The following is a 72,089-nucleotide window of genomic DNA, read 5'->3' on the forward strand; positions in this document are numbered from 1 at the left end:
AGATGAGGCGATCAAGGTGCCACTGAGGGATGGAGAGAAGACGCCTCTCAGTCCTATCGAAATGACCATTCCTTCGTCATCAAAGGTCAGGAGCGTCCAACCTGCTCGCAGAAGTCCGGAATCCGTCATGACACAAGGGGGAACCAAATCGGTGAAGGACTGAACGTAAGGGAGACCACTCCTGGCTATGTCTCGATAACGACTGGATTATCTCCCTTGACTTCGATGACTACCACAAAATGTTGTGTTAATATCATTGCTTGGTTCAGAAAGCGTTTGTGATGTCAGGAACTGATATCAGTGAGGAATTCGAGAGGGTGTAATTCAAAATAGATATGAAGAAGGAGAGCCCTTTACATCACATGCCTCGTGCCCGACAGACTATAATACTAGTGCCACGGGTGAATAGTTTATGGGTGGGTTGTGTTGACATTACAAAGGATACATGTGTTGTTGTGACGAAAAGGAGTTCCACTGATCGTGACGAGAAATGACGAGAGTAACGGCGACATGACATTTTGGCTCCATGCGATGTTCTCGACGACCTGACTGGGTTACTACTGTATACAATATGTCATTGTAAATGTCAGTTTGTTTTGATCAGTTAATAGTTCGTTACACGCATCTCAGTATCGCCGGAATATATTAACACGCTAGTAGTTCTCACGTGTGTATTCGTAAAATCGACATCGTTGTCCTAACACATTTATGCCATCATCAAGGTCAGTCTTCAAGGTTAAACATCACATCGCACTTTCTGGCATCTCTGTTTATGATCACAGAAACAGGCCTTCTTTAAACGACCGGCACCTAAAGGTTTCCAAAGAAATTGGTTAATGACGTTCTTCGATCGAAATGTACTGGTTAAATAAACCATGGACTACTAAATTATGAAACTGACATTCCTTCCTATCATCATTGTCACTGACTAACAGTTCGTGACATAATCATATCGCCCACACACATGAGAAACTCTCGTTATCGATTTCGCGCTCGGCCTAGGTAGAACTACCAGGACAACTTGCTTAGAGGGAAAACAAGCCGTGCCCTTAGTTGTTTATAACGAGACAGACTATCCGACAGTTTCTAGTGAACAGATCTGGTCTCTGAATTGTAAAAAGTCTCCCAAAGTGCTTAACCCTTTTGGTGCTAATCCAGATGAACCTTTTTATAATTAACTTCAAAACTGAATTTAGAATTTATTAATCTGGTCAAGAAAAGGGTTATCAGATGTTTATTTATTTTTGTAGATGTTGCCAAAATTATTTGATTTCGATATCCGATTGTATCACGCTACATTTCAATGAACGAGGAAATAGAAAAAATCTTGCGGAATGTTTTCTTTAAAGATGCACTACACAAAACTGTTCACTGTTTATACTATAATTGGGCCTTAGTATGCAATCAAAATCATTGACAGTCTATTTCACAATAACCCGAAAACAACGATCACTGATATATCTAATTAGATCAATATCTAATTGATAAATGTCTTTCGGCATTGATTTTCAATATTTCCTGGTTTATTCTTATATTCTACGAAGTGCGGTTATGTCGAGCAGTTGTATATAACGAACAAAATATGCACACATCGTGCAGTGTCTATCAAAACACGCGAATCCCTTAGAAACGCACAGCCCGAACAATGTACGTATTGTTTCCTTCGGTTCGACACATCCGTTCTTTCTTCATGCATCATGTTGAATCTGGAACTCATAACCATGTAGACACTGCTGAGGTCTGTCAGAACGTTAACTATATTTTGAAGTCTTGTCCCAGTGCTCCGTACAGTGACGTGCGTTGTGTGTATGTGCGTGTGCGTAAATCTAGTCCAGAGATGCTGGAAACACGGAACGGGATTCTGTAACAAAAACAGGTTTCTGTAGCGTATAATTCATAACCATGCCAGCTTTGATAAAACTGGATAATTCATTTCTTTATGGTTGGATTTTGAGTTATTTTGAACACGAACAGTTTATGTGTGTAACTGAAACAAAATGTCCCGAAAAATATCGATCTTTGTTTCTTTCTAGATCAGGTAGGCTGCAAAAGGTTTGGAACATTCAACAATTTCAAACTAATTTCATTGTTCTTAGTTAAACTTCACTGTTCAACACATTAAACCTCATTCTCGTGTTTCCGGCAGGTCAAGGTCACGTTGTGGGGGTGAACAATCCTAGTTGATTTGTACATGTTGAAGTCTGTAATAAATTGTTGGCAATGTTAACTATATTTCGTTTTCATTGAAAATCGTTTAACTATATCAGGTGACATTTATCCACAGGAGGTATCAATTCTCGCTTGTGTTTCTCAACGATTTGTTGCCAGATCGATCGTCATCGCACTTCCGGCTACCCCGCACTGAATACCAGTCATGGAGCATTCCGTACAAGAAAGATGGAAACACCGAAAACAACGTTTCGCACTGGAAATGAGTATTTGATGAAGACTGCGTGACGTTGACTGCAGTTGCATGTCTGGTACTGTGATTGTCCGAAAAAAACCCCAAAAAACAAAAAAAACAAAAACAAAACAAAAAAACGGACGAAAGCAGTATCCATACAATTTAACGTTCAAGTACATTGTACACAATCTTTCCAATAGCGTATGAACATTACCTTTTCTCACGAAAGATCTGGTTTTGTGATCAGGGTTTGGAGACGCCCTGCAATTGGAAATTCGCCAAAATGCATTTTGTGCTTAAGTATACATGTAAAAAACATAACATGATAGAAATTGCAAAATATATGCTGCCCATAGTTAAATATTTAGAAGTGTGCATTTAATTAGAAAAAAAAAACCCAGGATTCACGAACTGATTTTGTTAGACTTAATATCTCTTGCCTCAGATTTTATACCCAAAATCCACAAAAAATACAACTAAATATAATGATTATGAATACTGGTTTAATTAGGACATATATTTATCGTGGTAACCAGAACAGTGTGAAGTGTTCCAAAGACAATTTACAAACTTGAACTCAGAAGAACTACAAAGTGCACGTGTAATTACTTTGTCCTTGATCCTGGAGCATGGTTTCCTTTGGTCGCCAGGGCAACGAAATAAGCTATTAATCGTCGAGGAATCCATCAGTTCCACGGAACCGAATCTCACGTACAAGCGCCGTACTGTAAAAGACAGTGGGCTGTAATGAGTTTTGGAATTGGAATGCAAATCACACGCAATTAATTACTGGGCCAGACTATTTTCCGTGTAAGAAGCATTGATTATGTAGCCTGCACTATCACTGTGAAGCGCAGGCACGTGAAACCCCCTGAAGTCAAGTCAGGTTGCCGAGCGGTCAGCGAAATTGATTAGCAGATCGGCACAGCCCATTATTTGTACAGCACCCACGTGTGTGGGAGGGAAGCACCGCGATCGATATCCTGTGGGAAACGCCAGTGTAAAGTCTATTTCTGACCCCAAAACATCAATATTTTACTTGGAATGTCACAACACTTCACATAGTGCTGTAAGGGGCACTGGTACTGGTTTGTGGGCAATTACACGTGGACAAGCACGTGATAATCAGTTGTTTGCTTGTTTATGCAAGCTTTTTATAAGATTTCGCCAAACCTCGGGCTGCGAGTCTCAAGTTGGTCGTACTTAGAGCTATATATGGACGGGCACAGTAAGCGTCAACTCGGAGCATATATACATTAAGTATATGAAAATATCCACAACTTCCTATCTGAGGTTGTACGAAACGCAGGCTAATTACTCTGGTGATGAAACTATATTTAACTTAGAAGATGACGCACCAGTCAGTTCAGTCTCTGTGCTTATGGCACAGCATGGAACATATCCCTATATATCTATCGATCTATCTACCATGTATTGCATTCTGTTTTCTACAGGTTTACAAGTCAGAGTTGCTTTAAGAAATGATTTGGCAATGTGTTAGTGTATGTAAGTCTTCTAAGTAGAGTTAGTGGGAGAACCAACAGGTTAAAATGGTCGCTCGCTCGTCGCGTCTACGGCACGGGTTTGATTCCTAGCGACTGACAACATGTGATGTGAAACCCTTGTGAAGACCTAAAACCATAATCATTCGTGGTTACTTCAGTAAATCACCGTCAGTTCGTAATCAATGTTCATGAAGCCATTTCCTGTACACACAGGTGTGTGTGTGTGTGTGTGTGTGTGTGTGTGTGTGTGTGTGTGTGTGTGTGTGTGTGTGTGTTTACGCCGCTTTTAACAATATTTCAGCAACATCACGGCCGTTGACACCAGAAGTGGGCTTCCGACATATTGTACCCACGGGCCGTTGGGGTGGCGAGCGAACGCTTGAACCACTAGGCTACCCCAACGGCCCAAACAAGAGAGATAAAAAGAATCAGATTTTCAGTAAATGAGAGACCTGCATTGCCACGTAAGATGATATCAATACCAATCAGTGTTCTAATTTTAACAATACTTTCAATATTTTAACGGTTTATGTCTTTGGACAGTAGACAATGGACATTCAAGGAAGTAAGGAAAACCATTCTCACATCGATGGCCTCCTGGCATGATGCGTCATTTGTCATGTTTATACCAAATAAATCACAATTAAGTGATCTCGTCATATGTCTTAATCTTGTGTGCAAAACACTGTACTTCCATATTCCACATAAATATCATTTAGGTGCACGTTTCTTTCACATGGATATAAGATAGCTACGGGAATATTATAATTCCACTTTTGAACTGCTGATGGAATGAAAGATGATGCTGAGTACCATAGACAATCCTGAAGAAAAAATAGCATCGTTCTATTACGTAGGGGTTTTAATTTCTGAAATATTTGATTTGAAATTTTAGATGAATTTTTGACAATGTGTATAATATGATGATGCCCAAATCTGTCAGACCAAAAGGGTAAACTGAAAATTGCCAGTTTTCGTATTGAAGCAATCAAAATTCAAATTAATATCTTTCGACCATCTTTTAAAGTAGACAATACAGCTTCAGTTTTTTGTGTTATTATGTGGACTGTTCCATTATAATGTGTACAGGTAGCAGGTAGCAGCCAATCTGTTCACTGAACCGTAAATGTTGTTTTAAGGCGTCTTAGCAAAGATACATAGCGTCCACTACATGTAGTGAACGTTATGTATCTTAGCTAAAGGCGTCTGCGAACTGTCTGTCTGCGCAATGGGAGGACACCGACTATGTCATTGATGATATTCAACGAGTTGAGCGACAAGGTGTGTAGAGTTACTTCCCTTCTTTACAGCCTGCCTGTTGAAGTTGGCAGTCTGAGTAAACTTCGTGTCAGTGTATTTCGTTACACTCCACCACTGAGTCTAACAAAACCTAGTAGAAGGTCGCGTCAGGTAACCTTTGAGCAACCAATGACAGTCCAATCAAATGCGAGAGGGTTAAATAGATTTAATCAATCAGACAACGGCTACTATTTAGGGATCGGAGGGACTTTTAAAAAATTCAGGTGACCGACACAGATCTCTCCACAAACAAAAATCCGCATATAACACCGTTATTTGACCTGCAGTATATACGCTTTGGGGTTTCTGATGACATGGTTACCAGTAGCTAATATTTCCGCAAGACAACATCCTTGAATATTGTCAAAAACACCATTTTCAGCGACTGTTTACTCACCGTTGTCATATGGTTGTACGTACGCCGTGTGCATCACCCGGAATGCATATTTAGCGTACGCTAAGTAGCATTCGGAATCGTCCGGGTACGAACCTTTTCGAGATGAAAAGTTCAGAAGGTATGTGCGAATGTGCACTTTCGCGATTTTGTAAGCTGTGGTCTGATTGGTCAATGTCAAAGGTTACCTGACGCGACCTCCCATAAGGTTTTGTTAGACTCAGTGGTGGAGTGTAACGAAAAGTACTGAGGATAAGTTTACTTAGACTGACAAGCACATGTTTATTAACATTGCCGTCTATAACAACGTTACAGTCATTAAAACAATAATTACGGCGTCATCAACCGACACACTTATATTAATTTTATAAATAGTCATGGATGGCACCTGCAATAATTAAAAAAACTGACCAAGTTCCTACCAAATATTATTAACACGACACCACACCTCCGCACCAAATGTTACAGACATACCGCCACAGCTCCGCACCAAATGCCACAAACACACCAATGGAGCTCCGCACCAAAAGAACATTCTGCTCATTATCAGCAGAAACCATCATGTTAAAAACAAAAGCCCCAAAAATTCCGAACCTGGAAAAATCTCCACTCAAAGGATTTGTAGAACGAACTAGGATTTGTGTTCCCTTTTTGAGCCATCTATCACACGTCCTTTGCGGATTGTAATACACGCAAATTTATATGAGACACGAATAATAACCAAATAGTCATGACAGTTACAATGTTTAATTTTATTCAGTCGGTTATAACCAGAGCTCTGTACCTTTTACCGCCCGTGAAGGTCCGAGGTAGAACAGGCCTTCAGCAACCCATGAAAAGTCATAAACGTCGACTATGCTTGTCGTAAAAGGCGACTAGTGCGATCGGGTGGTCAGGCTCGCTGACTTGGTTGACACGTCATCGGTTCCCAATTGTGCAGATCGATGCTCATGCTGTTGATCACTGAATTGTCTGGCCCACACTCCATATTTACAGACCGCTGCCACATAGCTAGAATATTGCTGAATGCGGCGTAAAACTAAACTCACTCACATATATAATGTACTTACAAGGTTTGGTGTCGGGACTCAAGGGAAATTTCTGTGAAGGAGGGTTTTCTTCAAAATCAAAACGTTTCCGCTTAGCAACAATTCACTTTGTGTTCACTGGCTCTCTCCAAGTACGTGTAATTGGTATCTTTAAGCAAATCGAAATTTCAGCCTGGGAACGTGGTATGGGGGCGGGGGGTGTTGTAAACCTGTTCATGTAATGTGTTGTTTCTTTCCTTCCCTTGTGATCCGTGAAGATCCGAACTAGGATTGAGTGAGTGAGTATTGGTATTATGCCAGTTTCCAACAATTTCTGGTGACGGGGGCTACCCGAAATGGGCTTCACGCAAAGTACCCGTGTCGGGAATTGAGCCCCGGTCTTCGGCTTGACGAGCTTTAACCGCCATGCTATCCCACCGCTCATGACAACGCGACAATGTCTAGGACTGCATAATTCAGATTTCGAATCGAAACAAAAAGCTTAATTAACATACCCCGTAATACATTTTGAAGGAGCATCCCCTTTATGCAACCTTCCCACGACTTTTGAGAATGAACAGGCTGTAAATTGTTATCAATGATACGTGCAATGAATCAGCTGTTAATAACATATTCAGTAATTAATTACTAAGAAATGATTGATATAAATTTAGAATTAATATTTACCAGAACTACATACTGTGAAATCCCAGAACTGTTCCGTGTAAAGTCGTCCGGAGTAGCAAGTGCCCGGATTTCCGGATGGGAGCGTATTTGGGATAAAGCCGGTCACAGCAGTAGTCGTGTGAGATCAAACAAAGCGCAGTTATGACGAACCAATTTGCAAATCACGTTATGAGGATTTTCTCTATATTTCTGAACAAGCACGTTATTCTGAAATAACATCACACCTGCCTAGTGGGAGTATGTAAATACAACTGGCAGATGTATCGCTGTGCACATCAAAATGATCAAATTGCTCTATATTACACAGGACTTCGATGAGAGCACAGCACGAGGAGCCTTGCAACCACGTGGAGTCGAGAACCAATGTAAAATGTAGTATTTCAGTTCTAATGATACTGTTTTTCAGTGACAGATGTTCATTTCATGATATGTAATATTTTAATGTGTAGCTTATGAAAAATAACATAGGTGAAATAGGTACTGGTTTATTTTGTTTAGCGCTTCATAAAGTCACCAGAAATCAGAGTAGTCTCCCTTTACACAGGACCCGGGCAATGTTGTGAGCAAGTATTTTCAACAATTGTAGCGCAGGAAAACGGAGCAACGTACTGATAAACACATATAAGATGATCCACGACCTGACAAATGACCCCAATTTGCATACTTGGGAACGCCCCTCAGAACGATCCACTTGAAACAAGAGGGAGACAGGTTGTCTGATAAATATCGAGAAGTTCATATTCCCCGTGCGTTTCACGCATGAATTGTTATAGCACACTCGATTTGGGAACAGGTACAATCCCAACGATTTGATTCAACACAATATGCAGAGCAAATATGTTTAGGACCACCGATCCATTTCACAAAGCAAATGACATTTTCCTGGTTTTTTTAAACAAAATTGTTGAATATCTAAAATGCTTGTCAATGCCCCAATCACCTATTTGTCTTCGTCTAAAGGTTAGCGTGGAATATCAGTATCTTATGACTGAAATTGCAGTCTTATCATTCGAATAAATATGTGGTGTTGTTTTAATGGGTAAAGTTGACTTTTCGTCTGCTAAATATTAAATAGATATTAACTACACATAGTTAATTGTGTTTCATTTAACTATTTAATATGTTAAAAGTTATCTGTTACTGAATGGTGGTGGCTAAATCAGAGTAGCAAGGAGGAAATATTTTTATCCCATAATTTTGTTCCTATTTCTCTGTACGGGCTGATTTTCGTCAGGGTTAGCGGTGTTGATTTCATGTCACGGTTAGCATGTATTGCACGTGCATACCTGTAGCAGCCAAGTGTACTCGTCCAATTCGTTGTACCGCCTCTCTTGTCACAAATGCGTTTAGTGCGCAGTATCAACTAATATGTGTCTAGCAGTACAAACATGAGTTTTAGATACCTTAACATGTAAAGACAGCCAGCCAGCCATATAGCAGATCAGAGAGCCAGACATATACAACCAGACATACAGACGGTCAGACAGACACACAGACAAAATACAGCCATCCAGAGAGACACAATGATACCTCGTGAGATGGACTAGTATGTGACCTAAGGTAGATATTTAAACTAATAGAAAACTAGTAGAAATAACTATCCATCTTTCAAAGACATTCTGATTTGAACAGTGAAATTTTGTCATGTACGAAGTGACATTTACTCCTGTGCTCTTATTCTGGAAACGTTCGTAGACCTACGAATTCTTAACTTTGATCGTAGCCAGTGTGTTAAGAATAGGCTTAAGAAGTTCGTAGCGCTACGAACGTTTCGAGAATGGCTAGCCAAGTTTACCAATCGCAGCAGTCCTATCCTCGTGGGTGTGTCTCAGGAGAGATATCCCCTTCTTTACATTTGATTACGTTTTGGATGTGCCCACCATGTTAGCACATTGATATGGTCATAAAGTATAATTCACGATGACCTACAATTCGCTTGTAATATTTTGGGGGTCGACCACCCTCATTCCTCAACTGAAGCTTATTTTCATTTTTTCTTTGATAAAGTCTCGTTTCTTAGTCATTCTGCTTCCCATATTAACGGCAGTTAATATATACAACAGACAAGAAAACCAACACAGGTGTAAATATGATACAGAAACGTTATTCTACACTGGCAATGCTGTAAAATACACAATCAACAAAAACAAACTGAGAAATAAATAGCACTGTGACTCATAGTCACCATCTCGTTTTCCCGCCAAGGTGAGCTTGACACTGACCAAGGCGGAAGTAAGCAATGTCAGAAGATCTAGACGTAGAGGGTGAAATAGTGAGAAGTCGACGCGAGCACTCACACAGACAGGACACCTGATCTGTTGTTTATAACCCTTTAATCTTCCTGGTCGCTGTTACTTAGGGACTATTCATAACTGAAGGCTGTGTGTGCGTGCGTGCGTGCGTGCGTGCGTGCGTGCGTGCGTGCGCGCTTTCGTGCGCGCGCGCGTGTGTGTACGTGCGTGCATGCGTGGTTTTGTGTTTTGATAGCAATTTTAGCGGGGGTCCCCCATTGTTCTGGAGAGATTATGGTGGTCGTGGTGTGTGTGGTGTTGGTGCTGTTGGTGTGTGTGTGTGCGCGCGCGCGCGTGTGTGTGTGTCTGTCTGTCTGTCTGTATCTGTGTTTCTGTGTGTACAGGAGATGTGACTAATGTACTTTGTACATAAAGTTTAGGGGTTGTCATTCACATTGTACATGCTTCTCCATAAAAAAGGTCATCTCTTATTATGTCAGATCAGCGTAACTGCCATGCCATTCCCAGTCTATTATTAAGCCTTCAGTACTGATATGCGACGCAATAGGGTACAGGTCGTAGAGTTTGGTGGAGCAGCACCGGTGGCAAAGACTAACCTATGGTTCGGACCCCGTATAACCAGATCCCTGAAGGTATGCGACGTCGCAGGAGCTCAGTTCCTAGCACGAGCTTAGTACAGAGACTCTTATAGCCATAATCTAGACTAATCTAACATTCGTACCACGAACAAATGGTTCACGGAAGGAACAGGTCTCATCACACGTCACATGTGCTGAACTTGCCTACACCTTGCCATGGTAGAAGAAATTCCGATTGATATGCAAAAACAGATTATCAAATCGGTGCCCATGCTGATGCTGTCGATTTCCTGCCTAAATGGCCTGTGTCCCAAAGTAAAATTTAATTACACGGGAATGGATATCTGGAAGATCCAAAATATCGGTAGAAGAATCGGACTACTTTAACAATGTAAACAGTTGCCCCTGCTGTATACATGAACAAAAAAAATATAAACAGAATGTTATATTTATTTCAGAAAACAAAACAATACAAAGAACAAACACCATCTATGACTCATGAAATGATAATATAGATGCAAACAATACTGATGTTAAGAAAACATTTAACATCGTTGGCTGTCTTTGGCTGTCTTTACCCTGTCCAAACTTGCCCACTGAATAACGTACTTGCATATACTAGATTCCGACTTTGGTATATTACGCTGATTTACCATAACATGGTTTCAAACAAACAACATTAGAAAAAACATGTAATTTCTTACCCTTTATGAAGTGAATGGTAAGCATTCATCAATATGTGTAGATGCACATTTTCTCATAAGAGGGCTTCTATTAACGAACGTTTCTGAGGTAACTAAGAAAAATAACTTTGCAACAGAAAATAACACGACCTACTAATACACTTGGTCTCGAGACGGCAACACAAAACCTTTTGAAAACTGTATTGCATTGACAAAACCATTTAAGAGATACCACACTGACAATTTGCCTCAAGACATCTTTAGCCACTACTGTCAAGTAATGTCACATAGACACACACACACACACACACACACAAAAGAACCAATTCATAACTTGAAATGAAAACAAATATTTTGGATTCTATTTTCATTACACCTTTCACTAAAAAAACAAAACAAAACAAAATAAACAAACGAAAAAAGAAAACAGAAGTAAAAAACAGCTTTTGTCAACTCGTGCAATTATTTCATCGATAGTGGTGATTATAACACTGTGGCAACGGAAAAGGCGCCATTGGCTTGTCCTTCTCTGCGTACGGTTTCTTATACATCACAGACATTCACACACAAAACCCAGTCCGGTTATACACTTTTACATAGTTGTTAGCATTATGACTTTTCACTCGTTATGATTCACAGTGGCATTCACATACATTCAATACATTCACTCTCCATATACACTGATGAATAATAAACATTATGAATTCCTGTCACCTCTGTTTTTTCTAACCATCTCGTTGTAAATCGTGTATGATTTTCTTTAGATGAAGCCGTCCAACGGTTGCTTCCGTTTCCGCCTCCAAACACTGGAATACCTGTAAGCACTGGAAGCATACAGTATGTCGAGGTTGCATATGAATAAGAAACTACCTTATGTCAAAATCGTATCCAATCTATCTCGACTGGTAATTATATTACTGAAGATGTTGTCCAGATGGATTTGGACGGAAAAAGTATTTTTTTCTCCGGATATGATTGGCTAGCTCCAGTGTTGACCGGATAAATCTGGTTTTGACACGAGTACATCAGAACGAGTGGGCGTGAGAGGAAGCTTGAGCCTCGGGTTGAAAACTATTCAACTTTCGACATGGATGTATAATATCTTTAGGCATTACATGTCAGTTCTGACTTTGGAGATCACTGGATTGTCTGCTCCAGACACGATTATTTACAGACCGCCACCGTATAGCTGGAATATTGCTGAGAGCGGCGTAAATCTAAATTCAGTCAGTCAAACATTGAAGGGTACGAATATGCTTGTCAACAACAGAGCATAAATATGTGTCTTTCAGTCATTGTGTTTCCCGGCCAAACAGTTAAGACCATTAAAGCTAAATGTATTATTTGCTTACATGATTGAAAACATTCTGACATTCGACGTACATTTTGGACAGTGAAACGAGTACAGATCACATACAGAATGCATTACTGTCATTGAAAGCTTTGGTGGACGTTTGAGGCGCTATTGTGATATAATCAAAATATTACACCACAACCGAAATACATGAATTATAACACAATATCAACAGCACAAGAGGAGCTGACATCTTATTCTTTCCAGTCGAACCAGGCAGGGGCATGGTCCTCGAAATTCTTGTGCTCGTCTGTCCCAGAAACCAACACAGTTGTGGCGAACTTCCGGGGACGAGATTCGTCTTCGATTGGATAAGCTGTGGTTGCTACATAACGGATGACGAATCCGCACCGACGTCGGTTTGATCTGTTGGGTCTGCTGCCGTGAACGATGTGGCCGTGGTGGAGGGACATCTGTCCAGCTTTAAGTGGACAGGGAACGGCCTTTGTTTCGTCATACAAATGCGGAGGGATCTCCTGGTTGGAGGTGAGCAGGTTACCCTTGGCATTTGATTGGTCATGCTGTAGTATTCCGCTCTTGTGGGTTCCTGGGAATGAAAAACAGTTATAGTAGTTGTGTCTGTAAGGGACAAACATTAATTAGTCAGCGGACCCTGCTTTTTGCTTTTTTTTCTGGGAATTGATACGTCTGTAGAATTACATTAAAAATAAACCAATTCATTTTTATGCTGAAGTCTTGCTATGACCTAACATTCATTTCCATCATAGGGAAAGATGCAACAAAAGGGATATCCAAACATATTCACCGGACGTAAATAGTTTTATTAGATTAGATTGCCTATTCAACCTATAAAGTTGAAAATAATACGCGATGAAAAAAAGCCCGCGAAATCGGAGTTAAAGCGTTACACTAAATTTCTCCCAGCGCTGGGGTAAAAAGTGGTTTCAGCAGCCGTGCTGCGCTGCGCCCATAACGCATGAGCAGTGAATAGGTTCGCGGAGCTTGAAACAGTATGCATGCCCGGAATGTGAGGTCGTGAGCAGTAGTCCTATCTACAGTACACAAACAAGTAAATAATCTACTCGTTACATAAAAAACTTGTTCATTGTAGTAAGCAGCCTCTGTCACATAGAAAGTTCAATGTCTGGTTTACTGACACCTATATGTCTGTCTGCCTGTCTGCCTGTCTGCTAAAGACAATATGCAAGACACAGCTTCAAGCATTGACCACATATCAGGCTACAAAATAAATTGATTTATGACTCGTGCACCCGAGTCCTGTCTCTGCCTCATTATGTAATTAGGCAGGTGTGATACTTGAACACATGACATGTTTTTATGTCTGTGAGTTGCAGACAAACTACATCCATTTTTCTCGGATGACTGAATCTGACGGAAACTGGTGCAAACTCTTGACAGTTTTAAGTCCTGTTTTGTATTTGCACGAGTGACAGTTTGCAGACTAGTAGTTCACCATCTCTACTCAGATGATTTTTGATTGGATCGAACGCAAATTCAGAGAACATGTATTTATAAAACCCAACATCTCTATATACATTCTTCATGGATAACAACTTCTCCCAGTGTAAATGATTTTGTTTCACAACGGTATATGAAACCGTACTGTAACGACGCATCAAGCACAATAAGAGAAGTTGTTATGCATAAAGAATCGTACTTTCTTGTGACTTGCCATACTTCTAAAATGCCCATCAGACAGATAATCTTTCTGTACACAAAATGAGCCCTCAGCGTATCAGCAAATGAACCAGCCAATCGGAAGCCGTCGTTACACTTGAGTGCACATCCACCCGCTATGACTGGGTTCGGTCTCCAGTGGGCTTCGTTTCGGGGGAAGTAAGCCCAAGTACAAAATATTGCACTTCTGAATCGCGATTGTACGTTTATAATTTTGTTTAGTTTTTTAACAAGCAGCAATGTGTATTATATGTCATGAATAATTGATAATTGTGTTTTAATTATGTTCGATTTTTTCGGTTGCATGTGACCTTTAATGGTACAGTCAAACATACAACACTCCACAACAAACACGGGAAAATCAAAACATTCTGACATTCGCAACAAAAATAAACAACAACAAAAAGCACAATAATAAAAGACAACAACCAGATAAACAAACACTGGGATGTTGAGCATGAATAAAGGTCGGTATTAAAGAAATTCTTTCATAAACATTACTTGTGTGACACCCTTTGCAACTATGCTATGGTAAACATCTACATGTGAATTATGATGTTCACATTTTTATTCAGATTTTGTTAAGCCAGCCTCTACCTGGAATGACGATCATGCAGCCGTTCTCCTCGTCCGCGTCGTCAACAGCCAGCCACACGCTGATGACGTCTCCTTCGACGCCCCAGTATCTGCAAGTTGTCAGCAATGTATGTCAGACTCCTATGTGAACATTATATTACCTGGAGCGTGTGCAAAATAGTGTGATTAACAACATGCGTTGTAGTGGACAAGGTCTAAATGGACCGTTTCAAACAAACCTAGAAACGAGATAAATCTATATGCCAAACACATGTAACACAACGTGTGCAAGTGATGCGAGAGTATTAACGACATTTGTAACTCGTGAAAAACAACAGGAACCCTTCATTTCCAGTTGTAAGTCACTGTAGATATAACACAGTTGAATATTGTGGAGTGTCTATCCAATACTAAACCTCAGATCACTAAGGGATTGCTCAGTAATGGGAAAATGCTTATTTATGAATAAAATATTTGTCGGATGTAGTTCACCTGACATCCTGATGCCAAGCAACGAATGCCTCTGAGCCGTCGCTCTGGGGCACGTCTTCGTTGGAATATTTGCAGATGAACCTGGAGTCGAGGAGTATCAGGTTGGAACCCAGGATCTCCTTCAGTGGCTTGAGGACGGAGGGTTTAGTAGCCACCCTCAGCACCCAGGGATGTTCGACATGTACGTTGTGGAGGCTGTACTGGGCGTTCTCCTTGCCTGAAACAGGGACAGCCAATTCAGGAACGACCATAATTCTGCCCTGAGGTGCGCCTTAGACCCCCACTGCACAACACGAGTTGTCAGCAATATCATATCAATACAGCGGCGGTCTGTGAACAAATGTGTCTGGCCCACACAATCTAGTGATCAACGGTATGAGCATCGACCTACGCAACTGTGATACGACGACATATGTGAAACAGGTCAGCAAGTTTGACCACCGATCCATTTAATCACCTCTTACGATAAGCATGCATATGGCTAACTGAAGACCAATTCCAACACCTTCATCGCGTTTGGGGACATCCTAATCGGGCTTCACACATTGTTCTGAACAAGGTAATGAACCCCAGGACTTTGACTCAAGCTGTCAGGTTACGGCGCCGCCTTGTCTAGATTGGGATTATGACTCACGCTTTCATGTTACCGCACCGCCTTGTCTGCACTGGGACTTTGACTCAAGTTTTCAGGTTACAGCGCCGCCTTGTATAGACTGGGACTTTGACTCATGCTTTCAGGTTACCGCGCCGTCTTGTCTAGACTGGGATTTTGACTCACACTTTCGTTTACCGCGCCGCCTTGGTTAGAGTGAGTGAGTTTAGTTTTACGCCGCACTCAGCAATATTCCAGCTATATGGCGGCGGTCTGTAAATAATCGAGTCTGGACCAGACAATCCAGTGATCAACAACATGAGCATCGATCTGCGCAATTGTGAACCGATGAAATGTGTCAACCAAGTCAGCGAACCTAACCACCTTTCATGGCAAGCATGGGTTGCTGAAGGCCCATTCTACCCCGGGACCTTCACGGGTTTAGATGAAGTATTAAACGTGCAATCCCAATGCACATTCCACTGCAGCCACATCAGATTTGCGGAGTCGGACGTAAAACATTTTTCATGGAAAAGCAACTTCTCTCTTGCAGTGGATACAACATTTCAGTAGGTCGTAACACTGTTATGAAGGTTGATAAGGGTGTTAAGACCTACACTGAAATGTCGTATAAACTCCAAGAAAGAAGTGGCATATCCATAAAAAAGTGTTCCTCTCTGACAACATCCTTTAGCAGTATTTTATATAAAAAATGTATCAAGTTTTGGCTGAAAGTACTGCACATGTCATACGAAAGACATCTGAAACAGCGCTAAGGCAGGCAGGAGACCTGGTCTGGTAACCTCAGGAATTTACTATTTTCGTTTGTCTTTGGTCATGCTTGGATTGTACAAGAAGAGGGATGTATGCAGACGTGTTTAACCATGTTTACTCAACGGTACAAAGACATACAGTTACAGAATTGACAATCCAACAACAACAGTAATCACCAGCTTGAATTTTATTGTCAACTGAAATGTTTTTGTTAAAACTTTTTGTTAAATGTCAAGAATTATTTTTTTGAATAATGTATACATGTAAACTGAAATGCCGTAACCATAATTTGATTATTGAAACAGGAAGAGGGAATTGCTCATGGAAACAGAACAAGTAATGTTTTTGCATTTGAGGCTGAAAAACAATTAATATTATATCTACAGAAGAAAATATCTCAATGCCTTTCAGATTCTCAATATGTCAATAATCATCAAAAGGTGAAACGATAACAAGCAAACTTTGAAACTTGTTGCATTTATATATTTCACTTCCTTACTCAGAAAACTATGGTAAGGACACAATTATAAATATTATCCTAAATTGCATTTGTTATTTGCATGAATTATCACTGTGAGTAACTTTAATTGTGAAGCACTGAATGTATTATACATATTATTGTATTAATGCTTCATTGTTTATAAACTGCATAAACGTTATGGTGTATATCATGTGTACCATGTATCACATTATGCATTATTGTTTATGAATATATATGTATATCAAATTGTAAAGGGGCCTTCACAAGGTAAACCAAAGTTTGACAACACATGTTGAGAGTGTGAACACTCCAACAACTTGCCACCAACACTAATTCCAGGGTTGTCATACTGTTGTCGAGCAATAGGTTCGGTCTCCATTGTCAATAACGTTTCCATTAAACTTTCGGTGTTGTAAAACTCGGGTTTGATTTCTAAAATGTCGTCAAACTCGTGACATTAAAGAAAAAACAAAAACAATCGCAGTCAACAAATTGTCACGTGATGTTGTGATGTTTTGCTTGTCAACTCGACCAACAAGATGGCATCTCTCAAATGACACGTTTGACAACATATGTTTGACGTATGAAAATGTGAGTTTGAAGACTTTTGAAATTTGAAACGTGTGTTGTCAAACCTTAATTTGTCACGTGAAGGCTGCTTAGTATGGTGTGCATTACCTGATCCATGAACTAACGTTGATTGAATGACAACAGGACGTCACACACTAGTGTGGATTCGAACCCGCGTATTCGTGTGTGTCAATGAACCTATGATGACCCCCTTGACTACAATCCACGACCAACAACATGCTTCTAAATAGTATAGATGTTTCTAAATTGAGTGTGTAATTGAATTGCCCATCACACTCTAAATGTACACAGTTCCTTCTTCCGACATAACAACCTTGACCTTTACACCACTGAGAATGAAACAGTTTCAGTTTGTTTTCATCGCTCAAGTTCAGCTATGTCCTTCTTCCGAACAATATATTTCCCCATGCAAATGATGACAATACATGTACCGGATCTATCGCCAGTACTTCAATAATAACGTAACTATGAGTATATAAAAACATAAACTTATGCAACAGCAATATCAGTCAACGATAGACTGTAAAATATCTAGATTATCACAGATGTCTACCAATTTTATAAAATCTGATATTACATACAAATTAAACATATCAATCAACATTTGTGTTAAAAATTATCATTTTTGGTAAAAAACAAGCAAACAAAAACAATAATTAAAAGCAAACTTACATTAAAGAGATTATTCTTTGATGAAAATTTATAGAATCAAGGAGGACATGTTTGACTGTGATACTCACGAAAGTATCGATGAGGACCAATACTAGATTGATCTCTCCACATCTGGACTAACAACCCAAGCAGGTATCTACCATATGTGACAATAGGAACACTATTCGAAAGTTGTCAAATTGAACAGCGCAGTACAACACAACACAACGCAACACAACGCAACACAACGCAACACAACACAACACGACAAAACAAAACAAAACAAAGCGAAACAAACCAAACCAAACAAACAAGCAAACAAAACAACAACAACAACAAACACAACAAAACAAAACACAGTATCACACAGCACAGTCCGGCAAAAACAACACATAACATACATAAAATGAATTCTCATCAATTTGTTATTTTTCTTTACGGTTGGTACGTAGGGATCTTTCTCGACATACAAAATCAATTTCAATAATTCCGATTATCCCGATCTACTGGATACTTTTCTATGACTATTTATATCTATATTTTTTCACATATTTTTTGAAGATCGACTTGTAGACTACCTAACGCCACTCCCCACTCTACCCATCATGCGAGTTTACCATTCGGCACTTCGTAGATCTTCTGGATAGCTAAGTATGTACCGGGTTTATAACCTCCGGATATACCCGGGAAGATCCAGTTGGAATGGATCTTCAGCAGCCAACGGGAACAGGTAGTCAGGCTCGCTGACTTAACTGACACATCGCAGTTGCGTAATTCGATGCTCTTGTGGTTGATCACTGGATTGTCTGGTCCGATTACTTACATGGCACGAACATATAGCTGGAGTATTGATATGTGCTCCGTCAAGAAAGGAAAAAGCAAATACCTCCACATAACTAAAACCTAGCCATATCGCCACGTCTTCGTGGAATATATCTCGAACCGCAACCACACAGAAACTACAAAGCCGAATACAACCGGATACATATGATAAGAACTTACCCATATTGTTTTCAAAATCGTTGAAATTCTTCCTCAGCTCCAATGTCTCTTCTTCATTAAGAACGGATAAGCCGCATATGTAGCCGTTAGTGTTGACAAAATCGGCCACGTTTTGAACATCGGTCATCGTCGGTAGTTCAGTCGGAAGCTTGTAAAGGCAATGTGATATGTGCGAGATTCCCAGCTGATATGTGCCAGATTCTTTTATCTTTGTATTTATAGGGAGCAGGCCGGAAGGTTTGGGCCACGCCTTTGTATTTGGATTATTGGGTTGCTGTGGTGCTCACTCACTTCTTTTTCAAATATCTTTCAGTTTTTTGGTCACCTCGTCACGTGGGACAACGTGGTGCCCATATTTAAAAATCTCGGACCGCCTTTGTATGACCATTTCTCGGGGTCTTTCAATGTCCTTAATTTGATTGGTCGAACCGGTGTACGTGATGGGGTACCGTTTTCGTATGTGACATTCTGAAGGGCGAGGTGTACGTGTGACCAGCGTCCGAGCTGACCCTTCAATCCCCTCGAAGGAGAAATAGCAGGAAGAGATGAGACATGTTAGAATCCTGCCATAGTAATACGGACAGTTGGGGTTACTTAGTGTAAGGTCACTTTACCCTTTATTCTGAAGCACAGTTGGTTTGGGTGTTCCCCGCGTTACAGGCATGGTTTAAGATTACTCTTAGATAACATTTGTTTTCGTGTCTATAAATGGAGTTAGGGTAGATTAAAGATTACATATCTTGTAAACATCGGTTGTTTTTACAATGCCGGAAGACTAATGACAGGGTTTGACAGACTAAGCTGATTGTCTGTGAGCTCGAGGGTGAACATATACTGACGTACGAAACTAAGCATACACTTCATATTAGAAGTATATTCCGAAAAAGACCCCCAACAGCTCTCAAATATTTAGTAAAAAGTCTTTTCCGTATTTTCTGTATTGTGTACTGCAGTTCACAGGGTAGTTAAAAATGACTACATCACTGCAAATGCCAACTGCATGTTAACTAGTTGTCAGATTTTGACGGCTCTTGGTTGCATGTTAACGGTTACGGGCCATTCTAAAGATAAAAACTGCTGTCTAAACTTAAATGAATGTTGATGTTGGTGTGAAATATATTGATGAATTTGTTATGGTCTAAAGTCTAAACATCAAACCCATACGGTATTTGTTCAGAGAAAAATGCTCTCCTCTGCACCTATACTGAACAGCAAAAGAAACGCAAATTTCGAAAAACATGAAGTTTCATAAAAGTAAGCGTTCATGTTTATGGCTTCTATTTAAAAACGTAACAAAAATCCAGAGTTGCGTCTCTCTTGCTGTTCAGTATATGTCTTAACCGAAAGGACCCGACTTTTCGACATTAAACAGTAAACAACTAATACAGGTAAAGTACTTTGGGGATGGTGTCCTACCTATCTTATTACTCATAAACTTCTAAAATGCCAAACAGACCATGGTAAAATACGTTTATAATGAACACGTTTAAAACGAACCGTTCTATTTTTTCCATTTTATCCGTGTGATTTCACATATCAGTAAATATGCGTATGATAATGAATTACGTTTCTAATGCATTAACATATTGGCCTCCTTGACTTCGTTAAAACCATTGTGTACTGCATTCTTATAATCGCATCACTAGCACTTCTATGTCTCTGGTGTATGTAAGTGGGAAACCCGAAGTGCGCCATCTCTTTGAAGTGCTCACTGCCTTTGTGACACCCACTCACTCGGTTATGCTGCGGATCCAGAAAGAAAGAATCTGGGATTTGAACCCACTATCACATGGGCTCATGAGTGATTAGGGCTTATGGCGCTCTTAGAAATATTCCATCATTGTCACGGCGGGGGACACAGAAATAGGCTTTATAGACTGTGTCCATGTGGGGAATCGAATCCAGGTCCACGGATTCGCAGTGCCCCAGTTGGTAAAAGTGACACAAAACAGTATTCTGTTTAACATTTATGATATTTGGAATAACGTTTTCTTTATACAAATTCAATATACACATACGTGATCTAGACTACCTGTTGTCGGACTGTCTTTTTCTGCAAGCCTCGCTGGCCTCGCTTTCGATCTGGTTCTTCAGACTGAGTAGTGGTGTTTAGAGCGTCCAACTGGAGAGCTGAAGGTCGCGAGTTCGATACCGACCACGTCATACCGAAAGACGTTAAAATACGGTACTTGTTGGCCCCTATCTGGCGCTCGGCATTGATGGGTACAACAAAGACAGGTCAGCTCGAAGTCAGTATGTGTTGGGTATTCATGCTTAACCACGGCGTGGTATCTCAGTGAGCTAGCACTGCAAAACCAATTTAAGCGTGGGCAAGTACAAACAGTCACACATACACACTCATGCACGGCGTCCTATGAGCCAAACCCCACCTTACCCCGAACCTCGAATGGGATCACATCAGTACCAGAATTTGTATAGAGTAATCCCGAATACAACGCGCTGCATTTAACCGCTTTCTGTAAGGAGCTGGTTGTGAGCATACCTGACGCCAAGACCGAGGTTAGAATTGGCCTTCAGCAACCCATGCTTGTCGTAGAAGGCGATTAAGGGGATCGGATGGTCAGGTTCGCTGACTTGCTTGACTTATGTAATCGTATCCCAACTGCGTAAATCGATGCTGATGTTGTTGATCACTGGATTGTCTGGTCCAGACTCGATTATTTACAGACCGACGCCATATAGCTGGAATATTGTGCCGTTCAACAGCAAATCAACCTACCTATCATGCAGCCTTAGTCTACGTGTCGTTTCTGTTATATAACATTTGTGTATGGGAACCATGTGAGACATTTGACACTGTCGTGCACCTTTAATCTGAGGACGGTAGGGTAGTCTACTGGTTAAAGCGTTCGCTAGTCACGCCGAAGACCCGGGTTCGATTGCCCACATGGGTACAATGTGTGAAGCCCATTTCTGATGTCCCCAGCCGCGATATTGCTGGAATATTGCTACAAGCGGTGTAAAACTAAACTCACTCACACCAATATGGTGATATTATCTACATTACTGGAATAATGCTAAAAGCGGTGTAAAACTAAACTCACTCATACCAGTATGGTAATATCATCACATTCCTGGAATATTGCTAAAAGCGGAGTTAAACCAAAGTCACTCACTCACCCTTTTATGTGATGCACCTTGTCAACCGAGACACAACTTATCCAAAAACACGTTGACATGTAGACGTGTCCTGACAGCTTCGAACTTCCCTGTTCGATAAGGTTGACGAGATTAGAACACACGCTGACGTCTTAATAGATTATACAAATGCACTTATTCAACCCAGAAGACTGGCTGGACTGATTTGATGTAAGAAACGTATACAGTGATCACTTAATCAAATTCAGCAAACAATCTGACACATCTACAATCAAAGCTGACAGCTTGTTTTTTCACTTCATATCCATCTGCGGCCAGTGGGGTATCCTAGTGGTTCGAGCTTTGGCTTGTCACGCCCAATGACGTGGACACAGTGTGTGAGGCACATTTCTGGTGTCCCCCGCCGCGATATTGCTGGAGTATTACTAAAAGCGGCGTAAAAGTAAACTCAATCATAACTGTTACAATATAGCGATATTATCTACAAGCAAGGCTATATAAGCACAGGGGCTTGTATCGCTTTGAAACGGCGTTCGAAAGACATATAGATGTATAGACCCTACCCTAGTACTATATAAAAGGATAGTACTAGGGTAGGGTCTATACATCTATATGTCTTTCGAACGCCGTTTCAAAGCGATACAAGCCCCTGTGTATATAAGTATCTCGATCGGTCGGTTATGTTAGATTAATTTTAAAAGACAGTGATGATAATGATTTAATTTTTCTGTCTTCATATTTTGGTAATGTATGTACAATCATGTACATTAGCAGGTTGGTAGTGGGTAACCACGTATAAATTATCAGATAATTTTTTTGACGTTTCCATGGCATAAATCTCTAAGACCAGGAAGAAAGGTTGATAGAACGTTTGATGAAGTCATTCAAATATTCGACACTTGACATTTGATCAAACATGTAAGACAAGTGACTCATTGTATTGTTGTCAGATATGAAGGCTCTTTCACTCTAATTTCCCGAACCAACACGTGTAATACCATTGTAGATTTATTTAGCATGGATATCTTCAACGGGTGAGAGCAATAAAATGACATCTTTACCTGATAAACTGGTTGAGGTTAGTACGCCTTAACCTAGGGCACCTATACAGAATGTTCGGCTGTACTCTTGCAAAGACCACGTTTGACTCCTTTATTCTCATAAACCACCTTGGTGGTACAAGAACATATACCGTAAAAATATACATATACAAATTCAAATTCCAGATGGCAGAAAACAACATATTACCATTTTTTTGACAGTAGTTAATAGATGTAGGATATATCTTGATAGAGTTACTATTTCTCGAGATGTTGCTACAGATAATATTTTGTTTAACTTTGTTTCATTAGAAAAATAGGTTAAATAGGAAAAATATTGTTTCATCAAAGAATCTAGTGCTTTGCAGTGAAAAATACAATCATTATGATATTCATCTGCGATGCTTTCAGAAGTGCATAGCTGACACGTCCTTTGGTCCTTTGGAACATAATACCAGAAGCCCGGCACGGACGGAGCGTTTACTGCAGTCAGAGGTAGTAACGGGCAGGAAGAGGAGAGGAAGACCACCTGTAACCGTGCCTGTTCAGGTCGCATGCGCATTCTCCATCTCCTACATAGCTTCCTCATCCGCGACAACCACGGCATCCACGACACACAGACATCACCGACCACAGCTTGGTTTGACGTAAACGCAATTGCAAGGACTCCTACATTTCAATCGTCAGACTTCAGCCGCTTACAGTGGCTTTGCCTATTACTGAATCTAGAAATAGAATTCACGGCACCTAAATTTCATTGATTCATTCCACACAGATAGAACCATACAAGATAAATGCCCTCCCTAACACCTACCCTTGAGATAATGGTGATCCACAAGGAAGCGTTCTGCGCCCCCACTCTTTACTGTCATGATCGACATTTTTCCACGTTCAGTCAAAATCGTTTTACAAAATTTGGACACTATTAATTTTTTTTACCTCATTTTCAGTACACCACGCACATAAACAACCTCTACTTCTTGCTACTCAAGATTTGTCTTCTCGTATCTGAACTTAAAATACAGCAACTTAAAATACAGCAACAAATCAACAACAACAACAACAACAACAACAACAACAAAACATGAAAAAAAACCACTTATGCAACATAAGTACATACCCACAATTCCTTTACACAAAGTAGAACTGACATTTAGAAAAAATTCTTAGGGGTCACATTTAACCAACAGTTAAAACTGACAATTCTTTCAATTCTTTCTTGCTATTTATTCCTGTCCTGCATTTTACTGAAAATGGTAAACTCAAAATAATGTTCAATTAATACATCTTCACTGAAATATCATTACTCTGTCCACGTTCCACATTCATGCATAGAAACCTCCAACATTCATTGTATTTTGGGGGTCAGGAGTTCTTGTTTAGCTTTCAGTGGGTATATAGTTATGGATTTAGACCTATCTGACCAGATTTACGAAAGCGGTACATACATTTCACAAACGATGATATGTAAGGCTGCATAAAAAAGATCGAATGGTTCTCGGGATCAATCATAAAATTACCGGTATCCTTAACTTAATTTGTCCAGCACATTACAAGGGGGTATGCACGTTAAATGAAAAGCTGAGAATAAGCAGGGTTGATGTAAGTTAACTCTCATCACGTACTGCACATGCAGGTGTTTCACTGTTCCAACTACTGCGCTTAAGAGCAAGGGGCTGGGTAGCGGATTCATACATGCCGTATACACTAATATTAACATGTCGCCCGCTGGCGACACGGTTTCTGATAAAATCTGTATACATTCCCTTCCGTGTCACAACGAAGGGCTGACACTGATGCAGTCTGTAGTGATCGTTAACAAGATATAGCTGTAAACCTGAAGTGTTCTCATGCATAATATTTTGGGATGATTCGAAAGCAAGACAGCTGACATAATTTGTATGTATGAAAACATCAATTCCAAAAGCTGATGAAACTGAAATGTCAATTTCCAGTAAGAATTTTGAAAGAGAATCAACGGGTAAAATTTTGAAAACAATTCGTGTTCGTAGTTGCGAGTTGCTTGTTTGGTTTCTAATAAAACTATTTACTTGCTTACTACAAGACATAAAGATTATTCGCTCTAATGAAAAATGTCTCTCTTCTGTACTTAAACCGGATAAATGAGCCCAGTCGTATTACTGAGTCAGCAAGAGATACCTTGAAGCAACACCCGGTACGACCCGTATAGAATCACGCCATGACAACACCACTGGACGAGAAACACCTGATCCCACTGTCTTACCAGGTGGCTGTCTCCCGTGTTTACTTATGGATTAAATGGCTGCAATGTGTCACATGATGAAACCTATTTGGTGTGAGATGCGATTGATTAACGTGTGACCAATAATGACACATATCCAACATCTCCGATCGCTGCCCTGAAGCATATATCCTGGCAGCTACCACTCTCTTGCTTGCAACTAGGAGATTCTTAAGGATAAATCGTATCCGGGAAAACTCACTCATCGTTGTGGGTATCTTTACTGTGTCGATTCGTGATAAACCGGGTAAAAAAATCTGTATTTTTCGTTAAAAAATAAAGCAAAATAAAGATTGAAAAATATTCAGACAATAAGATGGAAAGAAAATGAACTAAAACATAGTACTAAAGGAGAAAAAAATAAGTACAAATAAAATAAACATGGCCTTCCTTGAGTCATGGGTGTTTGATAAGCTGTATAAATGAGTTAGTGAGTGAGTGAGTGAGTACGGTTTTACACTGCTTTTAGCAATACTCAAGCAATGTCATGACAAGGGACACCAGAAATGGGTTCCACACAATGTACCCATATAGGGAATCGAACCCAGGTGTTCGGTGTGACGAGCTAACGCTTTAACCACCAGGCTACCCCCACAGCATAAACTGTATAAGTTTACATGTATAAGAGAAAATACACTTTGTACTATCCCCTGTGTGTACATCAATATCAGGTACACAAGAAGCAACAGAAAGCTCATAAGTATCTTAATGGTCGGGACGGTAGTTTAGCCTCGTGCTTAAAGTGTTAGCTCGTGCACACCGAAGACCTGGGTTTGATTCCCTACATGGGTACCATGTGCGATGCCCATGTCTGGTATCCCCCGACAGAACGTCGCTGGAATATTAATAAAAAAACCGTCATAAAACTTAAATTACTCGCTCACTCCTAATGGTCAAGCACGCTCACATGCTTTGTGGCTATATCAAGATAATATATTCAAACCGCAAGCCACAGAAAACACGTTAACCGTCAAACTTCATTTCAGCGTACAGGTAAAACTATTCAGCGTGGAAATGGTACTTGTGGCTCGTCCAATATGAAACTAAAAGGCAAACAAACATGGCAAACTAATTAAACAGAATAATTTACTCCATACTATATTTAAGTAGCTGTCACATTCCATTTGTATTTAAGCACATATTGCGCAATATTTCATTCACGTCAGTGACGTCACTATTGTTTATACTCGCCATCAATCTTCTCGAATGGACAGCTGGTTTAGGTTCAGATTATGTACTAGGCTAAAGCCGGGTACGGTTACATATTTTTGGTGAAGAGCATGTGTCGCCAGCTCGGCTTTGCGGCATACTGCAATTTATGGTCGTGATAGAATGGAGATAAGATATAATGTTATGAAAGAATGAAAGTATTGTAAAACAATTAAAATTTAAAGTATAATATATAATGTTGTGCTACCTTGAAAACAGATAACAGTGTGTGTGTGTGTGTGTGTGTGTATGTTAGAAATTGCAGAAAGCGGTGTAAAGTAACAGTTTGGTTGTCATTTACTTTTTTTATTGCTGAGAGTGTTGTTAAACAAAATTCAACAAAAGTTGTGAATCCACCCGAAGCGTCATAAACCCTCACCCTCATAAACATCCCCAATAGCCGGTGATCGACCAGTGGGGTGAACATAACCGTAAATGCCTCGAATGTGCAGTTTCAAGCATTCTCCTTACTTTTATAGGAACGGGTGCTAAGATCCTACACAATGAGACATATGACAAAAAACACACACAGCAATAACTAGACCTCTTCGAAAAATTAAAAAAGGGAAGAGAACCAACATAAATTTGGAATCTGTATACTGTCGTTAATTACATCCGTTTCGTACGGACAATGATAGACTTTCTATATCGCACGCAAATAGCAACACTGCAAGCTTGCCTTGCAGTGGGGTTGTACGTAAGGATCTAGTCATTCATTCATTCATTCATCCTCAATATCCCCAAACACACACACACAGACACACACACACACACACACACACACACACACACACACACACACACACACACACACATGACCTGTCCCTAAGCATTAATGTTTACAATGCGTTATAACGGGGCAAGTTAGTACATGCCCGATAGGGTGCGAAAATAAATATGATACATCTAAAAGTGAAACTAGTTATTTCAGGATGTTTAACTTACTTTCACAAAAACCTATATCGCACAGCATATACCTGCTATGGCATATACCTGATATGGCATATACCTGCTATGGCATATACCTGCTATGGCATATACCTGCTAACAGCTTCGTCTTCATACACCACTTTGGAAGTCAAAAATGGGTATTGTATAGCACATAAGCAGTCGCGCAAAACTTTTTAAAAAAAAATACAAAATAAAAACACATATTTACTGATACCTAAGAGCTAATAGATAAGAATGATTTCTAGTATAAAATGTTGATGCATTTGATACTGGTAACATATTTGTTGTTTTGACCTGAAATAGCTATGTTACTCCGGTAACTATGGTCGATTTCCACCGGTAATACACTTTCATGTGTATGTTCCCGACAGTTTAGATATTGACAATACTATGTGACTTGCATGCGGTCATTAACTTACTTTTACAAACTGTGTTTATTATATACCTTAGAAACACAAAACAAATATATATATATATTTTTTCATAAAACCGGAAACAAGTCATATCAACACTAAAGTGTGAAGATGCTCCCAGTTTCTTTAATGAACGTTTACGGATTGACGTCATTGTGAACGTGCGTGTATGAATACAAAATTCTTATAAATCACGACCTATTTACTCACTCGGAGACGGAAACGGAGGACTTCCTTCATTTTTGTGGGCATCACAATTCCTTACCCTTTATTTGTTTACAAAAGCGATCGTGAGAAACAGGGGGCGTGGCCAACAGACAGATCGAACCACTTGACTCAAGTGCGTATATGTGTATTGCATTGAAATCGTATCCGTTTAGAAAATAAGTATATTTAGTGATGCTCCTCCCACTGGGGACTACGAACGGAGCTGATTGGTCCTCCAGGATGCATTGTTTTACGGGGTGATAGATAGGCCATACGATAGAACGTTATTGCCGATTCTACTTCCCTTTCTTAAATTAGCTCGTGCGCATAGCTCGCCATCACATGGCTCGGTCACGTGCTTACTTCATTCAATGTATTTTCCACGAAAATGGGAATATACGGGCCGCCCACGTTCTTCGAATCTGGATAAAATTGGGGGAGCGCTTGTTTGGAGATTATTCATGACCAATCGCCGTGCATGTTGAGCGGTTCAAGCAGAAATAACAGACAACATGAGCATCATAGCAAAGGTAACACTATTTCAACGTTTTGACTTAATCTATAAAGTATACGCTTTGAAAGTATATGGAAGTAGAAATTTGTCTCATGGTTTTACATTATTCATAAACCAAGCAAAACATTTTAATATTCTTTTTTACTTTACAATCTGTAAACTTAACAAATCAACGAGAACCTTTACCAGCTTACATCTTTCTCTTTGCTAGGACGCAACCAATACTCTATTGAAAATGACTCGCTATGCAAGGACTGGGCTCCCAAACACCAGGAAGTACTCAAGCACAACGGGGGAGAAATCAACAACACCTGGGAGGCGCTATGCACATCAAAATATTGCAGTTTCAGGTACCAAAGATTTGACGTTAAGCACTGGACCTGAAATTGGCATGCTTCAATAATTTGATGAATTTAGGCTGTTTATGTCACTGTTTATCAGAACACGTGTGTATATACCTCTCATAGCGTCTTAAAATCACTTCAGTTTGATAACGGTAAATGGATCGTAATACTGTAAACTGTAGGTTCCTATCCTTACATACATCTATTAAGTCTTTTGACGTGTAGATACACGATGGTCTTGGAGTGACAGGTACATTTACAACATCATAGGAAAAAGCAGACATTTCAGTGAAATGCGACTGTTGGTCCCTTTGAAAGAAACACTTATAGTGTTTTGTGGCAACCTGAAACCGAAACTATATGCATTGGAATAAAAGCAGCTTGTTTTATATAATCACAAAACATAGGATAAGTATAGTTTACATCAGTAACCCTTACGGGAAATCATTCGACAATGCAGCCATTTTTATATCGTAAATCCCACTAACTCCAGGGGTTAACCAAATTCGTATTACAATTTTGTATTACAAAACTTTTTTGGGTAAAGTTATCCATTTTTTAACTTAGTTTCGATCGATCTCGTTAGTCCAGCTGACTGTACATATTTCTTTTTAACACATTATAATTTGTAAAATATGGGTCGCTGTTGTGTTGACGTGCTGGTATGGTTTGATTACATTTTCCACAAATGTTGTCAAGCTGCTGCGAGGTGGGAATATACAGATGCCGTTATGTGGGGATGTATATATTTAGGGATGCCATTGTGGAGGGATATCTTTATTTAGGGATATCGTTATTTAGGGATGTCGTTATGTAGGGATGTATATATTGAGGGAAGTCATTATATAGGGATGTCGTTATTTAGGGATGCCATTATGTGAGGGATGTCGTTATGTAGTGATGTATATATATATTTAAAGATGTCATTATTTAGGGATGTCGTTATGTTCAGGTTCATCTATCAACCATTCATTTGTCTTTCAGAAGCTAGTCTTCCAGCAACTAGCGTCACCACCTGGATTTCCCACCTCGCCGCCGATACCACACGGGCCGACCTATCTGACACTGTCGTCCATCGTTCTCAGCGTATGATGTTGGACACCCTTGGGGTGGGGATCCTAGGATTCAAGACCGACATCACTCAGACTGTCATGAGATGTTCCCTGAACACAGGAGCCATGGATGGAGTTGGCCCATCCGCATCTACCATCTGGGGGTCCAAAGGTCAGAAGGCTTCTCCGACCATGGCGGCTTTTCTGAACGGCATTAACGTTCATTCGATGGACTTTGATGACACATGGTACCCAGCCACCCACCCGAGCGGCCCGGTTCTGCCAGCGATTCTCGCCCTTGCTGAGACGATGACCGGAAGTTACCAACCTACCACTGAAGATCTTCTTGTGGCATACAATGTTGGGATAGAGGTCCAGGGTCTCTTGCTCAGATGCTCAGAGATTGCTAAGGAAATCCCTTGCAGGTAATTATCGTCAAGCTTGTATTAAGTGTAGTGCTGAGGTTGGGACGGTTAGTTGCAGAAGTTTTGGCTTGACACGCTGAAGGTCCGGGTTCGATTCCCAACACCAAAACATTGCTAAAACCAACAGTTAGCGACCCCAGTGTGATGTGGCAAAGACGTTGCTGAATGTGGCGTTAAATGACAAACTCTCTCCCATTCATTCACCCATTAATCCCTAAATCTGATCATCCTTTAGTATGCTTTTTCAGGACAGATTTACAAGGGTCACGTGATATTTTATCCTTAACACCATTTTGTAACGCACGTTTATTGATGTTTGCACATGCGGGGCAGTTTGCTTAGGGAGAGTTACACCTGAAACCTGATTGTGGGTTCGAACCTCGGTTTACCCTCTAATGTTTCTGGACTTGCTGCCTTGCTTCTGCATGCAACTAACACGCCACGACATAACGTGAACGGCGTTCACAATCATTTCTAAATCACTTACTCTGATCTTAACCCAACCAATAGACAATGTTAATAAGTAGCTCTTTATAAGTAAGCTCTTGATAAGTATATCCTTACATTTATGATTATCATATTTTACCATCATCAACGTAAATGTCTTGTCCTTTCAGGTTTCATCCTCCTGCCGTCGTTGGGGTGATGGGCAGTGCTGCTGCCTCAGCTCGACTCTTGGGTTTGGGCCCGCACAAATCTCGCCACGCCCTTGCCATCGCTGCATCATTCGCAGGAGCTCCAATGGCTAATGCCGGAACGACAACAAAACCGCTCCATGCCGGGAAGGCTGCCCGTTTCGGCCTGGAAGCAGCACTTCTGGCGGACCATGGCCTGGAAGGTAACCACGACATCCTTGACATAGCTTCTGGTTACGGGGCCTTCTACGACGACTACGACCCCGAGGAATTCCTGTTCGCACATTCCAACAAGGAAGACTTTGTCCTCCATAATCAAGACATAGCCATTAAGAGATTCCCTGCTCATCTGGGAATGCACTGGGCAATCGACGCCACAATGGGTGCAAGGGACAAGATCTGCCACACCGCGAGAAGGATAGTTCCAGAAGAAGTGTCCGAGGTGCATATCATGGCTCCAAAGTCCAAATACATCAACAGGCCACTTCCTTCAACCGAACATGAAGCCCGTCATTCCTTCCAGTTCAACGTGTGCACGGCTTTGTTAGATGGTCAGGTGACACCAGATTCCTTCACCCACAGCTACAGACGGCGTGCTCCACTCAACCAGCTGCTGTCCAAAACACGCGTCAGTTGCCCTGAGGACAACATTCCCACTTTCAACGACATGTACGTGGAGGTCCATGTGACGATGAAAGACGGGAGTCACGTCAAAAGCCGCTGTGACACCCCCTACGGTCACTGGAGGAACCCGCTGACTGAGAAGGACCTTGAGGGAAAGTTCCTGGCCAACACGAAAGATATGTCCTATCAATCTCAGATCAAACTCATCAACACCATCAAGAACATGTCTGAAAGGAAACCAATGACAGAGTTCCTGGAAGCTCTCAGAGACTGATGCTATGAAAACTTTGGTAAGGCACTAACAACGCAAAAACATTCATTTATTGGAACCGAAGTAGATTAAAACTTGATTAATTTTCACGACCGAATATTTCAGAATCCAGAGAAAATGCATCTGGTGCTATTAACTGCTAATGAGTGAGTATGGTTTTATGCCGCTTTTAGCAATATATTTGCAATATAACGGTATCATACGTATATGTTTTGTCATTGCCATGGTCACTATTTTTCTGTTGACGGATTTTGAGGATCTTTGTCCGTGGCTGCCGGATCCTATCAAAAACCTTCACCAGAGTAGCCTCCACAAATGCTCAGCAAACTTTACTTACAATTTCAATACGGTCCTAATTTGTACTTATATTTTTATGATTTTTAAAAAAGACCTTTTATCTCCACATAACTTGACCTGTAAAAGAAAAGACGGACACGTTTCATAGTTCATTATTTACTATATTCTTTATTGTATATATTTATCGAAGCTCATGTACAAACCAGGACTATTTTAACACTAAGCATCACAAGGTTACAAGCAGTTTCCATTTCTTCAAAACACGATGCAGCACCTAGTACAGAAACATGACATATATGCCAATTAACCCTCATTTCTAGTCTTTGTATGTGAATGTTTTTCGAGGATTTGTATGTACATACATGTATACGTTAGTTTTCTGCATGGATGTTCTGTGCTTGTGCACATTTGTTGTTACTTGTCTGATTCAAGTCAGACATTATTTGTTAATCAGTTGTATATACCTAATCCTTCTGTAAGTATAACAAAACTGAATAAATGTCTGAAAAACGATATGAATTTTTACCTTCTTTCTACTTCCTCGTAAGGTAACACCCTACTTAAACATTAGAGTTTACTCAGTCATGAGGAAACTTTGAACATAGATTGTTGAACGACTGCGGGAAATATTGCCAGGAAAGATTGTTTTATGCAACTATATCTTAATGTATTTTGGTTTTGATGTTTTCCCAACTACATTGAAACAATTTCTGAATTTACCTAGTCTAGTAGTCTAGTGATAATTGACGTGCCTTTGCGTGTGCTTGTGTCGGCAGACAACGGCTGGGCTTGAAACTTTCACCATCTCGCAGGAGGCGATGGGGTAGCCCAGTGGTTAAAGCGTTCACTCATCACACTGAAGACCCGGGTTCGATTCCCCACATGGCTACAATGTGTGATGGTCATTTATGGTGTCCCCCGGCCATGATGCTGTTTGAATATTGTAAAAAATGGGGGTAAGACCATACTCACACACTCACTCACCATTTCGCAAGCACCCTGTTTTATCAACGATATGTACATACAGGCTAATCATGGGAATACCACATCGGACCTCTTTTATGAGAGATTTCTGAGATTTCTTCTGAATATGGAAACGTCCTTATGGATTTATCTTCGTACAAACAGCTTAACCTATGTGAAGGTGACTGAACCAAACCTGGACGACTTACCCTAGCTGGAACTCACTGAGCCCGACTTAATGTAAAATCCGACGAAACCAAACAGAACCTATCAAAAGCTAAGATAATTTGTCTCATTCTTAGTGAGTGAGTAGGTTTAGTTTTACGCCGCACTCAGCGCTATTACAGCCATATGACGGCCGTCTGTAAATATCGAGTCTGGGCCAACTAGGAATCTGCGCAACTAGGAACCGGTGACATGTGTCAACCAAGTCGGCGAGCCTGACCACCGATCCTGTTAGTTGCGTGTTACGACAAGCATAGTCGCCTTTTATTCATCCCAAGAAAACTGTGAAAACTTGAGACCTTGCTTAATCCTAAAAGAGTTTTCCTAGACCTAAGCGAACTTGCCAGCAACTGAAGTACATGTAACTTCACTGACACTATGTGTATAAAGCATAGAATCAAGGTATTTTAAATTCCTTCTTGTGTAAATACAAACATAAACACGAACACTTTACATCAACAACCCCACAGAGCCACCTTGTGCATAAATTAAAAATTTATGTGTTTACAAAGACACACAACTGCCGATGAATACGCTTTATTCGACTTCAAGAATAGTATGTCAAGGCGGCCTGAAGAGAGAGGTCATTGTTTAATTCCTGTACACAAATGCCATATGTCTGCATCACATTGCCTACCCTAGACTAATGCTGTGTCTCTGAATATAAAATTATTTTTTTTGCATTGTAACCACGTGAGTACCCACAGCCATGCACGGGTTATTAACTTATCGAGATGAGGTTGGCAGCCAAAATCCTGGGTTCGAATCCCCACGTGATTCAACGTGTAAATTACGTTTCCGATGTTCAAAGCGTGGAATTGCCGGAATACTACAAACAATCACGTAAAAACTTCACTCGCTCACTCACATACTATCTACATATTTGTTAATCTATACAATTACAAGTAATTGACTATGTCATTACAAATTTTGACTCAGAGGCTTGTTTCAATTAAAAAGAATTATTTTCATTTTTATGAGGCCGCTTCACCATCCATGGCACCATGCGTAGAACACTTGTCACGGCAGAGGTGTACAGTTTGATGACACGGAAGTTTAAGCAATTAATAACAATAATAATCATTGTTATAGGATATTTATATAGCGCACATATTCGAGCAACTGGTGCATTCTCAAAGCGAGGGTATTATATCCGTCGATCAGTCAATGTCAATCTCAACGGCACATGTTATTATCTTATTATCAACTCCCTTGGGATCATACAACTCATGAAGCCACTACTAGTAGGCGCACGGAGTGATCACCTCTTTCCCAGTGATTACCACTTTTTATGAGGTACCCATTCACAGCTGGCTGGACTGGGACACATAGTCACACCAACGTTTCCCAGCGTGACATTTTGCCTGGCATCATTCCTCGTCGATATACATTAGATTAGAAAGCTAGTAATATACTAAATATGCCCGAACAATCGGAAATGAAACACGCCTCTGAAATGAATAAAACAGTTTACATAAAATACTCACAACTGCATGTGTCGATGTTCCTGGATTTAGTATTTTAATTAAACACTTATTACCACTACACACTTACTTAGTAACAGACCAAGACGAAGTCGGTAGGCTACGCCTACATTTGCTCTTGAAATGAGTGAGATAATTGGATTGAATGCCACTTCGAACAAAATTTCAGTTACACCAAGCTGAGTGGAAAACAAGGTGGTGCAGGTGGGTTCAGAGAAGCCACGACTACTGGATTGCAAAGTGGTATGGGAATGGCCTCACAAACTCCGCCACTCCGCCACTCCGCCGCTCCACCAACCCTAGTCTGTCATACAAACCATCAAGCAAATATATCTAAAAAAGCTCACAAGTCTAGAAAAAGTGGCAAGTCCACAGCCTAGGGTTGAAAATGAAGAAAGTCTCGTGGCTCGTTTTCATTATTTTGTATGTATTATTAACCTTTTTTTCTGTAAAGTACGTTCGCTTCAGAGACTAGTTGTCAATTCCAACCCATGCAGTGATGTAAACTGGTACGACATACACACACGACGCGAGTTTATAATGATTAACTTCGTACCTCGTTATCCAGTTCCAAGAAGCAGTAATTCTCGTGTAGTCGTGTGTGTGTAAACATCATGACTAATCTGACCCTTCGAGGTCAAGTAATGAATCACGTGGCTCCCCCGCTATAACGCTTGGCGTCCCCGAGGATCACTTCCTGAATCTGTTTGATGGCAGCATATCCACAAGAGTGTGTGATATTAGAGTCTATATATCAACAGCAACCCTAACTACAACTGATACGTATAAACGTAAACTGCATTGTAGAACAAGAACAAAGGTCGTCATAATCAGTCTGCTATTACATAACACTCATTTGTAACCCGCAATATTCCATATAATATTCGTAAAAAATTATAGGATGCATCCAAGGTGAGAAATCACAGTAAGATCGGAATAAGTCTTGGGTGAGACATGAAAGACGCCTCTCACATATCCCTAGCACTTAATAGACACATATTCACTATGCAATTGTTGAGGCTTATTCTCATCTTCTCCCTCTAGAAGGGTGATAGGAAAGACAGGAAAGTGAAGAGGGGATAATAAGGTGGACAACTGAACATTGCTACGTCTGATATTGAGTGCATGACATTTTTATGAGGCAGTCTTGAAGAAACGTTGATTCTTCTTACGTCCTGTAGCAATCGTGGTGGGTTTTGGATTAACATCTGTGGAGAAATGTTGATCCTTGGTAGTGATGCCGATGGTTGCTGTGCGAGTGGATCTGGGTCTGGGTCTTGAGTGGGTTGACGGTGGGTGGGTTGAGTCGTTTTGTACCATGAACCAACCCACGTTTGAGTCAGCTTTCGACTGTGACGTTTCTGCACCTCTGGGTTGTATAGTAGAAGTATGTCTCCAACTTGAAATGAGGGCTGTGCTGCTCTCTGGTCATGTTTTACTCTGTATCGCTGATGTGTAACCTCTGTACTGTCCGGAGAGAGTTTCTTGGCAGCTTTCAGCTTATCCATGATTTGTTGAAGGTGATTAGCAGAGTCCTTTGGGAGGTTGTTTTTCAGCAACAAGGCGGTGTAAATAGGAAGAAGCATGTCATGACCAAAGAAAAGACAGTGAGGTGAAAATCTAGTACTTTGGCATGGCAATATGCTTCGGAGTCACATCATGGTGTATGGCATGAGAACACCCCTGTCATCTTGCTTCTGGTTGGTATAGGCTCTAAATGAAACATTTCAGACATGGCATTAAATAACGTAATAACAGAGTTGTACAAGAAAGCGTACCTTAAATAGAATGTTAGAAGTCCGGTTATTACTGGATTATTACAGTTGTGGTCTGAACGTCTATACAGTGGTCACTGAAACATTTACTGGTGCAATAAACACTAGCTTGAGTTTTAAGCTTGACGTGTTCAATGGTATATGGCCTGTGTTCATTATCCTTGCCAGGTGCGTTACATCAGCTTGAGCCATGACACGAAGGCTAAAGTGACATTTCAATATTAGCAACTCTTCAAAATGAATGTGAACGTTCAAGCAAATATAACACACACACACACACACACACACACACACACACACACACACACACACACACACACACACACACACACACACACACACACACACACACACTCACACACACACACACTCACACACACACACTCACACACATACATTCATACGTACATACAGAAACAATATACAAATATGTAAAATACACAGATAAATTGTGTACCGTCACAGTATGTACAAAAATAGAAAAAAAGAAATGCATGAACGAGAAATCTGTTGCGAAAATTTTGTATTTTCAAACACGTACGACTCGTCCACAAATTGACGTTAGTGCATGAAATTATACACCGTTTTAGAACAGGGTAATGTCTATACAAACAAGTGGATACTTTAAGATAACGGAAACGCTGAGCGCGATGGTGACGACGTAGCATGACCCCGACGTCGGGTTTCCTGGCTCTCAGACCTATTTCTTTCAACCTGTTTCCATACAGTTTGACTGGATATGCTATTAAGTCCAGACACCCTGACTGCTGTGCTCTCATCCGTGGCAGTGTGGATGAAACGATCTTGGGCTGCAGTGGTGACGATCATTTGTTATACATGTTTGGCTGCAACGAGCTGCAAGCCATATCTTGCTCAGACTTACAATCAGACACCTGGCAACAGAAGATATGTAATCTTCAGCATGCATTCTTTCAATAGCGATGTTGCGTGTCACAGAGCCAATACGTGACGTAGTGATTTGACCTTGAAACGAATGCCAATATTTGAAAGTAATCTGGATTTTTATTGCGAGACAGTGAATACTCTTTGCTGCACAATTTGAACTGGAAAGTGATTTCTGTTGTGTTATGGCGATGCCTTTCTAATCCTTGTAAGAAATCTTAAAAAATAAACATTTTCAGGTAAATCATTTTTTTTGACTTGTGCAATCGTGTATAATCATGTTATCAACACTGATGTTACATACCACGATTGTTTGAACACAACAGTTAATCATTAGACTTTTGAAAATACAAATCGCCCATGTCTTTCTTTTTGGGGTGGCATACATACGACATAGCGAGTGCTTCATTTGAGTCTGAACTTTTGACGGATTTTTGACTGCTTCCCCTGCTGTTGCTACTACCACTAGTACTGCTTCCCCTGCTGTTGCTACTACTGTTCCTACTGCTTCCCCTGCTGTTGCTGTTACCACTACCACAGCTCCTACTGCTTCTCCTGCTGTTGCTACTACTACTCCTATTGCTCCTACTGCTTCCCCTGCTGTTGCTACTACAACTACTACAGCTCCTACTGCTTCCCCTGCTGTTGCTACTACCACTACTACTGCTCCTACTGCTTCCCCTGCTGTTGCTACTACTGTTACTGCTGCTCCTACTGCTTCCCCTGCTGTTGCTACTACCACTATTACTGCTTCCCCTGCTGTTGCTACTACCACTAGTACTGCTTCCCCTGCTGTTGCTACTACCACTACCACAGCTCCTACTGCTTCCCCTGCTGTTGCTACTACCACTACTACTGCTCCTACTGCTTCCCCTGCTGTTGCTACTACTGTCACTGCTGCTCCTACTGCTTCCCCTGCTGTTGCTACTACTGTTACTGCTGCTCCTACTGCTTCCCCTGCTGTTGCTACTACCACTATTACTGCTTCCCCTGCTGTTGCTACTACTGTTCCTACTGCTCCTACTGCTTCCCCTGCTGTTGCTACTACCACTACCACAGCTCCTACTGCTTCCCCTGCTGTTGCTACTACCACTGCTACTGCTCCTACTGCTTCCCCTGCTGTTGCTACTACCACTACTACTGCTTCTACTGCTTCCCCTGCTGTTGCTACTACCACTACTACTGCTCCTACTGCTTCCCCTGCTGTTGCTACTACCACTACTACTGCTCCTACAGCTTCCCCTGCTGTTGCTACTACCACTACTACTACTCCTACTGCTCCCCCTGCTGTTGCTACTACCACTACTACTACTCCTACTGCTTCCCCTGCTGTTGCTACTACCACTACTACTACTCCTACTGCTTCCCCTGCTGTTGCTACTACTGTTCCTACTGCTCCTACTGCTTCCCCTGCTGTTGCTACTACCACTACTACTATTCCTACTGCTCCCCCTGCTGTTGCTACTACCACCACTACTACTCCTACTGCTTCCCCTGCTGTTGCTACTACCACTACTACTACTCCTACTGCTCCCCCTGCTGTTGCTACTACCACTACTACTGTTCCTACTGCTTCCACTGCTGTTGCTGCTACCACTACCACAGCTCCTACTGCTTCTCCTGCTGTTGCTACTACTGCTCCTACTGCTCCTACTGCTTCCCCTGCTGTTGCTACTACCACTACTACTGCTTCTACTGCTTCCCCTGCTGTTGCTACTACCACTACTACTGCTCCTACTGCTTCCCCTGCTGTTGCTACTACCACTACTACTGCTCCTACTGCTTCCCCTGCTGTTGCTACTACCACTACTACTACTCCTACTGCTCCCCCTGCTGTTGCTACTACCACTACTACTACTCCTACTGCTTCCCCTGCTGTTGCTACTACCACTACTACTACTCCTACTGCTCCCCCTGCTGTTGCTACTACCACTACTACTGCTCCTACTGCTTCCCCTGCTGTTACTACTACCACTACTACTACTCCTACTGCTCCCCCTGCTGTTGCTACTACCACTACTACTACTCCTACTGCTTCCCCTGCTGTTGCTACTACCACTACTACTACTCCTACTGCTCCCCCTGCTGTTGCTACTACCACTACTACTGCTCCTACTGCTTCCCCTGCTGTTGCTACTACCACTAGTACTGCTTCCCCTGCTGTTGCTACTACTGTTCCTACTGCTCCTACTGCTTCCCCTGCTGTTGCTACTACCACTACCACAGCTCCTACTGCTTCCCCTGCTGTTGCTACTACTGTTCCTACTGCCCCCACTGCTTCCCCTGCTGTTGCTACTACCACTACTACTGCTCCTACTGCTTCCCCTGCTGTTGCTACTACCACTACTACTGCTCCTACTGCTTCCCCTGCTGTTGCTACTACCACTAGTACTGCTTCCCCTGCTGTTGCTACTACTGTTCCTACTGCTCCTACTGCTTCCCCTGCTGTTGCTACTACCACTACCACAGCTCCTACTGCTTCCCCTGCTGTTGCTACTACCACTACTACTGCTCCTACTGCTTCCCCTGCTGTTGCTACTACCACTACTACTGCTTCTACTGCTCCTACTGCTCCCCTGCTGTTGCTACTACCACTACTACTGCTCCTACTGCTTCCCCTGCTGTTGCTACTACCACTGCTACTGCTCCTACTGCTTCCCCTGCTGTTGCTACTACCACTACTACTGCTTCTACTGCTCCTACTGCTCCCCCTGCTGTTGCTACTACCACTACTACTGCTCCTACTGCTTCCCCTGCTGTTGCTACTACCACTACTACTGCTCCTACAGCTTCCCCTGCTGTTGCTACTACCACTACTACTACTCCTACTGCTTCCCCTGCTGTTGCTACTACCACTGCTACTGCTCCTGCTGCTTCCCCTGCTGTTGCTACTACTGCTCCTACTGCTTCCCCTGCTGTTGCTACTACCACTACTACTGCTTCTACTGCTTCCCCTGCTGTTGCTACTACCACTACTACTGCTTCTACTGCTCCTACTGCTTCCCCTGCTGTTGCTACTACCACTACCACAGCTCCTACTGCTTCCCCTGCTGTTGCTATTACCACTACTACTGCTCCTACTGCTTCCCCTGCTGTTGCTACTACGACTACTACTGTTCCTACTGCTCCTACTGCTCCCCCTGCTGTTGCTACTACCACTGCTACTGCTCCTACTGCTTCCCCTGCTGTTGCTACTACTGCTCCTACTGCTCCTACTGCTTCCCCTGCTGTTGCTACTACCACTACCACAGCTCCTACTGCTTCCCCTGCTGTTGCTACTGCTGCTCCTACTGCTCCTACTGCTTCCCCTGCTGTTGCTACTACCACTACTACTGCTTCTACTGCTTCCCCTGCTGTTGCTACTACCACTACTACTGCTCCTACTGCTTCCCCTGCTGTTGCTACTACCACTACTACTGTTCCTACTGCTTCCCCTGCCGTTGCTACTACCACTACTACTACTCCTACTGCTCCCCCTGCTGTTGCTACTACCACTACTACTACTCCTACTGCTCCCCCTGCTGTTGCTACTACCACTACTACTGCTCCTACTGCTTCCCCTGCTGTTGCTACTACCACTACTACTACTCCTACTGCTTCCCCTGCTGTTGCTACTACCACTACTACTGCTCCTACTGCTTCCCCTGCTGTTGCTACTACCACTACTACTGCTCCTACTGCTTCCCCTGCTGTTGCTACTACCACTAGTACTGCTTCCCCTGCTGTTGCTACTACTGTTCCTACTGCTCCTACTGCTTCCCCTGCTGTTGCTACTACCACTAGTGCTGCTTCCCCTGCTGTTGCTACTACTGTTCCTACTGCTCCTACTGCTTCCCCTGCTGTTGCTACTACCACTAGTACTGCTTCCCCTGCTGTTGCTACTATTGTTCCTACTGCTCCTACTGCTTCCCCTGCTGTTGCTACTACTACTACTACTGTTCCTACTGCTCCTACTGCTTCCCCTGCTGTTGCTACTACCACTACCACAGCTCCTACTGCTTCCCCTGCTGTTGCTACTACTGCTCCTACTGCTTCCCCTGCTGTTGCTACTACCACTACTACTGCTTCTACTGCTTCCCCTGCTGTTGCTACTACCACTACTACTGCTTCTACTGCTTCCCCTGTTGTTGCTACTACTGTTACTGCTGCTTCTGCCTTCGGTGCGAAGTCCCCGATTGAGTAACATCCGTCTTACAGAAATACGATGCCGGTCAACGAACGGTCGAAACGCTCTAGTAAAGAGGTTTGTGAAGGTGTTCCATAGCTGTACAGCAAAACACAATATCCATGTTTATCCGTGTCAAGCGAGAAATTAGCGAGAATCGAGGTATCGAAGTATCCAATATGGCGGCTGGATTACCTTGTTCCTATAGCTGTATACGGGCATATCCTATGCATTGATCACATGTGGTCTATACCATGAAGCGCCACTTACAGCTAGATAGCAGTATTCGCTGTATTGCATGCAATTTTAATTGCCTGACACTGTTTTGACGATACGAACGGAACTTAATTTTTGCAAAAGATATACACATAAACATTTGTGTATTTAATTTAAAAACTGCAGATACTTATGTACTCAGTTTTCAGATTTTTCCAGCAAAGGGCAAAGTGGGGTTGTTTAGTTTAAGCATTCAAATATATCAGATCAAATGTAATTTGTTTTGATATGATAGGCAATGGGGATCATATTTTAACAAGACAGGTTAATATAGTATCCGAAAAGCCCACACTGATAGGATGTTTTATTAAAATCAGACAAGAAATACCATGTAACGGCATGTGCCTAATGTCCCGCTGTTTAGAGTGAAGAAATTCTGCCAACGTGGACAGTAGCCCAGTCCCCGGGTCCGTCGCGGTCGAGTGAGCAGGTACTGACGAGCCTATGAATTCATGCTTACTAACGTAGATGTGAAGATCCGGATTAGAACTGATCCCATGCTTGTCGTTAGAGGCGAAACCCGTGAAGGGCCAGGGTTGGAATGTTGGCTTTCACCAACCCATGCTTGTCGTTAGAGGCGAAACCCGTGAAGGTCCAGGGTTGGAATGTTGGCTTTCACCAACCCATGCTTGTCGTTAGAGGCGAAACCCGTGAAGGGCCAGGGTTGGAATGTTGGCTTTCACCAACCCATGCTTGTCGTTAGAGGCGAAACCCGTGAAGGTCCAGGGTTGGAATGTTGGCTTTCACCAACCCATGCTTGTCGTAAGATAGGGTGGTCAGGCTCGCTGATATGGTTGACATATGTCTTCGTTTCCCATTGGCGCAGATCGATGCTCATGTTGTTGATCACTGGATTGTCTGGTCCCGACTTTATCAGTTACAGACGGTCGTCATATAGCTGGACTATTGCTGAGCGCGGTGTAAAACTAAACTCACTCGTAAGAGTTGACTAACGGGATAGGGTAGTCATACTCGCAGACTTGGCTGACCCATGTCAGTATGGCGCAAGTGAGTAGCTCAATGCCCACCATACAGCCGGAATAGCCCGGCGTTAATGAACCCAAAAAACAAACAAACGCACAATCATGTAGCAATACTATTGATTAAATGACTTCACATGTGAGTGTAGATGTGAAACTCCGATAACGGTGTTAACATTGCTGGATTCCACTGATGTAAAGCTTGATCTGATATTAACTTTATTACATTCAGGTGATAAACACCACATAAACGTGGCGAACAGTAACAGTGTAGTAAACTCTTGTGTGACACTTTTATGAGAGACACAAACTGGTAACTTGTGGTGTTGGTGTGTGTGTGTGTGTGTCGGGGGGGAGGGGGAGAGGGATTTGTCTGGGTGGATTTTGTTTTACAATGCACTCAGGCAAGTGAGCAGAAAATGGGTACCCAGTGGGATAAGTCAGGTGTTTATGACTTTATCCCAGTGGGATAAGTCAAAGTGTTATGTATTCTAGCATGCTTTTTCACTGGTCACTGCTACCAGAGAAAGAGAGAGAGTGTGTGTGTGTGAGAGAGATATATCATATTTAATTGTGTTATTTTATCATTAGGTCTTAGCTCTCAATTGTTACTGTGAGTTTATTGACAGTATGGGTGGCCACTGGCCCATTATACATTTAAAAGAGAATTGTTACTGGTGGATTAGACTGTTGAATACCTGCGTCCATGAGACGAGTTCAGTATTTGTGTGTCAAAGAATTACATCAGATTCTCATCTATATGACTATAATTTGTAATATAGACTTATACATACTGAGCAAAACTGAAAACGTGACACTCAGTTTTGGGGGATCATAATTTTAATATTTCTTTAAGGCAATTATCTTAGTTGTATGCTGTGCAAGGAGCACCTGGACAGAAAACCGAAACACGTCTCACCGTTTGTCTTTTACGTTGATAACATTTATGATGTCGGACTACCCTCCAAAATGAAGTTCATAGAATGGAGAACAATGGAACTGAGGTGTTCAATAACGATTGTGTCCACCTCTAGCGTCTCGTACAGCCACATGTCTTCTCATGGATGTCAGAACGTTAGTGACTTTGAAGATCTTGCAGCGTCTGTGGTGGATTGACTTGTTAATGAACACGTCGACCCATTTCGTCCCAGATGTGTTCGATCGGATTGAGGTCGGGGCTACGCGATAGCCAATCCAGGTCTTGAACACCAGCATTTATTAGAAAAGTCTGCGTAGGAACTGCTGTATGGGGCCTAGCGTCGACTTGCTGGAACGCTAGTCCAGGGGCGTGTTTCTGCATCAACGGAAGCAGGACAGGTTGCAAACCTTCACCCCTGTACTGGACAGCAGTTAAGTCCTCTTGAACAACAACAAGAGGAGAATGTCCGTGTGCGCAAAAAAATCCCCAAACCATGACGCTTTCTTCACCAAATCGGTCAACTTCACGGACGCAGACTCGAGCGTGACGTTCACCTCGTTTGCGCTACACATAGGCCCCGCCGTCGGCAAATCTCAAGTTGAATCGAGATTCGTCACTGAAGACAATCGAATTCCATTGTCTTTGAGTTAACCTTAAGTGTCTTGTGGCCCACGGTTACGGCGATGAATTTGCGATAAGATTCGTCCCTTATGGTGTCTCAGGGGGCGGAGTCCGGCAGCACGCAAGCGATTTCTAACAATTTGTGGGGTTATCCTTCCACCAAACCTCTCCCTACTTGTGAAAGTTGCCGTGACAAATCTGTTGCGAAGATGATGTAATCATATTGCTGCATCTTCCCAGAGTGACGTCTGGCTTCGGGCGATCTGCAACTGTTCCCGTTTGATGCATTCTCATCCTTGTTTGTCTTGCAACAGAGGCCAGAGACTGACCAGCATGGAGCCTCCCAATAGCACGTTGATGTTCTTCATTTGTATTTCCAAAAGGTCATCAAAATGAAAAATTCAATTTGTTGACCTCAGGATTTTGTGTTTGCACGTGCATTCACAGTTTTCAATTTTCTAGGCTACAAAGTCAAGGAATGCTCGTGACTTTACAATTTCATGAAATTAAAGGATTCACGATGTTTACATTTACTAGAGACACTGTTTGAAATATTCCAATGAACTGAAACAAAAAAAAAATCCATAAATTTACCAGTGTCAAGTTTTCATTGTTGATCAGTATATGTACTTATACTGAGTAAACCCTTGTGGTGCACTGAAAATGCTACATGTAATTATATGTTTACCATGTACGTACTGGTGTGTAGCAATAATTTGATCCACCATCTCCAAGACAATAAATCTCTGAACCCTCTACAAGTATTCCTCTGTTCTAACTTTACGTAATACCTCTGTTACAAATGTATTTTTGACTATTTTAGTCTGATTCAAAGGAGGTTTCTTATACATTTTGTCACGGAAATTTAATAACCGTAACAAAATACAAATGAACTTCTGTTTGTAGGGTTCAATTGGGGAATCCAAACATAAATTAAACGACATACTGTACCATTCACCTTTATTCTATTCACTTTTACATTTAAATGTAATGTATACATTACAAGTGAACGCTTGTTTGTAGATATCCAAACATATGTATTATTTTAGGTTTTATTATCTATTTTAAGTTTAATGGCTCTGTATCACACCACACCTGTCTGAAATGAATAATACATTCTTCTAAATACTACTAGTACCTAATAATACGTAACGTATACATACATAAAATGTGATGAGCCACCCCATGCAGGGTTATGACAGACTTTCCCCAAAGGAGCACATTAAAATGCAGATAAAAGGTCCATAAAATATAAAACATGTGGAATTAAACCACATTAATATCTCAAAAAACGTTGCAAATGATAAGAATATAGCTTATATGGCAGCAAGAAGTTTTACCTGAACGCGAGACGTTTTACCTGAACACACGTATATCGTATTGCTATGTGAAAGGCTACTGCCGACATAATTATAATATGATTGTCCATTTATATTGCGCCAAACTCCACTCATCGACTTAGCTTCAATATTAGGTGTGAATACACTTATAGCTTCCTTACCAATGCAAAGTTTATATTCTGGAAATGGACGCTTTGAAAAAATAATTATAGTAATTTCTGATAATGTGTCCTCGAGCTTAATCATAAACTTAGTAGAATTTTTCTATGCCGCGTCTGAAGCTAAAGTAATGTTTGGTCAGAGAAGAAACCACCCAAATCACAAATGGCTGAGTGGGTTAGATAGCTGACTTATGTTCTGTCTGACTCCGAGAGTATGGGTTCCAGTCTCGGAAGAAAGACAGCCAAAGAATTGGAATAGAGTGATTTGTGTACTTTACCGAGTAAGAGTAATCCTAAATACACTGAGTCAAAAAAAGAAACTTCACATTTTTTCTTCGGGGCACAAGAGATGGTAAGATGGCTAAACTGTTATTGTTTCATTGCTGAGATCTGTGTGATGTACTCGATACACTGACTGTGCCACAATCAGTTCCATTAGGCTACACCGCCCTTCCAAAACATGGGTATACAGAATGTCAAGTCACAAGAATATAAGTTCGAAATTTCCGCCGTCCGCGAATCTGAGGATAAACCTGGATTCACCGCTAAAGACGGCTCGATTCCAGTCTCTCTGGGTCCATCGGAGGTGACGTTGGGCCCACGGCACACGTTGACGTTGATGAAACGGCGTCAATATTGGTCCAGGATATGGACTTCGGGAATGGAGATTGGCAGCCCGCAACCGATCTCGAATGGTCTGTGAGGACAGTCGACCTGGTGCAAGTGGCCGGCAGAAATCTGTCACGTGGGTGACGTAGGACGATTTGACGGTCTTCTGCTCGTGACGTCACACGTGGACGACTCGACCTTGGGCGATCAGAAGTGGTGCCAGTTTGCTGTAGACGACCTCCGCCGCGAGTACGAGTCTGCAACCCATTGCTCTTGCGACGTCAATAACTGATCTTCCCGCTTGTAACATGCCAACGGCACGTTCACATTGCACATTTGACAAGTACCGTTAAAATACCAAAGTGACATTTTAAAGTACCGTTAGAACTGTGGTTTAAAAGTGTTTTTTTCAATTCTTGAGGCCAGTGCTAACACGTGCAAATAAAGAAACCTTCGATGTGAAGATCACGCGATCGACTGCACGTGCAAAACCTGATTGGGCACGTCATTTGCACAACGAATGGATGGGTTTGTGTCGGTTTTGCTAACGTTTTTTAGGAGTCGAAAGATAGGGATCCTATTTCTAATACATAGATTTATCACCAGAGAAAAAAATATTCATCTAATTTTAAGAATTACTTTTTGTGTAGTTTCTTTTCTGACTTAGTATATTAATATGCGCTACATAGACATACTCGAAGGTTACAAATCAAACCTATTTCTTTAACGTTTTTCTCTTTAGTTACAAAGAGATGAATGTCCGAGCTTGCACAATATACATGATATCATAGGACATTCTCTCATCGATAAAAACAAAGAAAGCTTTTTTTAGTTAAATTGTCATCTTCAATTATCGTACCACAAGAGGAGTTACAATTTTACGTCACATCGACATTGTTTCAGCCAAGTTGGGACAAGTTCACATGAGTTTCGTAAAATATATATTTCTTTAGTAGTCTAATATTTATAATTAGAAAAAAAATCGTAACACCAAAGTTCCAAAGTTAGAAACATACCAAAGAAAAGTAAATACGTTTATATTAATTTTTTTTTGAAAACACTGGAATGCATACTTTTTCATTTCGGTGTACACCTACGATTAATGACAAATATAAATGTACATTTCACCATAAAAAGTGTACAAACGTAACTGCAAGGTTGTACTTCTTTCATATTGTCAAAATATAATTGCAAAATACATTTCAGTCTATTAAGCATACATTCAGTTATCACGATAATACTAATCACCATGAGCTTCGTGTTTTCATATTAATTCCAAATCAGCACAGGGAACATAAAGTATCCTCCTTGTTCCTGTTGACAGAAAGTAGTATGGCAGGTATGTAGTATACAGGTACAGTCATGATAAGAATGAAACAGTAAGCAAGGAATAACGGAGTGATAAGATAAGTGATAAGAATGAGAAGAATATATTTTATATGGTGGCTGTTTCGGGCCATCGCTTTATCGCCCTGTAAAATCAAGGCGACATTGCGACAAAGCGATAGCACGACACGACATTGCGATACGCCGACACGATATAGCGATATTGCGATACGGCCAGAAAACGAAATAGCCAAAACCCGACACGATATAGCGATAACACGACACGATATAGCGATAACACGACACGAAATGGCGATATCACGACACGAAATGGCGATATCACGACACGAAATGGCGATAACAAGAGACGAAATGGCGATAACTAGACACGAAATGGCGATATCACGACACGAAATGGCGATATCCCGTCACGAAATGGCGATAAAACTGGGCGACATTGCGATATGGCGATAACGCGAAAAGGCGACATTGCGATATAGAGACACGATATGGCGATACAGCTACATTGCGATAACGCGAAAAGGCGACATTGAGATATAGAGACACGATATGGCGATACAGCGATATTGCGATAAAGCGATACAGCGACAATGCGATATAGCGACACAGCGATATAGCGATACAGTGACAATGCGATTTGGCGATACAGCGACATTGCGTTATGACGATATTGCTCCCTTTCCATTTGTGAAATGTGGAAAAGTGGATAAATTTATTCACTTTTAGAATCTAATATGTGGAGTATGGGATTAAACATCTATCTAGTTAATAAAAAATAATTTACATGATTAATGTTCATGGGTTTCAGTCTATGTCTACAGATATTTATAGATTAAGAAATCTGGGTCTTGTAGTTGTTATTGCATGATGCCTCTGGAAGACGATTTGGAAACAAACAGTTAAAATCATGTGTGGCCATGGTAATGTGCACAAAAGGATTAATGAAGCTGATTTCCCGTTTTCCGAAAGTCTACGTCTTGCCGTGTCAAGTTAATGTTTAGTACTAATGTCATGATTTTTATCAGTTCATAATGCACAAAGTGCAATTTTGAAATATACTAGTATATCTCAATGTGCTAGGCTCGTTCACAGCACATCATCCTGCCGCCGACTGGTATATACTGGATGAAGAACGTGCTTTACGTGCGCATTCTAGTAATATCTCATATTTATTTATTTATTTATTTATTTATTTATTTATTTATTTATTTATTTATTTATTTATTTATTTATTTATTTATTTATTTATTTATTTATTTATTTATTTATTTATTTATTTATTTATTTATTTATTTATTTATTTATTCAAAATTAGAACCTTATGTTTTACTTGTTAAAGTTAACACTTTCTCGATTTGGTTGTAGCTTAGAAGTTCGTTTTAAAGTACGACAATGATATATTTATGGACGTGGCCGATAATACCGCTTAACCGTTATATTGCCATACGAGCTTCACAGTACTATATATTGCGGTACACTTTTCGCGAACCGGTTCACCCGATACGATCTGCCATTTTTGTGATGTAGCCAAACTACTAATAATATTCGTATTTCCTTTACATCATTATATATTAATACACTCCGTACTGGGTCCTCTTATGTTCCTTGTTTAGATAAACGAATCACTTATTGGTATCAAGCAACATACTTTTATTTGCTGATGATACCTCCCTTTACATAATCATACCTAACCCCACCGATGCACCAAGAATATTGAACTGTGATCTTGCTAATCTGTCTGAATGAAGAAATGAATTGCAGGTGTCGTTTAGTCCCCCCAAACCAGTGACTACGTTACTGAAAGGCAATACCTAGAGCGAAAACAGATTCAATGATTGATGACTATCATAAACATTTAGGGCTACGATTTCAAAGCAATGGTATATAGAATATGCAAATCGAATATCAGGTAAAGAAACTAGTCCTGTAATATATTGCTTTTGGAGTCTTAAATATGCACTGATAAACTAAACAGAAAGACTGCATATATCATTCCTCCTTCCTGTCTTTGCATACTGTGACTTCATTTGGGACAACTGATCCCAAGAACAAGGATCAGTACTAGAAAGATTACACCTTGATGCTCATCGTACCTTAAGCGAGGCCATCATGGGTATCAGTCATTAAACAAATGACGAAGAAACATGTATGCCATCTCTCTTTCAAAGGAGAAAGAATAATAAACTGTTTATTTTTATAAGATGGTACATGTTTAACGCCAGAGTACTTAACAAGATCAGCTCCACAAGAAGTGGGTAAAAATACTCACTATTTCCTTCATAATGCCAAAGATACTCAAGACAGCCAGAACAAAAACAACTGGACGAGTTTAACACTATAACACTCTCTTCTTCCATTAGTCATACAAGGCTACAATAATCTGAACGAAAATGTAAATCGGCAGAGTTATTGTCTAAATTTAAATTATATCTTACTTATTACACTCTCATTTTCAGAGCTATAAATACTTTAATTATTGCCACCCGCTTTTTCCAAATTATCATGTCCAAACTGAGACTGGGTGTAGTGTTTTAAACTTACACCATTTCGAAAGACATATAAAAGAAAACAGTTCATACCAATGTGGCTTTTTAACAGAAGATACCCCGCACTTCATTTTTTTGCCCTGTATTTCGTCATATCAGACATAATATAACCAGTACTTCTACCGCAATAGATTCCCTTTTGAAGAAATAATCTGTGGCAAAGATAACGTATCCCATATTCATGCAGAATTACTTCTTACATCCATTTGTCATTTCATAATTCAACTCCAAACGTATGGTTAAATAACACATAAACTCGTTTTCTTGGTTTTGAAAATTGCCTCATTGAATTATACATCCTTTTACAATCTCTTAATCGTGTTTAATTCGTTTAAGCTGTTTTCTCTTGGGAGAGGCATCAATACAGGCCTTGTTCGATCTGTTTGCCATTCCTTTTTGTGGGTTCTCTGTTGTCTTTCTGATGTCTTTTCTCTTTTTAATAAATGCTGTTTAAACCGCATATTTTTAGTTTCGAAAATGTTTATTGGTCATGTGATTGTACTAGCATGAATTTTAAACCATGTGAATTAAAGACAATAGATTAGTAGGGCACTTGTTATGGGGATAAACAAACCGAAATGGTGGACCCTGTTGCAGACGCTTTTTCTCGAGTTCCAAACATTAGAGCAAAGCATTCAGAAACATGTTCATTTGATCGCTCTTACAATCACACCTGATTCCTAACTGGCTAGTGGCATTGTTTCAAAAGAAATGAAACAGTAATTTCATGACCTTAAACCATGTGTTCCACTTTCACAATGTATTGCAATACATATTGCAGTACGCCAACGTATATCACAAAACATCGCTATACGAACATTTTGGTAACACCCAACCCTGCTAATGTCTATTTAGAGAAAATCGGTAAATATCTCAAACATTTCTACATTTAGTGCAATATTTTTGTCCTTATGTATGGAACAATGTGTCGACGTTGTTCCATTATTCTTTAGTTAGTGGTAATATGACGCCGCAGTTACACAGATGGTAAGAGATAAGAGATAAGAGGTACGTTTTAAATAGTAATAACCACTCCACCATTCAAATACAACACTGACATGGTCAGAAAGCAAACAAACAAACAAACATACATGTTTTTATCTGTTTCTTTCCAAACCGTTTACCAGAGGGATCATGCTATAACAACTACAAGACCTACACTTTCTTAATCCATAAATATCTGTTGAGATAGATTGAAACCCATATGCATTAATCATATACATTGTATTTTATTAACTAGATGTTTCACCCCAAAAACATTTACATCCCCGTACATGTACCTTTCCAGTAAAATTCTATTGCTCTAGCCTCAACAAACCTAAAATAAAGTCAATTCCACCCAATTTTGTATCAAATTGTTTAATCTAATCATGTGTAATATTGTATCTCGGTCTGTTTAATTGGGCTGTCTCCTCAAACGCTGAAGGTCATCAGTGGGTCCACAATACTGTATTCGGCGTTAAATATATTTTGCTTTAAATTCTTTAAATTCTGAGAGTGACTATATACTTACTGAAATTAATTCAGTGTACAATGTAATATTTTCTTATTTATAGATACAAGAATAAAAAGTCTTCTACAACTTTTCTTTATGATCATATTTTCATTTCGTAAAGAAGAAGAAAAAAGCACGGTATGATGCCAAATCCGTTCTGGTGAAATCCTATAGCCTACAAAGTTAGCATGACCATGGCCTGCACAACTATCACAGTTTGAAATATGTCATCACTCATCGTGCTTTTGGATGAGCTATAGCTATTTCTGTAAACTGGGTGGTTTTAGAAATGCGTTTATCTCACATACTCCACCTATCAGATTCTAAAACTGAATCAGCTTACCCGCTTTTCCATATTTCATAAATGGAAACTTTTAAGGAAGCAATATCGCAATATCGCAATGTCGCCTTTTCGCGTTATCGCAATGTCGCTGTATCGCCATATCGTGTCTCTATATCGCAATGTCGCCTTTTCGCGTTATCGCCATATCGCAATGTCGCCCAGTTTTATCGCCATTTCGTGACGGGATATCGCCATTTCGTGTCGTGATATCGCCATTTCGTGTCTAGTTATCGCCATTTCGTCTCTTGTTATCGCCATTTCGTGTCGTGATATCGCCATTTCGTGTCGTGATATCGCTATATCGTGTCGTGTTATCGCTATATCGTGTCGGGTTTTGGCTATTTCGTTTTCTGGCCGTATCGCAATATCGCTATATCGTGTCGGCGTATCGCAATGTCGTGTCGTGCTATCGCTTTGTCGCAATGTCGCCTTGATTTTACAGGGCGATAAAGCGATGGCCCGAATCAGCCACCATAATTGTATATGGCAGCAAGAAGTTTTACCTGAACGCAAGTATAACGTATTGCTATGTGAACGGTTACTACCGATATAATAATAATATGATTGTCCAGTTTTATTGCATCAAACTCCACTCACGAGGTGAATATTCATAGCGCTAACGGTCAAAGCCGGCATGTTATTATCGAAGGTTAGAGTCACATGACGTATGCTGCCGGGTACCCATTTTCTACTGGGTGCACGGAGGCAATTTTGAACACTCCTACTTGCCCAAGGCGAGACCACATGTGTCATGTGCTTCGTTGTGGGACAGGACTGAAGTCCTAGAAACTCTCAGGAGTCAAGGTACCGATCACCCATCCGAGCACTGTCCGCGCCCATCGTTGCTTAACATCACCTGATTGTGACCTGAGCCTATTATGCACAGGGCCACACGCCACACGCCACACGCCACACGCCACACGCCACCACAAATATGATATTTGTTTTTCAAACTTGCGCAGTGGCTGGTGAACACGCCTAACAAGTGTACTCCGACAAATTCTCACCTAATCGTCAGCATGGTTGGTCAAAACCGTAAACAAACTTTCATGAAAAGTAAAGCAGGATCCCGGGAACCTAAAGACGACAATTTTACTTTCACAACGGTAAGCCCGATTCAACTGATTTGGCGTCAGACAAGATCGGACCTAACCACGCCTACATGGTGGCGGATGCACCGGTCACCTTCCAAGCTCTACAGAAACTTTTGCACCAACAAACCACTGAGATCTTTCAGAAACACTCCTTAGAAATCAAAGCAGTCACTAAAAGAGCTGACATTATCAAAGATTCGCTAACTGTTCATGAGAAGGAAATCACTGACCTTCATCAGGCTATGAAAACAGTCAAGTTACGCGCCGAAATTGAACACTACAAAAGAAACTTTGTAGAATCTTCATGTTACTCGAAAAGGAGAAATCTCCTTATCCATGGCTTACAGGAAACATTGGAAGACGTCATAACGGATGTTGTGAAATCGTGTTTCCTGCAAATGCTGAAAATCGACTCCGATAAAGTTGACAAAATGTTTTTTGTTAAAGGTCACATGCAGCCAAAAAATCAAACATAATTAAAACACATATATCACTTATTGACATATAATATACACTGCTGTTTAAAAAAAACAAATAACACGTCACAATTTAATTCTGGACTCACAAAAGTCCAGAAACTCTCAGCACTGTGGCCACTCTCTCACAAGGGATTTCGCAAAATTAAACATACAGCTGTTATGTATATGTGCTAAGGATGAAAAAATGAAAAAAATTTTTTCGAAAACTCAAAATTTAAACTCGCTCGCCCATGGGCACGCCCATGGGCGAACAGTGGCCAATGGGTAGGCCCATGGGCAGGCCCATGGGCGAAAGTGTTTAATTTCATCCAGAATAAATGTTTTGGAGGTTGTAAATGAATGAAAAAATGTTGATAAGTATCATGACACAAATTTCAGCTTGTTGTGACTTGACTCTGCTAACTGACAGCGATTTTTAAAAATCTCACCCATGGGTGAAAAACATATTGGCCCATGAACGAGAATAATTAATTTCATTGAAACTACATGTTTTTTCCCAGGCTTTGCAGCTTTTCAATGAATGAACGTGTATTTATTATTGTCTTGACACGAAATTAAGCTTATTTTGACTTAATTCGGCTAATTTAGAGTGATTTTTCAAAACGCCTCGCCCATGGGCGAAAACCATTTGGCCCATGGGTGAGAATATTTACTTTTACTCAAAATTCACCTTTTCCCATGTTTTGGAGGTTGTGAATGGATGAAAGTATGTTAATAAGTATCATGACACAAATTTCAGCTTGTTCTGACTTGCCTCTGCTAACTGACAGCGATTTTAAAAAGTCTGGCCCATGGGTGAAAAACATATTGGCCCATGAACGAGAATAATTAATTTCATTGAAACTACATGTTTTTTTCCAGGCTTTGCAGCTTTTCAATGAATGAACGTGTATTTATTATTGTCTTGACACGAAATTAAGCTTATTTTGACTTAATTCGGCTAATTTAGAGTGATTTTTCAAAACGCCTCGCCCATGGGCGAAAACCATTTGACCCATGGATGAGAATATTTACTTTTACTCAAAATTCACCTTTTCCCATGTTTTGGAGGTTGTGAATGGATGAAAGTATGTTAATAAGTATCATGACACAAATTTCAGCTTGTTCTGACTTGACTCTGCTAACTGACAGCGATTTTAAAAAAATCTGGCCCATGGGTGAAAAACATATTGGCCCATGAACGAGAATAATTAATTTCATTGAAACTACATGTTTTTTTCCAGGCTTTGCAGCTTTTCAATGAATGAACGTGTATTTATTATTGTCTTGACACGAAATTAAGCTTATTTTGACTTAATTCGGCTAATTTAGAGTGATTTTTCAAAGAGTCTCGCCCATGGGCGAAAACCATTTGGCCCATGGGTGAGAATATTTACTTTTACTCAAAATTTACCTTTTCCCATGTTTTGGAGGTTGTGAATGGATGAAAGTATGTTCATAAGTATCATGTCACAAAATTCAACCCATTTTGAATTAATTCCGCTAATTTAGAGCTATTTAACAAAATCTCACCCATGGGCGAAAAACATTTTGGCCCATGGGTGAGAATATTTCCTTTTACCCCCAAACCCATCTTTTCCAATATTTGGAGGATGTAAATGAATGAAAGTACATTTATGAGTATCATGAGAGAAATTTCAACTCATTTTGACTTAATTCCTCTAAATGTGAGCAATTTTGAAAACTCTCGCCCATGGGAGAAAGACATTTTGGCCCATGGGCGAGAGTATTTGCCTTCACTCAAAATACATCTTTTCCTGTGGTTTGGAGGTTGTAAATGAATGAGGATATATTTATGAGTATCATGGCACAAAATCCAACTCATTATGACTTAATTCTGCTAATTGAGACCGATTTTCAAAAACATCTCGCCCATGGGCGAAAAACATTGGGCTCATGAGCGAGAATATTTCCTTTTCACTCCAAATACATCTTTTCTAATGTTTTGGAGGATGTAAATGAATGAAAGTGCCATTGTGAGTATCATGACACAAAATTCAACTGATTTTGACTTAATTTTGCGAATTCAGGAAGATTTTTTAAAATATGCCAGAATAATTACTTTTACTCAAAATACATCTTTTCCTGTGTTTTGGAGGTTGTAAATGAATGACGATATATTTGTAAGTATCATGGCACAAAATTCAACTCATTTTGACTTAATTCTGCTAATTTTGTAACAAGTACAAGAATCTGGACTTCCACTTAAATTTTCATAGCTTTTTTTTATTGTCTTGGGGGTTGTAAATTTATGAATGAAAGTGTGTTTATAAGTATCACGACAAAAAAAAATGAAATCATTCCGGTCTTAATTCGACTAATCTCGCTCGTGGACGAAAATATTTTCGTTTGCTTCTTTTCTTTATTTTGCAAACATATGGTTTAAAAATAGATGAAATTCGAATGAAAATTCAGTTTAATTTCGTGAGTTTAGTTTTATGTCGCACTCAGCAATATCCCAACAATATGGCGGCGGTTTGTAGATAATCGAGTTTGGATCAGACAATCCAGTGATCGACAGCATGAGCATCGACCTGCACAATTGGGAACTGATGACATGTGTCAGCAAACGTCAGCGAGTCTGACCACCCGATCCCGTTAGTCACCTCTTACGACAAGCATAGTCGCCTTTTATGGCAAGCATGGGTTGTTGAAGCCCTATTCTACTCCAGATCTTCACGGGTCCCGAGCACAGAGCTTTACTTCCAGCAACATATAACAGTACACTTAGAATGCTAAGCCTTGAGATTCTTTTGAATTTAGGTATTCTATAAATATAACAAAATTCAACCTATATCTATGAAGTTGAAGTTATTTGTGAAAGCCCTAATCAAGAGTGACCAAACTCCAGTGACTATGCTGGGACACATTAATAAACGGTGTTGTGAGATCTTTAAACTGTATTGAAATATGTCTTGTCAATTCCACTGACATTCACCAAATGTACCCACCTAGTAGTTTTAAGTGTACCTACCCAGTTTAGCATGTTTCGTTTTAATAGTGTGGTCTCCATTTTTAGTAATTCCCGTTTGCCCGTCCCGGCTTTTCTTCGTCCGAGGTTTTATGGGGTATTCTCCTATTTGTCAGACCAGAAATAATCTACAACAGGGGTAGGTCACTCCCTTGTTTTCTTTACCATTTGTACTAATTAGTATGCGCCTCCTCATGCTCCAATGCACACAGTGACCTGATTCGTCTCCATCGCAACTTAGGCTGCGTTTAACAGTACTTCAGCCAGTTTACTGTATCAGTCGAAATCTTACAATGAATGAATGAATGAATGAATGAATGAAGAGCAAGAAGTATATGTGAATGAATGAAAGAAATGATAAAAGAAAGAAGTGCATATGTGAATGAATGAGAAAGATATAATAAAAGAAAGAAGTGCATATGTGAATGAATGAAAGAATAAATGATACACCACGGCCATTCCTTCCAAAACATGCTAAAGAACGCAAAACTATCGTTAGATCACATGTGTTAACATCAGCTTGTTATTGTCTAACTGGTCAGACGTAACAATTGTCAGACAGGTTAAAACAACAAACTATCTGGTTGACTGCACAGCTGCCTGTTGACGTAGTCTACCCACATCACCTACTTTTCCTGCGTAACCTTCATCTACATCACCATCCTTAATATATTGAGCAGAGAGCACAGAAGGCCCTATAGCTGTAACCACTGAACCGTGGCGTCTCTCTGCTCCCAAGTTCCCAAGTGGGGGTGTCCTTTTCTACCTATTCCATTAATCAATCTTTAAAACATCTAACAAGCTCAACGCATGCATAAGAGTATTTTTTATGTATTATTCAGTTCATAAATTATTATTTCATGATACATATATGTACAATATTTTGCTTCGATTCTGTAACTACCCACATTATGACATTGAGACCATTCTGATTTATCGAGTAAAATACGATTGTATAGTTTTGAGTTTGAATCTTGTCATATTTTACCGGTTTGCCACTTTTGCACTCTACCTGTTTAAAGGGGGCGTGCATATTTTGGTGTTTTTTAGTATTCCATCTATTCATTTGGATTTATTAATTTATTTGTTTTTCTTTTGTTTTGTTTTGTTTTTTACTGCTAGCGGACCTGTTAGTCTGCTTTGATAACTGTAAATTTATTCTGACGTTTGACGAGCGGAACATGAAGTGTTGTTATCATGTGTGTTATGTAATTATATTATTGGTATGGAGCGGCATTGATATGTATGTTTATGCTTGCCAATCCAGTCCCGATTACTTGAAGAGATTGGTTTAAACTATAGATTAACGTATCCATACTATTAATGTGTAATCATTATATCGGGCTATGAGGAATACGTAATGTAATCAAGATTGACTTTGCATTTACTTTTCTATTTTTTAAATAAATTTTCACTATTTTTGCTTCACTCGAAAAGATTTACTTTGGATTTCGTGCTTGTGGTCTCTAAGTATTTTAGAAATTATGTTGTTGAGACAACTGGAACTGTTGGTCTGCAGTCTTTCAAAATTCCTTTTCACGAGATATATTCTCCCTTTTTACCAGTTCTCAAAATGAACATATAGCTGTTTACATAAAGGTATCTTCCCGTAAAATAAGTAGGACGAAGTGTGAAGCATAGCAGCGCATTTGCCATAACTGAAGTTGTTAAAATGATCCTGAAAACTGTCATTTTCAACATTCACCTTGCTTTGCAGGCAATTTTATCAAGAAACTAAATAACTCATTACTAATGGAAGGAGTGAACTGAAAGCCCATTTTATTAACTGAAGTCACTGATTGAACTCGCCAACATCGATTCACTTACATTCCTGTACACGTGTCTTATTTCGTTTCCTGAGGACACACATTTTACTTTTTTTATAGAAAATCCGTATAATCCGTAATCTAATCCCATAAAACAACACCGTTGTCACTACACCAAACGATTTTGACCACGACCCAAAACAAAGGTTTAACTTACAGGACTACCTGTAAGATATCCCTTTCTTGATAACGAGTTTAACAGCTACGCCGAAATGCTGCTTACCTTATAAGAAGTTGTACATCCATAGAGCTTCCGTGTTTTTTTCCAAATGATCATGACCTGAACAGATATTACTTTGTCAGAGACTTCATGAGTGATTTTCAAGTCCTAATCCACACACTGATTTCCGCTTTTTCATCATTTTTACTTTTATCTCAGTTTGCTGAGTATCTCAGCATAACTCGCAAAGACAATGGAAACTGAGCGGAACGATGACACTTCTGTTTCTTCCGCGTTCACTTACGTAATTTCCGCAAAGCGCCTACGACAATTTGCGCCGAAAAAGTCATGTCTCGTCCGCTGGTCTTGTTTATTGGAGTAAAACAGCTGCCGCTTTCAAGTGTATTTTACTTGTCATATACAAAATTCATCCATGGATCACATTAGGTCATTAGGGGACACCAGCTTTGAAATGAACAGGTGTTCGTGAGTGTATATGGATGAAAAAGACTGATTGCGCAAGACGCGCAGCCAAATATCTCACATTCAAAGGAAATCTCGAATTGATTGTTTTATAAGGCGTCGAGCTGACCAGTTGGTTTTGGTGTTGTGTATAAACCCCCTTTGCAAGAACTTTGTCAAGCATACCTGCTTTGTCCTTTTGCAAGACCTGCACATAGTAGTCTTTGAAAGACATTGACATTTATGTGCAGGTGCTGTGGAAAACCTTGTCCGGCACGATATTCCTTCCAATTTAGTTATTGTGTGCATGCTGCATTTCAATTTTGGAAATGTGCTTAAAACATATTTTGATTCTCAAAGAATGTGGTTCGTTTAGCAAGCAAAATATTGCTTTGATTAAAACTTCACCAGTACCATACAATATTACAGAATACACAAAACCGGATACACAAAAACGACAAATTATAGCATTGTGATTAGGGGTATATGGAGTTATAGGAGTCCCTTTTTATCCACCGAGACAAGTCCTACACGCCCTGGTGGGGTGTGGATTCGGGGAGGGGGTAACGGAGGAGATGACCAAGACACACGTACTCCATACGCTATCATGGTCTTCCTTACTGCTTGAAGATCGACCTTTTCTCACTGTGGTCTATGATGACTTCGGTGAACGGAAAAGAACTTATTCACTGTGAAAACCAGAAAATAGTTGAATCCGTCCACGATTTTATCATAAAACACAAAACTTGATTTTTAATTTTTTAACAGGAAACTAATTAACTTGTTAAAAACTTTCTCACAAATGTTCAGTGTTTCTACAAAGAGCTAGTCAGACACAACAAACCATAACTCTATTTTTCATGTTTACCTATATGATTGTTGTATTTGATGTAATGATATGTATGCATATGTTATTATATGATAGTTCATATGGATGACGACACATGCTTCATTTATATTTTGTATTATATGCTGTATGGGTGAGGTACAGTAAAGCTTGTTCACCAGTCCCAATCAGACTTACAAAACACACAAATATACAACAACATGGAGATGTGTGGAGAAAATAGAGACATATGGAGAACAGCAATGTCATAACTGAACAGAAATCATTCCCTCTATTGGTGAAGGCCGTGTGGGATTAGTTAAACAAAGAAATCTAGTCGACCATGCCTCCTAATCCTCTTACTCCTTAAACAAACGACTTGCCTGAGCTGTCTAAAATTGAATTGAATTTTTTGTAAATTCGATGTTTCGGGTATTACGTACGGAGGTAATCAGGTGTCAACACTATGGCGTTCGACGCTCCGGACATGAAGGAAAACCAAATACGTTATAAAGTACAGTAATGTGGTCACTATGAGCGAGGCAGACAGTCTGATGAGCACAGTTCATTACGGAAATCTCTTGTCTTTGGAGCTGCTCGTTGAGACGCTGAAGCCTTCTGTCAAGTTCTTCTTTATTCTTTATTGTGGCCACTGTGTCACAATATGCAGTTTACATGCTCACAGACCCTCGATTCACGATGACGCCAACTTTCTCGACTACTGTTCGTGCGACGACTATCTTTCAGGAATTGGTTCCACAGCTCATTCTTTCACCGATGTCTTTGTGTATGTGTTTTAGCTCGTTAATTAGCGTAGAGACAGGTCCTGCTATTCTCGGGCACAAGTTCTCCAAGGTCGTCGACGCTCCGAGTGTCATTAGAACAGTGTTGAGCACTGTCACACTCCACTGCTTTTCGACAGTCCTGTTGTGTATTTGATAAAGCAATCGACAATCCGGGTGTGAACCAAAAGAGGATACCACCATTCTCATCGGTGGATGAAATGGGATGAAGAAAACCCGCATACTCTTCATCACATTACTACACCGTATTTACCATAACGGATGTTTAAATAGCACTTTATGTAAATAGAGCATCAAAAGAAGCTGAAACCATGTATTATATTAACATGGTACTAACTATAGTCGATTCGAACCACTGCTTTACAGTTCACTGACTGCCGTGGATGCAGGCTTTTCCCACGTGGCGGGGTAAAACCTAATGATCGCAAGGCCACGTGAACCAATCAGAAATGGACATTCTTAAATGGGGTAGGAGAAATATGCCCTGTACGTTCTTATGAACCTTGATCTTTCAGGTACACTTCATCAGTTGTGTACAAATACTGGTCTAGAATAATGTTTCAAACACTTTAATACGTATTGATGCAGGGGCTCCATATATGTTCTTGTTTACGTCCCGCCCGTCAAACGTCAGAATAAATTTACAGGTATCAAAGCAGACTCACTCGCTGGGCCACTAGCAATAAAAAAACCCAAACAAAGCCAAAACAGATAAATCAATTAATTTAAACAAACAGATGGAATACTAAAAACCACCTAAATATTAGTATGCACGCCCCATTTAAAAAGATAGAGCGCTAAAGTGGCAAGATTCAAACTCAAAACTATTCAATCGTATTTTACTCAATAAATCAAAATGGTCTCAATGTCACAATGTGGGTAGTTACAGAATCAAAGCAAAATATTTTACATGTTTATGTACGATTTATTTAGCAAAGCCAGAAAAATCCCCGACAAACACGGCCGCTTCTCCTCAATATGTGAGTTTGTGAGAGTGAGGGTACTCCCTACAAGGCTCACTCCCATTAGTTAACAAGGCGCCCTCCCAATTTATGTATTTTTTACTCGATAGGTACGGAAAATTAATTATGCGATGTGGGTATGTCATGACTGGTTGATTTCTCAGGATAAGGTGAATTGGGTATGGCAGAGTCGATATACTATGATCATAGGGGATTTAGCAACCATGTTGGAGTGAAGGAATGACAACTCTGTGATAGTTTAATGAGTGTCTTTTTTAAGCATTATGAAAATGGGAATGGTAAATTAACACAAAATGCCCTAGACCTGTCCAGCGTGTCATACACACATATATATATATACATATCATAAAATAATAATTTATCAACTGAATAATACATACAAATACTCTTATGATTATGTATAACATCACATTTTAATAAAAAGATGCATGCGTTGAGCTTGTTAGATGTTTTAAGATTAATGGAAGAGGTAGTGAAGGACACACCCACTTGGGAACTTGGGAGCAGAGAGACGCCACGGTTCAGTGGTTACAGCCATAGGGCCTTCTGCGCTCTCTGCTCAATATATTAAGGGTGGTGATGAATGAATGAATGAATGAATGAATGAATGAATTTCTTTATTTCCTCCAGAATTTACATCCGAAGATTTACAGCATCTCTGATGTTACTCAGAGCAAACACATAATGTTAATATATAGAATATGAATGCTAGAATAGAAATATGAATGCTAACGTCATAAGCTGTGTAAATAACTATTCAATAACATACGTACACAGACTGCCGGTTATTGCTGCACAGAAAAGAGAGGACTGTCCAACACAATCTTGAGATGAAATACATATTTACAAAATAATAGTGACACATTGTCCTAAGTGGTCAAGCTAACAATTCCAGGTAATGTTTGAGCCGCTCCCCAGAATAATGCAAGCATTTCATTTTCATCCAAAAGTTCAATTTTAACATAACTGTCAACATCCAGTTGGTCAATGAGGGTGGAGAAGAATTCATTTCGTTCAGTTACATAGTACTCACAGTACAAAAGTACATGTCTGTCATAATGGAAGAGGTAGAGAAGGACACCCCCACTTGGGAACTTGGGAGCAGAGAGACGCCACGGTTCAGTGGTTACAGCTATAGGGCCTTCTGCGCTCTCTGCTCAATATATTAAGGATGGTGATGTAGATGAAGGTTACGCAGGAAAAGTAGGTGATGTGGGTAGACTACGTCAACAGGCAGCTGTGCAGTCAACCAGATAGTTTGTTGTTTTAATCTGTCTGACAATTGTTACGTCTGACCAGTTAGACAATAGCAAGCTGATGTTAACACATGTGATCTAACGTTAGTTTTGCGTTTTTTAGCATGTTTTGGAAGGAATGGCCGTGGTGTATCATTTATTCTTTCATTCATTCACATATGCACTTCTTTCTTTTATCATTTCTTTCATTCATTCACATATACTTCTTGCTCTTCATTCATTCATTCATTGTAAGATTTCGACTGATACAGTAAACTGGCTGAAGTACTGTTAAACGCAGCCTAAGTTGCGATGGAGACGAATCAGGTCACTGTGTGCATTGGAGCATGAGGAGGCGCATACTAATTAGTACAAATGGTAAAGAAAACAAGGGAGTGACCTACCCCTGTTGTAGATTATTTCTGGTCTGACAAATAGGAGAATACCCCATAAAACCTCGGACGAAGAAAAGCCGGGACGGGCAAACGGGAATTACTAAAAATGGAGACCACACTATTAAAACGAAACATGCTAAACTGGGTAGGTACACTTAAAACTACTAGGTGGGTACATTTGGTGAATGTCAGTGGAATTGACAAGACATATTTCAATACAGTTTAAAGATCTCACAACACCGTTTATTAATGTGTCCCAGCATAGTCACTGGAGTTTGGTCACTCTTGATTAGGGCTTTCACAAATAACTTCAACTTCATAGATATAGGTTGAATTTTGTTATATTTATAGAATACCTAAATTCAAAAGAATCTCAAGGCTTAGCATTCTAAGTGTACTGTTATATGTTGCTGGAAGTAAAGGGCTTCAACAACCCATGCTTGCCATAAAAGGTGACAATGCGTGTCGTAAGAGGCGACTAACGGGATCAGGTGGTCAGACTCGATTACTTGGTTGACAAATGTCATCAGTTCCCAATTGTGCAGGTCGATGCTCATGCTGTTGATCACTGGATTGTCTGATCCAAACTCGATTATCTACAAACCGCCGCCATATTGTTGGGATATTACTGAGTGCGACATAAAACTAAACTCACGAAATTAAACTGAAGTTTCATTCGAATTGCATCTATTTTTAAACCATATGTTTGCAAAATAAAGAAAACAAGCAAACGAAAATATTTTCGTCCACGAGCGAGATTAGTCGAATTAAGACCGGAATGATTTCATTTTTTTGTCGTGATACTTATAAACACACTTTCATTCATAAATTTACAACCCCCAAGACAATAAAAAAAGCTATGAAAATTTAAGTGGAAGTCCAGATTCTTGTACTTGTTACAAATTAGCAGAATTAAGTCAAAACGAGTTGAAGTTTGTGCCATGATACATATAAATATATCGTCATTCATTTACAACATCCAAAACACAGGAAAAGATGTATTTTGAGTAAAGTGATTATTCTGGCATATTTTAAAAAATCTTCCTGAATTCGCAAAATTAAGTCAAAATCAGTTGAATTTTGTGCCATGATACTCATAATGGCACTTTCATTCATTTACATCCTCCAAAACATTAGAAAAGATGTATTTGGAGTAAAAAGGAAATATTTTCGCTCATGGGCCCAATGTTTTTCGCCCATGGGCGAGATGTTTTTGAAAATCGGTCTCAATTAGCAGAATTAAGTCATAATGAGTTGGATTTTGTGCCATGATACTCATAAATATATCCTCATTCATTTACAACCTCCAAACCACAGGAAAAGATGTATTTTGAGTGAAGGCAAATACTCTCGCCCATGGGCCAAAATGTCTTTCTCCCATGGGCGAGAGTTTTCAAAATTGCTCTCATTTAGAGGAATTAAGTCAAAATGAGTTGAAATTTCTCTCATGATACTCATAAATGTACTTTCATTCATTTACATCCTCCAAATATTGGAAAAGATGGGTTTGGGGGTAAAAGGAAATATTCTCACCCATGGGCCAAAATGTTTTTCGCCCATGGGTGAGATTTTGTTAAATAGCTCTACATTAACGGAATTAATTCAAAATGAGTTGAATTTTGTGACATGATACTTATGAACACACTTTCATCCATTCACAACCTCCAAAACACGGGAAAAGGTGAATTTTGAGTAAAAGTGAATATTCTCACCCATGGGCCAAATGGTTTTCGCCCATGGGCGAGACTTTTTGAAAAATCACTCTAAATTAGCCGAATTAAGTCAAAATAAGCTTAATTTCGTGTCAAGACAATAATAAATACACGTTCATTCATTGAAAAGCTGCAAAGCCTGAAAAAAAGCATGTAGTTTCAATGAAATTAATTATTCTCGTCCATGGGCCAATATGTTTTTTACCCATGGGCCAGATTTTTTAAAATCGCTGTCAGTTAGCAGAGTCAAGTCACAACAAGCTGAAATTTGTGTCATGATACTTATCAACATTTTTTCATTCATTTACAACCTCCAAAACATTTATTCTGGATGAAATTAAACACTTTCGCCCATGGGCCTGCCCATGGGCCTACCCATTGGCCACTGTTCGCCCATGGGCGTGCCCATGGGCGAGCGAGTTTAAATTTTGAGTTTTCGAAAATATTTTTTTTCATTTTTTCATCCTTAGCACATATACATAACAGCTGTATGTTTAATTTTGCGAAATCCCTTGTGAGAGAGTGGCCACAGTGCTGAGAGTTTCTGGACTTTTGTGAGTCCAGAATTAAATTGTGACGTGTTAAATAAACAAAATTATAAGCGTACAATCGCGATTCAAAAGTGCAATATTTTGTACTTGGGCTTACTTCCCCCGAAACGAAGCCCTAGGGAGACCTAACCCAGTCATAGCGGGTGGATATGCACTCAAATGTGACGACGGCTTCCGATTGACTGGTTCATTTGCTGATACGCTGAGGGTTCATTGTGTGTACAGAAAGATCATCTGTTTGATGGGCATTTTAGAAGTATGGCGAGTCACAAGAAAATAAGATTCTTTATGGATAACAACTTCTTTTTTGTGTACTTGATGCGTCGTTTCAGTATGGATCCATATACTGTTGTCAAATAAAATCACATGCACTAAAAGAAGTTGTTATCCATGAAGAATGTATATAGAGATGTTAGGTTTTGAAGATGTTCTCCTAATTTGCGCTCGATCCAATAAAAAATCATCTGAGTAGAAATGATAAACTACTGCGTGGTTGGAATCTGTCATTCGTCCGAGTACAAAGCGGGACTTCAAACTGACAAGAGTTTGCACCAGTTTCCGTCAGATCCAATCATCCGAAAAAATGAATGTAGTTTGCATCCCACAGAAATAAAAACATGCCATGTGCATCACACCTGCCTAATTACATAATGTGGCAGAGACGGGACTCGGGTGCACGAGTCATAAATCAATTTATTTTCTTTGTGTCGTATAGTCTGATAGGTGTTAAGGTCAAATTTCACGTGGTCATTGATTGAAGCTGTGTACTCCATGTTGTCTTTCGAAGACAGGCAGGCAGACATATAGGTGTGAATAAACCAGACACTTTGTGACAGGGACTGCTTACCACAATCAACAAGTTTTGTACGTAACGAGTAGATTATTTACTTGTTTGTGTACACAACCAACATTAGACTACTTCTCACGACCTCATACTCTGGGCATGCATACTGTTTCAAGCTCCGCGAACCTATTCACTCAGCATACGTTATGGACGCAGAGCAGCACAGCTGTTGAAACCACTACCCCCCCCCCCCCGATTTCGCGGGCTTTTTTCATCGCGTTTTTTTCAACTTTATAGGTTGAATTGGCATTTGTGATGATTTGTTTCGGTAAGTGCAAACCGAAAGGTATCGGAATCTACAAAGTTCTGTTTTAGGTTGCATGTGACCTTTAACGCTCACCGTATACCCCGTATGCCAAGACCGGGTGTTTCAGTGATCCCGGGCCCCAAGCCTATTTTTGTCAAAAACATGTTGATGTTTGACAGAAATGCTGTGCTGAACTCTGCTAGGAGCAAGGATATCTCTAGTGTTCTGAAATGTAGGAAACAGAGTAGTTCTTCTCTACTAAAAAGAAGAGAGGACAATTGTCCCTTAAAGAACGAATGAACTCAATTTTTGGTACTCTTTTTACTACTGCATATGAAAGACTTCTGGTCAGTCATAAACGGAACACCATTTCGATTTCTTAAAAAAAACTTGTGGTTAATTAATACCAAGAGAGAAAAAGTTGGTAAAAAACCGTCTGCTTCTCTATCGCCCGCAAACGAAACCACAGACAGGTTACGTAAAGCAGTGACATCATAGAAGGAACGATTTTCAGGTAGTTGTATAGAAAATGTGCAGGAATCTCGTCATTTTGCTGATTTCTCGACGTCACCAAAGACATGCCGAATTGTTGTGTTGCCGTCAGTTGCTCCTTTGGGTCGGGTGATGGTGTCACTATGCACAGATTTCCACCAGACTCCGTAGTTTGTGCTGAAATTGGTTGTTTGTGTGTGCGAAGTGAGCTTTGTGGAAGCCTGTGGTATATACTAAATCGGATGGTTCGATCCCTACACGCTTCCAGGATAGAAAATGGAGTTCAAGTTTCATCGAGTTTATAAAATCAAGACTGCTTACTACACATTGCTAATAAAAAGGATTTTGCATGAATGTAACGCTTTCTTCCTCGGAAGCGAGGTTGTGGTCGAAGTGACAATATTATTGTTAGTAATATTATATCGACCCCCCGCCTCGCTTCCAAGAGTGAAGTTGTTATGTTATAAGCAATGTCTTGTAAAACCCTAATGTCCATCAATAAAGCACATATTTTACCACAAGTGAAAAGGAATTCTGATTTTGTAAGTCGGTGAAAACAAACTTAAATAGCATTCATCCTCAGACAGGGCGCCGCCATTTTTGAAAACCGTGAAGTCTAAAGTCTATTTGAATTAAGAAGATTATGGTTTGTTTTCATCAAGTTAGAAAATCAAAACTACTTTCTACTAGTAGTTAAATATGTATTTGAATCATGGGCAACGGGAGTTTGCTTGACACAACCTGTAACATAACATAAGCGAGGTCGGGTCGAAGTGAAAATACTGCGCGATAAATTTCTTCACTTGCTAAATTTACTTGGTTTGTAAACGATCACTCACCAGTATGTAGGCGCTTGTCAATATACGTCTCTATATTTGGTCTCATAATCCAAATTCGCACGCCCTAGTGTATGTCGTCTGTATCATTACACATCACGACGAAAACAATGATTCTGTTGAAAGCTACGACAACTTAATAAAAACAAAATGCAAATATTAAAATTAAAATAAATTAAAAAGTTATAGGAGCAATGTCAGGCTATCACCTTGTTTGAGGAATGTATCCATCAATATCCACAAAAACGAGTGATATATCATTCATCTGCATCCTTTGAAAGAAGGGTGTAGTTTTTACTTAGACACAGACACGACAGAGTGTATTCAGTATAGATGTACAATGTATAAATGGACATACGTAAACACTACCTTTTGACAAATCCCCATTCAAATCCGCATAAAAGTAATTAATCAATCAGTGTGTTATCGGTTAACCCTTTGATCGATCCAGACAAAAGAAATGCCAAATGGGGACCTTTGTCGGGTAATCTAATTGGCGTTACCACTAATTATACCTGTCATAAATTCATTAACTGAGCATCAAGTGAATAATGATAAATAACGTGTAGGTTTATACCACCTAACACGGATTACAACCTAGCGACACCAAGTGATTTTGACAGAATCGTCTATGAAAACAAGGGTTGTAACTTGGAAACTAGACAAAGCAGGAGACAAAACTAAATGATGGTAAATTATGAGAACATATAGCTTTCATTTTTCACAACAGCTGCTGCGAATTCAGGTTTGTACAAACCCTGAAACGAAATAGTTTACCCGCTGAAATGTAGATGAATTCTGCATAGACCCATATCTATACGTACTATTACGTCACGGAGACGCGCCGTTCTGATTGGTTGAAATTTCGTTTGCGGCTGAGAATTGTGCACTGTTGTCAAAAAGGTAGCCTTAAGGTATTTAAAGATCGAAATGAGCAGTTTTAATGACTGGAATTCATTTATAACGACGTCAATGAGTGATTTGTGCATTTGCACCCCCTAGTGTACATGTGATCTTTAAAGTCAAGGAGCTAAGGGAATCTGGTCTGTTCGCGAGGATTCTTGAATCTAACCTGGATGTCATCACAATGGTGACAAATTCACCTACTAATGCAAGGGAAAAATGGATAGGAGACATTTAAGGATAACAGGTTGTGCCTCGAACTTGCGATACAAATTATTCGGTAGATCTAGCTTCATACATAGAACGGTTTGCATTTGTTTTTATTTCTTGACAGTTGTTGGGAGAAAAATGTGAAATGACTATCCTATAAATCATTGTGTTGTTCACACACTGTGAACAGATGTTTTTCGTTTGCAAAAATGCGTCATATCACCGTTGATGATACATGTTTTCAGAAAACGGCTAGAATATCTGGGACACAACTGTTATTGCACTATATTAGGTAAAACGTCGTCACTCCCAAGGGAATTAACCCACTTTTTGTATACCCCTGCTCCAGTTATGGAGCCAGTTCACTCAAACGCTGATAAGACTTTTCTCTTTTTCCTAGCTGACTCTGAATATTTTTATCTTTTTGTATTCGTTAGGAGCAGCATGCGTACATTGGGAAGTTATACCATGGTGTGTTGTATTTGTACAGTAAGCTGTGTGAAATTGTGCAATTGCTGTCTTCAAACTTACACAAGGATTAAGTCATGCAATGTTATATTATCTAGTCCAGAATTAAGTGCATGTCATACAGACAGCATGTTTAAGTTACGTGTTTGGGTGGCTGTGAGGGTGACTGAAAACTGTTCATTTGTTTGTGCAACATATTCAGAATATTGCATCTTAACTTTCAACAATATCCTTTACCTGTCTAAATGGATGACTGAAATATATCTATTTGTTCAGTCAACAGTAGAGGCCTTAATGGTTATGCTAAAATAAAGGATGTATTGAATGTTTTGAGAGCTAAAACCTATAAAATCGATTTTTTGCAAGATACCCAATTTTTAAAGAAAACGGATCTTTTGTTTGAAGTGAATGGGGCTCTGATGTATTATTTAATAGTAATAATAGGCAGTCAGGAGGAGTTGCCATCATGTTTTCTTATAATATCGAATACAAGATAGATGATTCTTTTAGAGATGACATGGGCAATCTTTTGATGTTGAGTATTACTATATGTGAGAAAAAGATGATTCTTGTCAATTTATGTGTTCCAAATGCGGACGAACCTGAGTTTTATGCTACGGTGATGGACAGAATCAAAGCCTTTCATTGTGTTACAGCTGGGGATCTTAATATGTGTCTACAACAGTCTTTGGATACTTTTAACTATCAATACATAAACAACCCTAATGCTAGAAAGCAAGTGACTGAGATGAATGGGGGTCTTGACCTTGTAGATGTTTGGAGAGATCATAACCCAGAAGTACAAAGTTATACATGGAGGCGCCCTAATCCTATTAGACAAGCAAGGTTAGATTTCTTCCAGGTGTCTCGGAATTTATATGCATTTATTTCTCAGTGCTCTATAAATGTTGGATACAGGACAGACCATTCGCTTATTGACATTAAAATGAAATTCTCTGAAAATGATAAATCCTAAAAGTACATATTGGAAATTCAACAATTCACTATTAAGGGATTCTATATAAATATGTTTATCTGTTAGAGAAACCTTTAGTAATGTTGTCAGACAATGTGCTCCTTCACTGGATCATCACAGTGGTATTCATGAGATCAACTTGAGTGAAATTGATTTTTCTGTGAATGATCAGTTGTTTCTGGAAGGTCTTCTAATGGAAATCGGGGAAAAATCTATTTCATATTCTTCATTTTTGAAAAAAATGAAGCTAAATCCAAAAGAGAACAAGATTTATTAGATGACCTAAAACGTTTAGAAACCAAGTTATCAGACTGTAAGGAACTGGAGGATAAAGGGACAGAATTAGAGGAGATTCGCCAAGATGGAGAGGATTATCATTCGCTCACGAGCTCACTGGAAGATAGCTCCATTCTACAGAGTACAAGAGATATAGTCCTTGAAGCAAAGTCTTTTTATGAAAGGTGTACTCTTCCAAGGAGCATGTCTTGAAAGACTGACACCTTGATGAACTTTTTTCGGAGGAAGATTTGTGTAGGCTCAATAAAGAAGAATCAAATTCAACAGAAAGCCCAATAACTTATGGTGGACTTCTGAAATGTCTGAAGAAGGCCAAGAGCAATAAGAGACCAGGTTCGGATGAGTTCACGTATGAGTGTTTTAAAATTTGTTTGGAAAAAGCTATCCCCCTTCTTGTTAAGGTCTTTTAATTACAACTTTGCTAATGGTTACCTGTCAGTCACTTAGAGACAAGGTATCATTACCTGTATTCCAAAAGGAGAAAAGCCCAAGCGGTTTTCTTAAAAAACAAAACAAAACTGGAGACCTATTACACTTCTACATGTATAAACGTCTTTTATCTGTTATTGCTGAGAGGATCAAGCGTGTTCTTCCAAAACTGATTAGTCCTGATCAAACCGGATTCATGTCTAACAGATATATTGGTGATAACATAAGATTGATATACGATCTGATGAACTACACTGAATCCAATTATATTCCTTGAATGTTATTTTTTATAGATTTTGAAAAGGCATGATTCTGTCTCCTGGTCATTTATCAATAAGTCAGTATCGTTTTTTGGATTTGGAGAGGGCATT

At 40.0% G+C, this 72,089-nt stretch overlaps 3 protein-coding genes across 3 annotated transcripts in view; 2 read left to right on the top strand and 1 right to left on the bottom strand.

Annotated features, from left to right (window-relative positions):
* The window catches only part of LOC137291827 (neurensin-1-like), a 22,409-nt gene extending 20,182 nt beyond the window's left edge, over positions 1-2,227 (top strand). Inside the window, exon 2 of the mRNA XM_067823363.1 lies at positions 1-2,227. This exon is cut by the window's left edge and continues 617 nt beyond it. Coding sequence (XP_067679464.1) covers positions 1-163 — 163 coding nt within the window. The 3' untranslated portion in view covers positions 164-2,227.
* Positions 2,228-10,577: 8,350 nt separating this feature from the next.
* On the bottom strand, positions 10,578-19,274 carry LOC137290569 (phytanoyl-CoA dioxygenase domain-containing protein 1-like). Its single transcript, XM_067821605.1, has 4 exons — positions 19,003-19,274; positions 14,912-15,128; positions 14,441-14,529; positions 10,578-12,731 (listed from the first exon to the last, which is right to left on the bottom strand). Exons 1-4 carry the CDS (start codon positions 19,127-19,129, stop codon positions 12,379-12,381), a joined length of 786 nt encoding a protein of 261 aa, XP_067677706.1. The 5' UTR covers positions 19,130-19,274; the 3' UTR covers positions 10,578-12,378.
* A 9,242-nt stretch (positions 19,275-28,516) lies between these two features.
* LOC137291408 (cis-aconitate decarboxylase-like) lies at positions 28,517-32,880 on the top strand. The gene is made up of 4 exons (XM_067822743.1): positions 28,517-28,735; positions 28,931-29,069; positions 30,048-30,540; positions 31,158-32,880. The coding sequence occupies exons 1-4, from the start codon at positions 28,718-28,720 to the stop codon at positions 32,071-32,073; spliced, it is 1,566 nt and encodes a 521-aa protein (XP_067678844.1). The 5' UTR covers positions 28,517-28,717; the 3' UTR covers positions 32,074-32,880.
* Positions 32,881-72,089: the final 39,209 nt, after the last annotated feature.

The sequence above is a fragment of the Haliotis asinina genome, chromosome 7 (genome assembly GCF_037392515.1).
Source record: "Haliotis asinina isolate JCU_RB_2024 chromosome 7, JCU_Hal_asi_v2, whole genome shotgun sequence".
Classification (NCBI taxonomy): Eukaryota; Metazoa; Mollusca; class Gastropoda; order Lepetellida; family Haliotidae; genus Haliotis; species Haliotis asinina.

Bases quoted from the DNA above. Each gene is read 5' to 3' on its own strand.
- LOC137290569 (XM_067821605.1), bottom strand. From the start codon at position 19,129: ATGACCGATGTTCAAAACGTGGCCGATTTTGTCAACACTAACGGCTAC. The intron at 15,129-19,002 runs GTAAGTTCTTAT...TCCCTGTTTCAG, and splicing joins CGATTTTGAAAACAATATGG to GCAAGGAGAACGCCCAGTAC. The intron at 14,530-14,911 runs GTGAACTACATC...GACAACTTGCAG, and splicing joins GCTTGGCATCAGGATGTCAG to ATACTGGGGCGTCGAAGGAG.
- LOC137291408 (XM_067822743.1), top strand. The intron at 29,070-30,047 runs GTACCAAAGATT...TTTGTCTTTCAG, and splicing joins TCAAAATATTGCAGTTTCAG to AAGCTAGTCTTCCAGCAACT. The intron at 30,541-31,157 runs GTAATTATCGTC...TTGTCCTTTCAG, and splicing joins GCTAAGGAAATCCCTTGCAG to GTTTCATCCTCCTGCCGTCG.